The following is a 72,089-nucleotide window of genomic DNA, read 5'->3' as shown; positions in this document are numbered from 1 at the left end:
ATGTGAATGCAACAATTAAATGTCATAAATAAATAATGCTTAATAAATAAGAGAAATAAAATATTTATAAGAAAGTAAAATTCACATGCAGATAACATAGCAATCAGAAGAATAGAAATTAAGAGAATAAACACAAGTAATTGGGCTCAACCCTAAAGTCCTCGGTGGAGTCATTATTCTGTCACACCGTGATGTCAGCCAAAACTCCTTGAAATTAAGGGGGAAATCTATATCATGAAGAATTAGGAGTCACCACCTAGTAAATAAAGGAAAATAGGGATCCTAAAATATGCATTGGTTGAAGAGACTCAGATAAAGGGTTAATTATGTTTAAGAGAAGAGTGATGTCACCTTCACAACACCTTTTCTTATAAAATATTACTTTTACAATGTGTTTTCTCCTAAATCGATCCTAAGATTACTTAATCACCCCTAAGGATCTCCTAGTCTTTCTTAAGGTCTTCTAGCCCCTTCTCTAAGCTCTCAGACCCTAACCATTAAGTTTTTTTTGTTGGAATCTCTATTTGAAATAGCCTAGAATCCACTAGTTACTCAACTTAGATCTACCATATTGTTGCATATATGCGATGTCATGGCAATCATCCTTCCAAATCGAGATCCTCGAGTGTGGGTGAAAAGAAAAAAGAGTTCTTGCACTTTACCAGTTTAAAGTGTTTAGAGTTGTCACCTAGTATTTTGATCACTATGAACCCTAACTAATCTTCAGAGTTTGGATAAAGGAAATGATTGTATATAGGGAAGACAATATCATCCCTAGTACACGTCACCTAAGGTAAGGTGTTTATTTGTCTAATTACTAAGGCATTATTGTGTTTTTCTAACCATTAATCTATCAACTGGTTAAAAGTTGGTTCACCCTAATAGAGTGGACCATGACTTTATGGGTCAAGTCTAACTGTTCTAGAGTCTAAACATATTTTTGCATTTGTTTCTTTCAATACTAGGAATGTATCTTACATATAGGTTCATAATCCTTGATATTAAAATAAATAGATTGATTTTTTAGTGTTTTTGAAATATAGTCCAAGTTCTCATAAATTTAATAAGCATGTTGTTAAATCCAAAAATACATGCAAAGATATAAAAACAACTATTTTTCTTGAATTTTGGTATTTAAAAAAATATTAAAAATATGATTTTATTCTTTTTTAAAAGATGATTCTAAAGTGTGTGGGCCTGGCCTCTAAGCCCGTATATGATTTAATAAGCGTATAGGACTGGCCTCTAAGTCCGTATAAAAATGTGATTTTATCCTTTTAAAAAACATATGCATGAAAAAACCTTTAGAATTTGCCCACGTGTATGAAAACATAATATTTTTAGTGTTTAGAAATGAGGGAATTTTTTTGAATTTTTTTGAATTTTTTTGGATTTGTTTTGAAATTTTGAAGAAAAAAATCAAATATTTTAATACCAAGTCCATATCTTACAATGTAAGTCTATGGAGATATTAGGCAAAATTGCTGGAAAAATGTGCGACGAACACATAAATGATTTCAAAATGGTCCTGGAAATTTTTTAGAATTTTTTGGCTTTTTATTAGACTTGTTTGCTAAACATTAAAATAAAGACAAATTAAAAAACTAAGGAAAAGACATTAGGTTGTGCTAGGCAAACACACCCTTAGTTTAGGGAATGGGCTGGTTGGGCCCGAGGCCCAAGCCTAGTCCGGTTAGGTTGGGTCAATTAAAGGCCTAACAATTTCTTTTCTTTTTTTTAGGTGGACTGAAATGGGTTTAGCCCTCACATTACATGGTCGTTGGCCCAGTCCAGTGATCATGTTAATTATAATTCTGCTATAGAACGTGAATTCACATTCTACATACAGGTTCCAATGAAGGAAAAAATTTACAGGGAAGGAGGGAAAAAAGAAAAAGGTAACATGGCATGAAAGAGGTGCTTGGCTGCCGTTGCTGGGCAATCCAGTGTAAGGATGGCAAAGACATTGGTGAAAGAGCTGGTGGGTTGCGAGACTATTGGTGCTCTTGTTGATGGTCTAAAGAAGAAGCTTCTCTGCTGTTGTTGTTGTTCACATGTAGATTGAAGGAGAGGAGCTAGCTGTCTTGGGTGGTTGGATAGGCTGCCACGGTGGCGGCTCACGGTGGCATTGATGGAAAAGGTGCAGCAATAGAACACAAAAAAGAAATAGAAACCCTAAGAGGTAGTGGTGAAGATAGCAATAATTTATAGTTTTTTTTCAGGTTATTTCTTAGTCCAAAATCTTGATTCCCTTTGGTTTATGAGTTATGAGTGGTTGGTTGATAGCCAGGTAAGGTTTTGTTAGTGGGGTAGCTAAAACAAATGGTGTAAAGAATGATTTTTTGGCTCTTTTTTTGCACTGATTTCTCATCCTCTAATGCATGAAATTCACCCCTATTTATAGGGAATGAAAGAGGAACATCTTGTCTTTATTGAGAATAAATCATGGCTTTAATTCAAACAAGAAGGATCTCGATCGTTAGCTAAAAGTCATCATAAATTTTGTTGTAAAGGCTTATCAGGTCATCCTCTTTGGGGTGGCAGCGTCGCGACTACAAAGGTGGCCAACCTACAAGAATTCTGTTGAGGTGTAATATGATGTCGGGCCAACTTTGTGTCTTATTTGTTCTATTTGGTAGAAAGATGAGACATTAAATGCACTTGAAAACTAGCCACTCGAGCAACCTTTCAGGTGCAAAAGGTTGAAGATCATGAAAAGTGGTCAGACGACAAGTTATTTAACACCTTTTTTTTTTTGTATTTTTATTGGTCAAAACGATATCATTTTGGACTAAAACAAACCATTTTGGTCAAAACGCATTGTTTCACTTAAATGAAACGACGTCGTTTTGACACCCTTAGGGTTTTAATTAGGGATTTGACTAAAATCCAATTTAGTCTTCTATCTTTTGATTTCTTTTAATTGCATCTCTAATTGATTTCAAACTTTTAAATTTATGCATTTTTACCCTTACCAAAATCAAATATAAACCCTAAAGTTCAACGTTTTTTTATTTTGATCATTGATTGTGAATTTATGCAAATTGATCCTCAATTGATCATTTAGTTGTTAATTTGCTTCAATTTCACCCATGTTTTCAATCAAATAAAGTCATCGAAGTTTAACGCCTTCTTTAAAAAGGTCCTTGATCAAATTTCTTTAATTTGACCCTTAATTGACCCTAAACTTTGATTTTGTTGCAATGTTTTCCTTGATTTCAATCAATTAACTTTGTAAAATTAAGTTTCGTCCTTTAAAATTTTAATATTTTCAATTAAGCCCAAATTGAGTTTCCAAACTTATTTTTTCACTAATTAAGTCCCTATAAAAATTAATTTTACCCATTAAAAATATAATTAAGTCTTTACACCTAATTAAATCTTTTAATTTTACCCAAATTAATCCTTAAACATAATTAAACTTTTAATTTAACCTATGATTAAATCAAATTGGTCTATTAAAAATCCAATTATGTTCCTGGACTTAATTTTCATGTAAATCCGTCCAATAATCATTTAATTTGACTTTGAATATGCATTGTCTCTTCAGTTTTGGGTACAATAGGATACGATTGGGCTCTTAATTTTATCCAAAACTCCAGTTTGATTCTTCTATATATATGTGTGTGTGTGTGTGTGTGTGTGTGTGAAACCCTTCCCAACCTATTTTTATAAAGTTGTTATTTTTTATTATTGTTGTTATTGTTGTTTAAATTTTTTTTAAAAGGAAAAAGGTAAAAAAATATTTGAGGGAAAAAACAAAAAATAGATTATGACAACAATATGCCTATTTATTAAATTCACTTTCATTTCAGTTTTAACATGATTTTTAAATATAAATATAATTTTTATTTGAATTTAATAAGACATTTTCAACTATTATGTATTTAATATGAAAATAACAATAATAGTAATACATTGTTTCTAGAACATTTTATTCAATTTGTTTTATTCTTAAAATTCTATATAGATTTTGAACATTATTTTATCATATTTATGATTTTTTTAGCTTTTAATCAAACTTAAAATATAGACATACCATTTTGATATTTTTTTGTAAATTAGTTTTAACAATTATAAAATATTTTTTAAATAGAAAAAATTATCTTGAAGGAAAAGAAAATTCAAAATGATTGTATTTTCATGTTTAATAACAATGTCAAAGAATTTTCTAAAACCTGAATTTTTTTTTTGTTTAAAAAAATGTTGGTCCCATAATACTTAGTAGATGATTGTTTTTGTATTATAACTTATTTGTCAAAATGCTTTTCAATTTTTTTTTAGCTTGAAAAGACATTAAATTGATACTTTTAGACATTTTTGGATAATTTTGATGTATTGATACCAAAAACAAAAAAAATCTAAAAAATATTATTTAAATATATTTTTAATTAATTTTTTTTTTAAAAAAACATTTTAACTTCCATCACAATACCAATCACATTAGTTATTACTCATTGCAAGAAAATACCAACCACCAAAGAGAGTTTTTTGAAAAATAACATAATTTGATAAAAGTTTTGGGAAAATGATACAATTTATAAAAGTAATTAAAAAATAATACAGTTTGAATACAACCTCGATTATGAATACTAGTTTTGTAACAACCGCTATTGGAAATAGTGATTATTTACTATTCCCAACCACATTAGTTATTACTCATTGCAAGAAAATACCAACCACTAAAGGGATTTTTTTGAAAAATAACATAATTTAATAAAAATTTTGGAAAAATAACACAGATTACAAAAGTAATTAGAAAATAATACAATTTGAATACAACCACGATTATGAATACTGGTTTTGTAACAACCGCTATTGGGAATGGTGATTGTTTACTTAGAAATCAAATATACATGTCTTATGCAAATTAATTAATATGTACAGAAGTCAACATAAAAATTTATGAAGATCTAATGATCAAAATATGAGATTCAATATAAAATTTTCAAAAAATAAAATGAGAGACAAGTTGATGTGATATAAGAGTAAAATGAGAGAAGAGAAAGGAGAGAAAGAAAGAATGGGTCATCGAGGACATATTGAAGCTCTATTTCTTACACATCTAGTCTTGTTAAAAAAACTTTCAACAAGATGATTCTAACTATACTATGAAAGACCATAAAAATATGTTGTAATTGGTTACTGGTTTTGTTTGGAATTAGTTTGGGGTTAAAGTATTTTAGGGTTTAGTTAACCTCAAATACCTCATTTAATGGTTTTTCATGATATGATTAGAATAATCTCATTGATATTATTTTAATATTATTGGATGTGTGAAAAACGAAGTCGCAAAATAAAATTAAAAATAATAATATAATTTGTACAAAATTATAATTTTGAATATTAAATCTGTAACAACAGTTATTGGTAAATAATAATTGTTTACTCAAAAATCAAAAGTGAAATTAATTAAAATGTATAAAATCAATATAAAATTTTATAAAGATTTAATAGTTAAGATATGAGATTCAAGATTCAATAATTAAAAAATAAAATGAAAGATTAGTTGATGTAGCATGGAAGAGAAATGAGAGAAGAAAAAAAGAATTAGTTATAACTGTAATAAAATGTTATATATCCCACCAAAGCTTTTTATGCTTTTATGTAAGAACTCATGGAGTTTTACCTTGAAAAGAAACACCTTCCATTCTCCTATGTAACTCAATCCTTTCCTAAATATCACCTTCCATTTATCGTACAACTTCCAATAATATTGCATCTACGGTCGAAAATAAGACACGTCATTCCATATATTTCAATCGGAGCGGAGTTACATCGTATGCCTCCCACGTCAGGACACAAGATTAAATCCTGTGATTTTCTTAGGCCCACTCTGGTGTCTACCGCAGTCTTATCACAAGATTCCTCTTATAAGTAGAATCAATTATATCCTGGCCGTCAGATTGTTTAGGAACCACCCAAGTATAAAGATTCTAATCCATTTGAATTACCAATATACCCACATCTGATAATTTAAATCCATACCTCACCCACGACTCTATCACCAACCGATTAAAACCCCCCTCCTTTTTAACCGGAAAATCGACAATGATGGGACTCTCTACCGGCGCAATTTTTCTTCTTATTTCTTTCTGTGGTATCGCCGCCGCTGGCCGAGACACCGTTGGTGACGTTCTTCGGTTGCCATCGGAGGCTTCCAGGTTTTTCCATAACGATGATAATAGTGATGATGATTCAACTGGAACTAGATGGGCGATCCTGCTTGCCGGATCTAACGGTTACTGGAATTACAGGCATCAGGTCATAATTTACTCTAGCTACATATATTCTTATATTGTGCGTGATTATGATGGTAATTTCTTAGGATAATTAGGTGTGTTTTATTTTTGTTTTGTAATCTTGTTCAGGCAGATGTTTGTCATGCATATCAACTGCTGAGAAAAGGTGGATTAAAGGAAGAAAATATAATTGTTTTCATGTATGATGACATTGCTTATAACTCAGAGAATCCAAGGCCTGGAGTCATCATTAACAGTCCTCAAGGAGAAGATGTTTATAAAGGAGTTCCAAAGGTTTTATTTTTTAAAAAAAAGCTTAGGTTCTTATGTACATATGAATTTTGTGGAGTCAAGTCATTTGTTTGTTCTGTTTTGGCAGGATTATACCGGTGAAGATGTCACTGTTGGAAACTTTTTTGCTGCTATACTTGGAAACAAGACTGCTCTTACTGGGGGTAGTGGAAAAGTCGTTGATAGTGGCCCCAATGATCATATTTTCATTTACTATACTGATCATGGAGGTCCTGGGGTGCTAGGTTAGTTTCATATTTCTATATACACACTGATCATTGTCTATTTGTTGTTTCCTTGGATTTACTTAATTGGTTTCATATAATTATTACATCGAAACTTGAAATTCCAGTAAAATAAATGGATAACTTGTGACTGATGAATTAAAATTTTGAAAACTATTCCAAGAAATGCTATTGTCACTGTCTTTTATTGTTACTAGCTTGTTATTTATTAGAATTCTCGTAGGTTTTACATTTCTGATTGATCAAATAGGCTAATTAACTTTCATGTGTGGATTTTTGTTAGGTATGCCTACCAATCCTTACCTCTATGCTGATGATTTGATTGATGTCTTAAAAAAGAAGCATGCATCTGGGACCTATAAAAGCTTGGTAATTACAAGCTAGTCTGAGTTAGTCTAGTAGTCCACTTCCAATTTTTCTTGATGGGCTATATCTGTAAAACTGCAGGTGTTTTATCTTGAAGCCTGTGAATCCGGAAGCATCTTTGAGGGTCTTCTTCCTCAAGGTTTAAATATCTATGCAACCACAGCATCAAATGCGGAAGAGAGCAGTTGGGGAAACCTATTGTCCCGGAGAGAATCCTAGCCCTCCCCCAGAATATGAAACCTGTTTGGGTGACTTGTACAGTGTTGCTTGGATGGAGGATAGGTATGGTGTTAATTTTGAATTTTATTTTTGTTTAGATGCAAGGAAGTCAGTATTAAATTGTCACACACACCATTCAGTTGTTTTTGCCACTCATCTATCAGGCATGTAGGATTTACTTTTTGTCAAGGCTGATTAGTGGCCTAGGCTCTCAGATTGATTATCTTGACCCAGTAATCATTTTTCATATGTTCTGCTGGGCTGAAAAATGATTTCAATTTTTTTTCCATTCTCCCAAGACAGATATTTTTATATGCAATTTTTTTTTTTTAATAATTTGACCTTGTGAACAGCGACATACACAATTTACAGACAGAAACTTTGCACCAGCAATATGAACTGGTAACTGCTTGCAAGCTATTTATTTACACTAGACTATTTTGAATATAATCCAAGGAGGGCAACAAATTTGATATTTTTTACTTGCCTACAAATCATATGATTTCATTACGGTGCATTTGCAGGTAAAAAGGAGGACTTCCAATGATAATTCTCCCTATGGTTCCCATGTCATGCAATATGGTGATGTAGGACTTAGCAAGGACAACATCTTCCTGTATATGGGTACAAACCCTGCTAACGATAACTTCACTTTCATGGATGAGAACTTGTTGAGGCCTCGTTCTAAAGCTGTTAATCAGCATGATGCTGATCTTGTCCACTTCTGGGATAAGGTGTTTGTCTTACCTCCTTTGTTCCATTTTGAATTAAAATACTGCCTTTTGGGCACAAATTTTTAGCGCAAAGAGTTATTAATTTTTTTTTTCATGTGCTTGTAAGCCAATGCCCTCGTCAGTTGCTTGGTAAGAGCGAGGGTTCTTATAATTTTGTTAGAAGATTATGAGGGTTAGCCCAGCAAGTAAAGGACATTTTATGGTGGTATTAGAATCTTATCATGAGAGGTGCTCATTGGGGTTGCTGCTGATATAACTTGATTTAGAAAAACATCAAGGCTAAGTTGTTAGGTAGAAAGATAATTCAGTGGAATAATCTTCTTGTAGGATGCTGTGCATAACTACTACTTTTATATACAAGTTTTTTCACATGTTTTAACCATAGAAATTACCTTTCTGCTTTAGTTCCCTTACTCTGTATGTCCTCCATACTTTTCTGCTTTAGTTCCCTTACTCTGTATGTCCTCCATACTTTATGCAGTACCACAAGGCCCCTGAAGGCTCTTCTAGGAAGGTTGAAACTCAGAAGCAATTTGTTGAAGCAATGTCGCATAGAATGCATATAGACCACAGCATAAAACTTATTGGGAAGCTCCTTTTTGGAATTGGAAAGGCCTCAGAGGTGTTGAATGCCATCCGTCCTGCTGGGCAACCTCTTGTAGATGACTGGGACTGCCTTAAAACACTGGTAAAATTTTATGGTTCTCAGCCTCTGCTTTATCACCGTCTAACCTGTTTGTTCTCTTTGATTGCCAGCGCCGCTGGTGACACATTGTAAGATTCATTTCCTTTTTTGAGAAAAGGTCTTCTCTTCTATGCAGGTGAGGACTTTTGAAACACATTGTGGATCCGTATCCCAGTATGGGATGAAACACATGCGATCTCTTGCAAACCTTTGCAATGCTGGAATTGGAAAGGAACAGATGGCCGAGGCATCGGCACAAGCTTGTGTCAGCTTTCCTTCTGGTCCATGGAGCACTCTTCACAAAGGGTTCAGCGCATAACTGAAGCAGAATGTCCTATATAAAAGAAAAATGCTAGGGCTGTGTGCTGTTTTGCACATGTGATCCACCTGTATACAAGTTATTTCGGTGATGTATTCAAATGGTCACTCTCATGATTGCTTGTGTAAATATAAATTAGAAGCACTTCTCTACCGAGATGCGATTTGTAAGGAAAGCACATTTTCCTAAAGATTTCCAGTAAAATCAGCGTATTCATCTTCTTCCGGTGTTTATAACAAAATGCGTTGTAAAACTCGTATTCCAGCAGGTTAGAGGAGGCAGCAGGTTCTCCCGATTGGGTAATGCCATTCCATTCATACTAGTAACTATCATAAAGCCGCCACTAATTATCACTGTAAACTGTAAAATACTAAAAAAAACAAGTTCTCCGCCTAAATTTCTGAAGGTTCAAGACTATATAGGCTTGCCCTGGTTTCGCCGCTTTAACACTAACCAAGGATACTAACCTAGGATTGGGCTGAGATTTCAGTATCCTTAAAGTATTTAAGTGTTGAAGTGTGGTTGTTAATATTTTTTATTTGGAAAAGTATATTAATAATATTTTTTAATTTTTAAAAATTATTTTTAAGATTAACACATCAAAAATATTTGAAAACATTAAAAACATATTACTTCAAAGAAAAAAAAATTAAAATTTTTTTAGAAGCGTTTTTGAAAAGCACTTCCAAACACATTGCCACGAACTAATTTAATTTTATTTAATTTTTTTGTGGGAAAAAAAAAAGGATCCAGGTGATGATATATGATATTTAATAAACCATAAATAAAGAATTATATTTTTCAAAATACACACACACAGAATTAAGTCAAGAAGATAAGAGGAGCATGCATACGAGATACTTTTGTAACATGGAGAGCTTTTCAAAAATAATTTAATTATACAACAATAAAAATATTCTTTATTAACGAAACTGATAATATAAACTCAATTAAAAAAATATATATTTTTAAGGTATAATTTTTCCTTTATAATATATATATATATATATATATATATATATAGCATGATCACTGGTCACTGTAAGTGTCTAGAATGGGGGCTCTAACTCTTATGATCTAAAAAGAGTTAGATACAGTGTCTAGAATGGGGGGCTCTAACTCTTATGATCTAAAAAGAGTTAGAGATCTCAATAAATTATTCATAATCTCAAATCGGACTTTAAGCTTCCAAAAATAAAAAATACTTAATAAACTTTTTTCTATTAAGATGAAGGGCTATAAAAACACCATAATAAAACCTTTCCTATAAAAAAAATATTCACTGACACCAAAAACAACTTCTATTATTTCTAGATCGTGACTAGAAACATCAAGGAACAGGGAAAAAAATATAAAAACAAAGAACTTAGGGACTATAACAATTTAAAACGCGACTCGAGGAAAAAAAAAGTTGAATATTTATTTTAGCTCCAAGCTCTAATGCTTCGATTGTTTCAAATCAATAAAAGCAAACTCAATTCTACCAAATTGAGAAATGATCTAATGTTCAAACCTATGTTTTGAAATCACAAAAACCCTCCACATCAAGCCAACTGAAAAATTCATCAACCCAATCCAAGATGATCTCAATATGAAAGGATCAAAATGACAAAACAAACAAAAAGTCAAGTTACAAAAAACTTCAAAGGAATAAAGAAAAAGAAAAAGAAAATAATGTGGATAGCTATTGCAATCCATAATAGGTCGCGTCCCCCTCCTATGTCACATCTCCATTGTTTTTTTAATATTTATTCCATTGTGCATTGCCGCGTGTGTCCATGATTTTAAAAATCATTTCATGGTTCACCAAACATCAATTTTGCATCATCAAACCATGATTGCTAAAAAAAATAAAAACTAAATATGACATAAAAAAATTGATAAAACACCTTGGCATTTTGGAAGAGTCAACATAGAAAGGAAAGGAGAGGAAAAGAAAAAGGAATCGTCATAGTCACAAAGTGACTCTCTAGTTAACACGTGTTGCGTGCCAAGAATGAACTTGCCAAGATGCTTTCAACATATTACAATGTCGCGGTCGCACAAATTAATTACCTTAGCTTAAAACACACAAGATAGTATAGAGCAAGAAAGGGGTCGATCCCATGAGGAAGGTCTAGTTCAGATTTTTATGCTATACGTTATGTAATTAAGGGGGTTTGATTTGCAATGATCTAAATTATGGTAGAAATGAAACTAACAAACAAAATCAATTAAAATTGAAATTTATCAAGAAAACAAACCTTGGTCGCAAGCACACATTCACCTACAGAAATCAGAATCTATCCTTAAAATGAAACTCCAGTTTATATTCTGAATTTTTATCTTTTCTTAACGTTGGTTAATTAACGGATCGCCATATAACTAGCCCTAAGCAACAAAAAATCACAGTGACACTAATGATTTAATCTAATGGCAGCCTTAAGATCTAGATAAATTCATTAATCTTAACAACCAAGTTGTCTGCTTGTGTTGCTTTGATCGAATGTTTTCCTTAAGTTTAATAACGTAGTTCCACTACAATTATCAAGCTTGGTTGCTTCACAAGTTTATATACCACAACTCCGGTTTTGATATCAAACTTAGCAATAGATTGTTCATGATAATAACTTAGAGTCCGTACTAGCAATAAAGATAAACAATCATATGAAATATGCATAAGAAAACAAAAATACTTATTCATAATACAAACTGAAAATAAATGGAAGAATAAATCTCACAGTTCTTGAAATTTGAAGATTCTTGCATCCTTGCAACCAAGAAAACGAGCTTAGCCTTTCATATCTATTGAACAACTACTCCTAAAGATAGAAGAAAACATTATTTCTAGTTTGTAGAGGGGAGAGTTTGTGTTTCTTCTCTTATGACTGCCACCCTTCTTTCTTTGATTTTACTGCACTCTCTCGCCCTCTCTCTTGGCTCTCTTAATAGCATAAACTTAGCTGCCTATTTATACACAAATTGTAAGTAAGAAAAATCAAAGTTCAAGTGTGAACATCAATAGATGGTGGTAGTGTGAAGGCGACTGGCAGCTGGTTTGTGGCTGGTGGCTGCCTTCCTTGACCTTCTAGATTGATTTACTAGAGGAGTAAATTGCTGAAATAAAAATTTGGATGTCGGTTTGGATGATTTGGGATGTAATTTGGATTCGTTTCGTCACGAAACCTGTTTGCTGGCAGAATTCAATTGTCATATTTGAAAACTCATATCTCCCTTATATGACATTGTTTTTGGATGAATTTTTAAGCGTTTATAGTCCTTCGAGTTAGGAATCTAAAACAATTGAGTTTGCATCAATCGGACTTCTACAGCTCCAAATATTGAATTTTGAATGACCAAAGGTCAACACTAGCAGAATGCAAGATTTGACTTTGAAGGATGTGATTTCCATGCTCTTTGTCTTTTTATTTTTCTTGACTTAGATTTCCAGAAAGGTATGGATATTAAATTTCTAATGCCACTGGAATCACTTCGTTTCAACTTTTAGAGCTCACGCTCTGCACAAAACATCGACTGAGGGTCAAATCTGCCACTTACCTCCAATTTACTCCTTTTTGCATTTTTCATCCAAAAGTGCCTTCAAAACATAAAACAAAGAATATCAAGGCATTTTATACATAAAACATAGGAAAAATATTAGTTAGATATGGGTGAAACTATCAAATAATATGATTACATCACAACACCACTAAGGAACGCTAAATTTGGATCTTGGAGGTAGTCGTATAGGGCAATCAGATGACATCAGCTTACCTCACACATGTCAGCCTTTTTCTCTTTACCTGTGCACTTTGGTCCCTGGCCTGGAGAAAAAATGACTAAATATTTGTTTCAATTTCAAATTTAGTCTTCAAACCTTCAAAAATTTTAAATGAGTAAAGTTGAATTCTATTTTTCAAATCAAGCATTAATTGACCACTAGAAATTTTCATGACATCCCCATACTTAAGCAACCAAAATAAATCATCAAGTTCAATCCAAAATAAAGTCAATGTAAAAGGATGAAATTAAAGGAAGCAAATTGAATGATAAAAAATATCAAAGGACTTGAATATTTTCTCATTACCATTCAGCATTGCAGATTTGAAATCCGCGATCTCGAGTTTAAAGGTCTTATCCAAAAGTCTCGATCACCCTGGTTATGTGCGGCCTTTTATGTCAATAAAAATTCTAAGATCGAAAGGGGCACACCAAGACTGGTGATCAACTACAAAACTCTAAACTCTGCTTTTAAAATGGATCAGGTATCCAATCCCCAACAAAAAAGATTTATTACAAAAATTACACTCCGTATTCATATTTTCTAAGTTTGACATGAAATCTGGATTTTGGCAAATCCAGATTGATCCCAAAGATAGATACAAAACTGCTTTTACAGTTACTTTTGGCCAATACGAATGGAATGTAATGCTCTTTGGCTTAAAAAATGCACCCTCCGAATTTCAACGTATCATGAATGACATATTCAATGCACATTCAAAATTCTGCATTGTTTACATTGATGACGTGCTCATTTTTTCACATTTCATAGAACAACATTTCAAGCATCTACATACCTTCTTTCATACTGCCAAACAAAATTGTTTAGTTGTTTCTAAAATAAAATTTTCTCTTTTTCAAACCCGTGTCCGTTTCCTAGGTCATTATATCTGCTAAGATACCGTAACACCAATAGAGAGATCTTTAACCTTTACAAATAAGTTTCCTGACAAAATCACTGATAAAACCCAATTGCAAAGATTTTTAGGCAGTCTTAATTATGTTTTGGACTATTATCCCAATATTAGTCGTCTATCCAAACCCTTACATGACAGGTTAAAAACCAACCTCATTCCTTGGTCTAACCTCCATACCAACCTGGTCAAACAGATTAAGAAACAGGTCCAAACTATTCCTCTCCTCCATTTAGCTAACCCTTTAGCCCTTAAGATTGTAGAGACTGACGCCTCGGACCTAGACTATGGTGGAATTCTTAAACAGTTATAAGATAACAAAGAACAAATACTCCAGTACACATCTGCCCACTGGAATGACTGCCAGAAAAATTACTCTACTATAAAAAAGAAGATCCTTTCAATTGTTCTTTGTATTACAAAATTTCAAAGTGATTTACTAAATCAAAAATTTCTCTTACGTGTTGACTGCAAATCCGCAAAAGAAGTTCTCTAAAAAAATGTCCAAAATCTTGCTTCCAAACAAATCTTTGCCCGATGGCAAGCCATTTTAAGTATTTTTTATTTCGATATTGTTTACATTAAAGGAAAATCAAATTCTATCCTTGATTTCCTAACCCGAGAATTCCTTCAAAACATGTCCTGATGCCTCCTAAAGCAAAAGCCAAAGACAAGGGAAAAGCCCCTCAAACACAGCCTACAAAACCAGAGAGCCCCAAGCCTTCTACAAAACTCATGTCTTCAGCCATCCTAGCTGTCAAGCCTATCAAATCTTGGTATGAGGCAGTTATTGAAGACGAAGAAACTACAAAACCACCACAGGTACAAACAGATGCAGTACAACATTGGGTTGACACTATATCAAAATCACCAGAATTACTCCTGGCATTGCAAAAAGTGTCCCAACAAGCCTCCAGTGACTCCGTATCTCAAACAGGTAGTATTTCCAAATCACTTTCAAAACCCCAAGGAGGCATTTCATCTTCAAAACCCCTCCTTTCTTTACAACAAACCAGTTTTCCAAAAATCAAATCCAAAAATATTTTCAAAAATGCTTTCCAAAATATTTTAACTATGGAAGAAGGATTTTACCATGAAAACCCTTCCATTGCTGCTTCAAAAATATTCCCTCCAAAATGGCACTACAAACCTTGGAATCTAGCTCAACCACAATCCTATTATGCAACTATCCTTGAAATTACTGATTCTGTCAAATTCAAACACTTCAAACTATATTCTGATCACACTGAACCAGCATACTCTACATGCATTATTCACAAAGTCATCCACCCTAAAGATTGGGGGCAACCCCTGCATCAACCTCTCTCCTTCCCCATACAATACCGAACAAGCCCCCAAGACTTCAATACCACCTACACATATTGGGATTACCAACAGGCATGGTTTAATGCCTTCCTCATACAAAATCAAAATCATAGCCATTCTTGGCTTTTCTACTTCCACAGTACCATGAATACTGCAAATCTCCCCCTCTGGTTCCTTCAATGGTGAGACTTTTATGGTTGCCATGTTGACTACCTTAAAGAACATCCTTTAGTTGAAAATGGTTATCTACATTTCAAAAATAATTTCCAACCAGCTCCTTCTGAAAGAAAGTTTTCTTCCCTCATTATCTTCTGTACAAAAGTTTTTGTTTCGTGGGTATGTTCATGGTTCTATGATTATAATATACAAAACGGACATCCAGTACTGGTTCGCAAATTCAAAATCAAGTGGTGGGATTCCTTTGCAGCTGAGTCCAAGAGTTCAAAATCAGCTGTTACGGAATGATTACAAAAATATCAAACAGCCCCCATCATTGATCGTCATCCTCAATCAAAGTTTTTAGCCTAAAAAGCTCAAATGGCAGCTCTCCTTGCCTCTGCTAGAACTGAGGAAAAATACCTACAAATAGTACAAGGACTTATACAAAGCCAAGACCCAGAAACGGTCTTGTCCCAATCCAGCTCATCTGGCTCGACATCTCCTGCCATTTCCCTTGGCAATGATAATGAAGATAACTATTTTGGTATCCTGCCATCCATCACGCGAAGATAAAAAAAAAAAGTATTTCAGGCTTTTTTAGACTCATCTGTTTAGAGCCCACTTCTTTTAGACTCATATGTTTTGAGTCTTTTTGTCTTTCGGCCCATCTGTTTTAGGCTTTTTTCTACAAATGTTACCTGCTATTTCAAACCAACAAATCAACTGTCGGTGGTAAAACAACAACAAAGGAAGCTTCACCAAAAACGTGGACAATTTCTATTTTGTTACCATCCAATCAAGGCAGACAATACCACATGGGTTCATATGGGTGCTGAAGAGCTTTTTCAACAGGACAATTTGGCCCCTTCCATGCTAATTCGTCTATAAAAGATCACTTCAAAACTCTCAGGAGGCAGACTAATCTTTTTCCTAGAAAATTTTACTCTTCCCTAAAACTCAAATCTGTAACCCATCTCCATTCTCCTCTGTAACCAATATCTCTTGTCTTAATTTTGTTACAAATTTAAGTAAGATAATCTTATTTTTATCTACATTTTTGTTATATCTGTTCTTGCTCTTTTTATTCTTGTTACATTTAAGTATGCTCTGTGTTTGATCAAGGATCCTGACATTGTTGGTCTTGCCTTGTTCATTCGCATCAGAAATTTGTTTATATTGTTCTTTTCTTTGTTCATGTTCTACAAATCAGTATATAGGCTGGAAACCTGTGACCCGATCTTTTAAGATCATTCTCAGGTATAACAACGCAACGTACTGTTTACTATTTATCTGTTTACTATTTACCTGTTTACTATTTATCTCTGTTTTCTATTTATCTGGTGTGTGTGTGTGTGTGTGTGTATAAACCTAGATTAATATAAAAAATGTTCATGAATATTAATTGAAAATAAAATATCTATTTTGTTGCCTTTTATTGTAATTTTTTACATCATTTTTTCAGATTAGTTATTATCTTATTTTATTATTTTAACATGTTCAAATTATTAAGTCATTGTTTTGTTTTTGTTTTTTTATTGAATATTGTTTTCAAAACATGATAAATTTTCATTTAAAAAAAAACAATGATTCTTATAAAAACAATATTTTTTTAATCAAAATTATTGTACATAGAAATAAAAGTTCTTTTGTAGCCCTGAAGACGCTGTTATAAGAAGCCAAAACCTATGCCCCAACTAGCCATGCTTGTCAGCGTACCCTCTTTTGTCATCTTTGAAAAACTGCAAAGACTGACCACCAGCCTCCATGAATGACTGGGATTGATTCTTTTACATCAAGGAGAGAGAATGGTTTAGCTATAGCCCTTGAAAGGGTCTGGCCCTTTAGAAACTCATACAAAAGGCTATGAGGGGGGGGGAGAAACAAAAGGTAAAAATAAAATTACCCTTTAAACCATTCAACCTCACTGTTGTTACCAAGCTTTCTACTCACTCTCAGACAGGCAATTACACTGCAACACACACCATCACAACTCCAAGGAAAGATACCAATGAGATAACATCTTTAGATAAGGTAAGCTTTGAAGAGGGGGGGGAGAGAAACAAAAGGTAAAAATAAATATTACCCTTTAAACCATTCAACCTCACCATTGTTACCAAGCTTTCTACTCACTCTCAGACAAGCAATTACACTACAACACACACCATCACAACTCAAGGAAAGATACCAATGAGATAACATCTTTAGATAAGGTAAGCTTTGAACGTTGATGAAAGGGTGTAATTTAATAAGCACACCCCTTCCCTATTCATTTTATTTTCATTGTTATCTTCTACATTGAGTGTTCATTATGCATTCTTTTAAAGTTTTTTGTTAGTTTAAATGCAATAGATGTTTGTTTTTTATGTTTAACCGTGCCATGTTTTAATATGCATATATATATATATATGTAGTAGGTATTGTTCAAGGTTTAGTTTGGATGTTTAGTTTGTTTCTGAGTTAAGAAATGCTAGTTTGAGATATTTGTTAAAATGTTTTGATGTTCAAGATAGTAATTGGAGTCCTTATAGTAGTATATTTTAAAGCTTGGTTATTGTTTTATTTTTGTTATTCTTAGACTATTGTTAGTGTTTTGTTGGGCTTGCTTAGACTATGAGGGGAGGGGGTGGGGAGAGAAACAAAAGGTAAAAATAAATATTACCCTTTAAACCATTCAACCTCACCATTGTTACCAAGCTTTCTACTCACTCTCAGATAGGCAATTACAATGCCACATACACCATCACAACTCAAGGAAAGATACCAATGAGATAACATCTTTAGATAAGGTAAGCTTTGAACTTTGATGAAAAGGTGTAATTTAATATGAACACCTCTTCCCTTTCCATTCTATTTTCATTGTTATCTTCTACATTGAGTGTTCATTATGCATTCTTTTAAAGTTTTTTGTTAGTTTAAATGCAATAGATGTTTGTTTTTTTATGTTTAACCGTGCCATGTTTTAATATGCATATATGTGTTGTAGGTATTGTTCAAGGTTTAGTTTGGATGTTTAGTTTGTTTCTGAGTTAAGAAATGCTAGTTTGAGATATTTGTTAAAATGTTTTGATGTTCAAGATAGTAATTGGAGTCCTTATGGTAGTATATTTTAAAGCTTGGTTATTGTTTTAGTTTTGTTATTCTTAGATTATTGTTAGTGTTTTGTTGGGCTTGCTTAGACTAAATGCATGTTATTTATGGTTAAGAATGTGAAAAATAATCAATGTAACAATACTTATGCATAGAAATAGGCATTTTAGTAGTTTTAGGCAGTATAGAATGTGTTTTATGTTTTCCTTTTAATTTATTTTTTTGGTTTTGTTGTATGATATAAGACAATTGTGGGAACATGTTTAAGCCTTGGTTGCAAATTTAGATAGTTTTTATGAGTTTAGTGTTGTTTCTAGGTTTATGTTATTTTTGAGTTTTTCTAGGTTTCTTCCTTTTTTTTTTCTAGCAATGTTCTTAGAAAGAATATTACCTTGACTACATGATTTGGATCAATTATGGTCCATTTCTTGGAACTAGTCACTTCACAGAACCCCTTTAGCTAGTAATCTAAATTTTGTTTGCCTCGTTAACTTGTTATTCATGGTTTTAATCATAGATCAGGTTTTCCTTCAATTAAATGATGAGGTTATTTGATAATCCAGACAGACTCAAATGTGATTTTTTTATTTTATTTTTATTATTTTTTATCATTTTAATTTTTTATTATTTTTTCATATTATTTAAATTATCACTTGAACTAATAACTCAAAAATTGATTTTTTTTAGCCTAATACTTTATTTATATTAAAAAAATTAACTCAGCCTATAGTAAAACATGAATAACATATCTAATTAATAAACTATAACGAAAAAATAACACCATTCAAAGTCACCTCGTAGCATCTCACTATATATTTATCCTGGTATAACCCGAAGTAGAAAGAAAATCTTGTACGTTACCGAACAGGAATTAAATATCATAGGTTGTTTCGAATTAACCATGATTGGCTGACGACAGCTAAATAAAATAACAAAACAATTAAATTATTAGTTATGATTTAACAAAAGAGAAAAAACAACACCACGTCTCTCACGATTCCGTTAGGCTAGAAAGCACCGTGAGCCCAATTTATTCATTGTTGGATCTAACCAGGGGGGTGTATAGAACTCTGGGTTTGAAAGGGGAAGAGAAAGAGAGCATTTGTTTCGTTTTACTAAAGAAGAAGAAGAAGAAGAGAAGCAGCTCTCTGTAGTATTGGGTGGCTCTTCTTCACAGTTTTCAGAGCCAAGTCTCTTGCAATTCTCCTCTCTTTCTCGCTAACCAAACATGGGATTTTGAATGAGATTGGAGAGAGCTGGATAAATGTTGAGGATCTGTAACTTTTAAGAAGACAGATTTATAGGTGTGATTAAGAAAACGTAATCTGATTTTGTATTAGCGTTGCATGATAGAGTCTAGAAACGTGGTTGATAATTTGTTGGATTCTTTGTTTTACAGGCACATTTGTAGTGATTTGAAAGTGTTTTTTTCACAAGGAAGGAGTTCCACGCCGGATTCTGATTTTGAAGATTGGCTTCGGTTGATTGAGTTTTATAGAGAGAAGGTTTCGGAGCTTGTTTTATTACTTACAGGTTCAGGTTCAGAATTTGAGACACAATTCGATTTCTGTGGATGTTTTTTCTGGCTAATTTTCTCAAATAATCGTGAGTTTGTTTTTCTTCTTTGTTTTGCAGACACATTGGGAAAGATATAACAAGTTTCAGAGGGGATTTGGAGGATTTCTTGACAGAGTGTACTGTTAGAGGATACAATTTAAATCAGATTTCTTGATATACAGAGATTGGAATCTGACATGAAAAGTCCTTTGAAATGTCATAAGAGTCGTTTCGTCAAAATCTGAATGATATCTGTATGAGAATCCGGGTTTTGATTTTGCAGTTTAACTCTCAAGATTGACAGTTTCCTAAATTGCAATTTACTTGGCGACTCTCTCTCTCCCCTGTTATAAAATAAAGCAGCAACTGATTTCTCTGCTTTTGCTCTCCCGCAGTCTACAGTGTTCCAAGAACGATCATTTTCTGTGGTATTCAACTCGATTGAGAATCAATTCAACAGATTAGAAGTTACCGGGTAAAACATCGATTTTGTCCTCAATTGCTCTCTCATATGGATTCTGCTTGAGATTTTCCCTCTCTTCAGGCCAAAATCTTTCTCTGTGAAAAATCCTTGCTTGAGTCACTTTCTGATTAACATTGTAGTTATCAATTGTTCTTGACGCGTTCTTCCTTTCTCTCTGATTTTGGGCAATGAACATTCTGCAATCAAGAGAAGCAGCTCCCCCCTGCAATTCTCGTTCTCGTTATCATTTTCTCAGTCAATGATCTCTGTTAATGGTACATGGAAACCTACGGGCCGATACAAACTACCCAAAAAACGCGTTCGATTTTGTACTTTGAGGAGTTTCGACACTCTTAACAGAATTTTCTTCTTCTGATTTTTCTCTGCAAATAAAAGCACCATGCCCCTTCTGAGGAATTTCTTGTGTTCTCTATTTCTCCACGCGGATAAATTTTTTAAAATTTCATAGATCCATTTCTAGATTGAATCCATCTCTTACATTTCTACTGATAAAAGATGCCAATCTCACGGCCACAGCTCATTTATGTTTTTCTTGAATAATCCTTGCCGTCAGATTCACATCTACACCGGGTTTTTTTTTCTCTTTTTTTTTTCCCTTGTTGTGTGTTTTTTTTTTTGGAAGCCAGGCCCAGCTTCTTTTTATTTGAATTTTGTGAAAGTTGCAAAGTTAGCTTTATCTTTTTTGTTTTTATTATTGGTGGGATGGGACAGGTGTAGAAGAGTAAATGGAAAAGGACTCGTTGAGGAGCACCAATAATGGTAGCACGAGCACCACCACCACCACCACCACCAGTGCCCAGAGAACCAGCTTAGATCCCATTAGGCAAACGACGTCGTCTGATCTTGTCTTGCAGTGGGGGAACCGGAAGCGGCTCAGGTGCATGAAAGTCCAAGTCAAGGACGTTTCGACCACCCCGGTTCATAAGACAACAGTTCGTGTGGACCGTCGGGTTGTTAGAGCTGATAATAAAGATAAAGACAGTACTTGGTATCACCCGAGCAGCACAAATAATAATAATAGCAATCACAGCAACGGATATTCTAATCTCCGTCAACGTCTGTCTCCGCCTCCTCCGCCTTCTCCGCCGCCCCCTCAGCGGATTTTAAGGTACATATATATCCCTTTTACCATGCAGCTCGTGAATATAACATGAACTTCTTACTTTTACTTGATGTGATGGAGGAAATTTTGAGCTTATGTGGTGGGGGTGTTGCCGTGTTGATTATTTGAGGTTGTGGGAAGTGGTGGAGGAATACGGATCGGTTTGTGGGCTGGGCCCGCGATGCTTTTTGGGTCGTTTTAGTCACTTATTTTATTTAGGGACGTGGTTCATGAGTTGTCTTGGTCCATGAGAAAAAAATTGAAAAACCAAGAAAATAAAAAAAATAAAAAAAAATAATTAAAAAAATCAAATCGTAAAATAAACCAATTAAACTAATTAAAATTTTAAAAAATCGAACTGAATCGAACCAAAACCGGAAAAACAACTGAACCAAACCAAAAAACCCGAGCCAAAACTAAAAAACCAAGTTAAACCGGAAAAAACCGAGCCAAATCGGTTTGAATTGGTTTTTGTTCTAAAAATCCTATTCGAACCGAAATCGGTCGGTTTGAACCGGTTTCAATTTTTTTTTTAATTAGTTTAATTATTTTTTTTAATAAAAACTGAACCGAATAAAAAATGATAATCTTCGTATTTTTCACCTTCCCTTCAAAGGTTACATGAGATTTTTTTTAGTTAATACTAGTTGTTTATTCGGCAAGTTTTTAATTTTTTAAAAAATTTTGTAATTAAAATATATCTCTGTATAAAAGCTACTATTTAAACTCTAAAGATTTTTTTATTATTTCTCATACACGCATTGTTTTTTACCAAAATATGTATGTACTAGTAGCATATTTTTTGAATTAAAACTCACGGCAACTAAAATGAGTTTTTAATAAAAATTTCAATAATTTAAAATAATTAGAAAAAATGTATCTACTTCATCAAAACTAATTTTTTTAAATTATTTTAATAAAAACATGTTTTTTTCTTAATTAGAAGTATAGTTTTTTAAATAAAAATATTATCATGATATGAAAAGTAGATTTTGATAAAAAGAAAAAACATTGAAAATCATGTCTTTGTACGCAATTGAAGAAGAAAAAAAGAATAATTAATTTGAGAAAACAGTGTAAAATATGTTTTATTAAAAATATAAAAAAAATATAATTTTTATTTTAATGTTATTCATGACTATAAAGTTTTAAAAAATTGCATTTTAGGTTCATAAATAATAATAAATAAAATAATCATTAATATTACCAAAAAATACAGTAATTTTATTTGAAAATATAGATAAAATTAAAGGATATTTAATGAACTAATATTTCAAGTATAATATAATATATTTTATTTTATTTTTAATAATTTTTAATTAAAATTAAAAAAATGAAATCAAAGGATACCTAGGCGTGAGTGAGCTGCACTCTAGGCTCAATGCAAAGAAGCCTATGCGTGAGCTGGCCTACTACAAGGCCACAAGCCTTCTTTCCCCAATTTTTTTCTTTAATAAAGCAGAAAATGTGTTGTTTGTCTTCTTTTTTTTTTTTCCAAATAAAATTGCTTAGTTTATAGGTGAAGATTCCAGCGATCAAATTGGGCGGAAAGTTAGGCTCCAAGTTTTAAATTCTAAAAACTTATTTTTAATTATTTTTTACGCACACACTTTAAACACCTCAGTAACCCCAACACTTAAAAATATAATTTTGAAATCCAGTCTGACCTGACAAATCGATCTAGAACTCGGGACTCAGCCAATCTGGAGCCAGGTCAAAAAAAATAAAAGAAAAACAATTCAATATGATCTGGCTGATCCGACGGATTGATCCGACGGATTGATCCGATTGTAACCCGTTGAATTTTTATTTTTTTTACTAAAACTCATTTTGATTTTAAAAAATAATTGACTCGGTGATTCGGTCAAAACTCGAAACTTGAAATTCAGGTCTTGGACAGGGCTAGGTCATAAAACTATGCTTAAAAGAACTCTTTACCCACCTTAATAAACTTATTTTCACCTCAAATATTGTTAGGGAAATTCGGGACTTTAATGAAGTTTTTTGGAGTATGTTTTTAAAGTGCTGTGTTCTTTTAGGATTTTAACAGTGCAGTGTAGCAATTATTCATCAAAATAATTAAATTATAATAAAAAAATATATATTAAAAATCAATTCTAGATAGGCCTGTGACTCAAGCAGCGGCATTTTCTTAAATGCACCAACAAATTTGCTGTCACCTCTCTATGGTTGGGCGGGCCTTAATTGGACTCGACACCTTACCTTATCTCTACCTTGCTCTGATGATCAGTACAATAGGAAGTTCTGTGACTTGCGAGCGCAAATACTCAAGTATATTTACTGTAGGGATAAGGGTACGAGTCTGGCATGTTTTTTTTTTATCCCATAATTAACTTGAATGTCAGATAATTTACACGGCTCTTGAAAAATTAATAATTATATAAATTTTTAATAATTTTGATCGAATTAAAACTCATAATTATATTTTTTATTAGTTTAATATGGATATTTAGGTTAGTTTGTGTGTGTCTCGACTAATCTCATGGGTCCTGAAGTTAATGATCATGTAAGTCTCCGGTGGCCATCATATAAGCAACTACAAGATTCGAACTTGAAACTACAAAAAAAACAAATCTTTTAATTTCAAGTTTTTATCACTTGATCATAGATAATTCATAATTATATCTTTAGGTAGACTGGAGATGGCTGTTATAGAAATGAACAAGGCCACGCACACATAGTTGGTGCCATTTACACCTGGCCTGACTGGTCTGGTGATGGCAAATATATGGGCAGTATTTCAGTCTTGATAAGCGACTTGGTATTTTAGGATGTTTTTGAGTGAATATTTGTGACGATAGTTTAAAGTGTTTTTTTTATTTAGAAATATATTAAAATAAAATTTTTTATTTTTAAAAAATTATTTTTGATATTACATATTCAAACGATCCGAAAATATAAAAAATTTATTTTAAATAAAAAATTAAATTTAAAAAAAACATGGTTGGCACTAAGTTTCTCAATACAACATTAATGTAACAGGTGGTTTAGAGGTTTGATGAAAATCTTTAAAAGATATTATATGAGGCTTATATTTGTCCACTACCGGAATGGTCAGGTGGCGCATGTGAATGGCTCAGAAGTGCATGAAAGCGCCTTCTTTGTAGCCGTTCGCTCATGGTAAGTGCATGAAAGCGGCTTCCTAGTCCTAGTCAAGATTGAGGTCTAGGTAAAATAGGCTGCTCTTTGCTAATTTTAATGATTTGGTTCGGAGTTCTTAAAGGGGGGAGTTGACTTGACTAGTGAGTAGTGACTTGTTAAAAACATTTGATTTTAAACAGACAGGCAAGGATTTATGATTTGAAGAATTACTTGCTTGGAAACTTCAGAAATATGACACGAATTGTATGCTTCCTTCCATAAGGAATTATTTTTTGGTCCAAGAGCATATTTTATTTAAATTTATTTTTAATATGAACATATTAAAATAATATTAAAAAATTAATTTTAAATAAAAAATTAAATTTTAACCCGTACCTGTTTTGACCGCAATTCAAAACGGGATATGAAAAGGATAGCTCTTTTTTGTTTTTTTTTAAAACCACTAGTCACCGTCCGATTTCACATAAAAAGATCAGGAATCTGGTCCACTTTATCCCACATACATTCCAACTAGTCTCCATAGAAAGAGCAAAAACAAGATCCAACGGCCACAAAACCAGCTAAAAAAACCAGCTGTTCACGTTGGATTAGAACACGAATAGGAATAGAATCTCCACCGCTCTCCCCCTCAAATATCTAGAAAGGGCAAAAATAGGAGAAAACACCTCCTGCTAGAATAACCCCTCCTTTCAAATCCTTTATAGCCCACAAAAGAAGTCAAATCTCACTCCCAAACCCCATTTTCTACGCAAAACCGGTCGAGATTCTAGCCAGTCCCTGCCCACCGATCTTTGATCAATCAAAATTCCCCAAAGGTTATTCTCGTAATTTCATAATTGCCCACTTCAAATCTCTCCACTTTTTTTTTTTTTTTTTTTGTTTTTTAAAAAATTATTTTTTCACTACTTTACATTAAAAAACACACTTCAGATGGGGGGTGTCGCTTTTATCATATTTCCGAGTCATGTCACATGATCTAATTTTGTTAGTTTGATGCTGTTTGTTCTGTATTTGTGCTGCTAATTCAATAGGAACTCGGAGAATTCAAGTGCCATGAGAGGAGGCCAGAGTAACGGTGGTGGTCTGCGTAGGATTGCTTCACCAGACAAGGGTGCGCACGATAAGAGAAGTAACAACCATACCAACCACCACCACCACAATAGCAGCAAAGACCATGAGAGTCATAACAATAACAAATCAGCGGCATCTTCGGATACCAAGAAAGGAGGAGGGTCATCTTCTGGGGGAAGTGGAGAAGCACCACCACCACCACCACCACCAGTTTGGCCACCAAAGTTTGTTATTGCTTTAACTAATAAAGAGAAAGAAGAAGATTTCTTTGTCTTTAAAGGATCCAAGTTGCCTCAAAGACCCAAAAAGAGAGCCAAATTCATTCAGCGCACCCTCAATGTAAGACCCTTCTCCTTCCTTTCCTTTTTATTTGAATTTTTCCTCTATCTTTGATTAGATTCTAAATTATTTGAAGGTTAGGAAAGTAAAACATCCCCATAACTATTTTAGATGATCAAGAATAATGTACTGTCTCATTCACTGATTTGTATGCTAATTTATTTTTATGGGATTGAAATAGACACATCCTGGATAACTTTGCCAACGATAGAATTGGAGAAAAGTGATTGAATTTAGAGTGAGGTACGAACATTTATAAGGAAAAAGGATTTTTTAAGAAGGATCCCGTCGATTGAAAGATTAGGGTTTGAGCGGGGAGGAGTGTGGGTTTACGTGATTTTGGTGGCCTTGTTTTTTCTTTGGCTGAAAAAGCTAGGAAAGCGTGTAATGTGGTGACCAAGTGAGAGCAGCGCTTGTTGTACGTGTCAGTCAAGCCGTGGATGTTTGCCTACCTACTGATAATGACCGAAGTTTGTTGGCTAGCATCTCTCTAGTTTGAGAAATCTTATTTTCATAAACAAATAGATTACTTGCTGGACTCTCATGGTGTCCAGGTGTAGGCTGAGGATTTAATGGACACGGCCATGCTTGTCATCAGATGTGTAATACAAAAGTAGCATGAACCAACGGTTCCTTGCCAATTACCCCCTCTTGTAGGGGCCCGTCTTTTAATTTAATTCCGTGGTTTATTATTATGGTGGTTACTTGATTCTTCTCTCACCTTGGACCGCAAAATGCCTGTGATATTATTGTTTTGTGTGATATTCCGGGAATAATGTTTACTCTGGGGGCAAATGGTCATTCCATGATCCGATTTTTTATTTATTTTTTTAACTATTGATTATTAAAAGGGGAAGGGGGGAATGGTAGAATCACGTTAGAAATGGTGCTTTTTTTTTTTTTTTTTGGAGAGGTGTATTGGGTTGTCAAGTTTCTAGAGGGAACTTAATCTGAGTCTGGTTTTGGTTATTGGAAATTGTTGCATAGCTTGTGAGCCCCGGAGCATGGCTATGTGATTTGACACTAGAACGTTATGAAGTCAGAGAGAAGAAGATCACCAAGAAGGTACCTCTAAAGTCTCTCATGCATGAACAATATTTTATTTTCATGCCCGCATGAATGTTGCTCTATTATTATTATTATTTTGTCCATTAAACCGCATCTCATTCGTTTCCATGCAGAGACCAAGAGGGTTGAAGGCCATGGGAAATAGAGACTCTGACTCTGAGTAGAAGAAAGAAAACTCTGGACGAATCACAAATGTACCTTCTTAGCCTTCTCTAGGAAGAAGATAGACAACAAATCATCGTTGGAAATTGTTTTTTTTTTTTTAGGATGTAAGAAAGATGTCTGTAGTGCCCTGCCGTGTAAATCGCCACCTTTCACCTCCTGCAAGAATGAAAAGTAGAAAATTTCAGTCATATTTGCCCCTTCTATTTCCCTTCATTCTTTAGGTAAATTTCCTTTCAAGTCCCTAAACCACTGACCTCCCATTTCTTTCAATTATAACCCTAATATCATAAGTTCCAAACAATTCATCTACTGATTTGATACCTCAGAAGAAATATTACAAGATACTGAATTTTATTTCAATGAAAATTGTTGCGTCAATAATTTCTAATTGAACTAGGGATGGGAGGTCTGTTAAAAATTAAGGTATTTATTTCCCTGTGAAATCAACGATGGAACAGGGGCATTTGGAGAAACATAAAAAAAATCAACCAATCAAAATTTTGCACGTTTCATTTTTATTTTATTTTTATATAAATAAATAAATTAAAATTGAAATAAATTATACACAAAATAAATAGGTTTTTTATATATTTTTTTACCAATGAAAGATTGACAGATGAGATAAGATATTTAAGAAATTTTATCATAAATACAAGATTTCATAAATAAAAATATATCAATAAAATAATGTCATGTGATATTCACTATCAAAAATTCGCTTAATACCTACAGAATTACCGACAGACTACTTCTGTTGGTAAATTGAGGTCACAATTACTGATGAAATTTTTTCCGTCCGTCATTCCGTCGGTATATATCGACGGACATATTCGATCAGTATTTACCAATGGAATGACGGATGGAATATTTAGAATTAAAAAAAAAAAACGGTTCGCTGACGTGAAGGTTTTTATGGGTGAGCTCCCCAACGAAATCACTGAGGGATTCAAAACGGCAACTCCGTACGGTGACGTGACCAATTCACCGTTTGAAATGTCGATCGATAGAATCACCGAGGGATTCAAACCGAAATCTCCGTATGGTGACATGCCTTGTTTACCATCAGAATAGCCGACAGACTCACAGACAGAATAATGTCGTCAGTGAATCCGTCGACAAAAGTTAATATATGCCCACTCTGCTGACCCTCTCCTCTCTTATTTCTCCTTCTTCTTCCCCATCCCAACTCCCTTCCTACTGCAAACAACCAGCCCCACCAAAAAAAAATCTCCCTCTTCTCAGCACAACAAGTCATATTTCTTGAAGTTTTGTGATCAGAGCATCCGTGTTTTGATTTACCGATGGATTTTATCAGTTTTTGTAAGTAATTCTATCTTTTTAAATTTTAACATTTAAATGTCAATTTTATTATTTTTTTAGTATATTTATTTTGTTATTATATGTACATGTTTTATTGTTATTTCTCAAACAAACTTGTAATATATGACTGTATAATTTGATACTTATTATGATTTGTTTTAGATTTTGTAAAATTGTATTTGTTTGTAAATTGTTAAAAATTTATTGAATTACCAAATTACATGTGTTGTTTTGAAATAATTAATAACTTGTTTAACGGGTCCGTTTTAATTTTTTATCAATAGTATTGCGGAGTTGTAATTTCTGTAAATTTATATGTATTAATTTGCATGGACGGTGATAATTGATAATGAATATTTAATATTTATGAGAAATTGTAATTGGTTTGTTGGATAATCTCGATGTAAACCAATATTTTTACAAATTTATTTACCTAACATAGTTAATTAATACATTTTATCATCATAATTTTATAAAGGTTCGATAGAAGTCATGGATGATCGTCATGGATGTATCGAGATTCATCCCAAGGATTACGGAGGAAGGATTATTATAATGGGGTTTAGAGTTTTATTAATTTCGCAACATCTATTCCTAGAAATTTTACTAGAAGTGATATTAGGTGTCCATGCAGGAAGTGTCAAAATAAAAAGTATCTGCATTCAGATGTTGTAATGATGCATCTTCTACACAAATGGTTTATGAAGAATTACCGGTGTTGGTATGCACACGGAGAAGTATTTATTAGTAAGAAGAGAATGGGAGAAAGGGTGGTTGGGTCAACTTTTAGTGCTAGCAACGTGCATGAAACGACAAATGACAACACTAATTCTTACAGGAATATGGTTATGGATACAATGAGAATGAATCATGGTAATGTCAATCAATGTCCAATCATACAAGAAGAATCTAATCAGATGCAGCTAGGTTTTTTGATTTGTTGAAAGATTCTGACAAACCATCATGGGATAGCTGTATGAACCACAGTAAATTATCGGCCGTAGCACAAGTGTTCACCATAAAGTCAGGTCACGGGTTGAGTGAGGCCATGTATGATAAAATTATTGAATGGGTGAGAAGCATTTTACTTGAAGGGAACAGGCTGAAAGAGAACTTCTATGTTACGAAGTCCATGATGAAACCCCTCGGTTTAGGATACCAGAAAATTGACATGTGCCCTAACTCCTGCATGTTATACTATCTTGAAAATGCTGAGCTGACCGAGTGCATGACATGTGGGTATTCCCTTTACAAACCCAGAACTGGCAGGGGAAAGACTCTAGTGGCATATTAAAAAGTTAGATACTTCCTAATCACACCTAGACTGCAGAGGTTATTCATATCACCAAGGACTACTGAACACATGACATGGCACCAATCACATGATGCAGTTGATGGAGTGATGGTGCATCCTTCTGACGGCGAAGCGTAGAAACACTTTAACAATGTGCATCCTCACTTTTCAATTGAATCAAGGAACGTGCGTCTTGGGTTATGTACAGATGGATTCAACCCATTCGGGTCATTTTCTGCCTCTTATTCTTGTTGGTCGGTCATACTCATAGTTTATAACTTGCCACTGAGAATGTGTATAAGGCTGGAGTTCATGTTTTTATCTACTGTCATACCCGGTCTAAGCAGCCCAGGCAGGAAGATAGATGTTTGTCTTCGACCGTTGATTGATGAGTTAGCGCAGTTGTGGTCCTCCGGAGCTTTGACTTATGATATATCAAGGAAACAAAATTTCCTTATGAGAGTCGCTTTGATGTGGATTATCAATGATTTTCCAGCTTATGGAATGCTTTCTGGTTGGAGCACGCGTGGGAAACTAGCATGTCCATGCTGCATGGAAAACAACAAGGCATCCACGCTAACAAACGGAGGTAAAGCTTCTTTTTTTTACTGTCACTGTCGTTTCTTGCTATATAATCACATGTATAGAAAGAACAAAAAAGATTTCTTTATTGACAAAGTTGAAAAGGATGTTGCATCCCCGCTCTTTCTGGTGAAGAATTGCATGATGTTGTATCAGAGTACGGTGACATTGTGTTTAGTCTTCAATCAGGTAAGCAAAAGTTCCCTGGTTTTGGTTTAACCCATAATTGGGTAAAGCGAAGTATCTTTTGGGAGCTTCCTTATTGGAAGACCAATCTGCTCCGCCATAACCTTGATGTCATGCACATTAAAAAGAACATGTTTGAGAACATTTTCAACACCGTCATGGATGTGAAGGGGAAGACAAAGGACAACATCAAGGCTAGTTAATATGAAGGAATGCAGATTGTATGTAATGAAGAGTCATGACTGCCACGTGTTTATGCAAACATTAATCCCATTAGCCTTTTATGATTTGTTACCAAATGGGATATGAGATGCACTCACGGAGATCAGTCATTTCTTTAGAGATATATGTTCCAGCATGTTGAATGTTAATCACATTGAGAGGCTTGAAACGAATATCGTTGAGACACTATGCAAACTTCAGATGATATTCCCTCCATCATTTTTTGACTCAATGGAGCATCTCCTCATACATCTACTGTTCGAGGTAAAAGTTGAAGGACCGGTCAAGTATAGATGGATGTACCCATTCGAACGGTTAGATATTACAGTTGCAATGTACTTCATATATAAAAGTATTTTCTTTGTTTTTCTTAATTGAAAATATTTGATTAATTCAATGCAGGTACTTGTTCAATCTCAAGAAAAAGGTTAAGAACAAGGTGCATGTTGAGGCTTCGATATGTGAGACCTATATTGTTGAGGAGATCTCAACATTTATTTCGTACTATTTTGAACCTCATCTGAGATCGAGAATCAATCGCATTTCACAGCATGATGATGGCGATGAAGTGTCTTTCAGTGGGAACTTGTCAATATTCTCCAATCCTGGATGACCCACACCTAAAAATGTCGTAAGAGAAAGATATTTGTCGAAAATAGAGTTCAAACAAGCACACAATTATGTTCTATTTAATTGTGATGAGCTAAGACCTTTTATTCAGTAAGTATATATGTGTGTGTGTGTGTGTGTGTGTGTAATACTAATTAAACTTTGTCAATAATATACTGTTAATTATATATTGTAATATTATACACTCATTATCACTTGGAGGCAACATCGACAATATTTATTGTCCAATAAATCACAGCTGATCGAATCCCAGATCTTTCAATTACAAGATGAACAATTTGCCACGTGGTTCAGAACACATGTAAGTACTATCACAAACTCATTCTCACTTGCAAAATTACTGTATGCAAGTCATTACGAGATTCTCGTTTATTATTCATTGATATACATTACATACAAGGTTTATCAAATGGAAGGAGTGCTGCTAAGTCATTGTCTTCACTAAGCCTGGGCACTGAAAGAAAAGTTAAGTGCTACAACGGGTATTTTGTCAATGGATATGTGTTCCATGCTAAAGAATACGGGCATGGAAGAAAGACATACAATAACAGTGTTTGTGTTAAGGGATCGACTAGTAGTGAGTTAAAAGTTGACTACTATGGTAGATTAGAAGAGGTCGTCGAACTGCAATATCATAGCGAGCAGAATAGAGTGTTTTTATTCAAATGCTATTGGTATGACACGATTGACAGAGGAATCAGAGTTGATCCGCACTATGGTCTGGTCGAAATCAACTCAAAAGCTAGACTCCGCGACGTAAATAATGTCTTTGTTTTCGCAAAGCAATGTCAACAAGTTTAATACATATACACCCCTTCCTTTAGAAAGGATCGATCAAGAGTGGATTGGTTGTTCGTTTTAAAAACAAAACCCAGGGGTCATGTCGAGTTTGTTTATGATGAAAACGAAGACACAAGTGTGCGAGATGAAGTCTTTCAAGTTAGTAAGTTGGTTGAACCATATCGAGTTGCTCCTTCAATCGACCTAAAAAAAATTCAAATTTTCATGTTTTCGATGATAGTCTTGTTGATGTTGACAAAGAGGAGTTGAATGTTGTTTTGAGCTCTAGCGGATAAGTAAATGTCGATGAAGATGATGATATCTATATTGAAGATTGCGATGAAGGTGATGACTATTCAATTAACGACGAAGAAGAAGAAAATTTTGACTAACTATTAGCCTTATGTAAAATATTGTTTTCATGAAAAATAATTACTGGAAATGCCACAATCACCAATGAATGTTCAGATGGATTTCAGTCCTTCGGTATTTTGTCAGCGGGTTAATATTACTGACCAAATCATTGACAGACTATGCGAATTCCAAAGGGCGGTGCATTAAATGCATCTATGACCGCGTGAGGTTGCCGATGGAATTATCGACGGACCACAAAAAATATGAAGGGTAATTAAAACTGATGGTGCAAAATTCAAAAATTACCAATGGATTTTCGAAGCGTCACCGACGAAATAATTTAAAATAATATTAATTTTTATTTCTGTCGGTAAAGCCATCGGTAAAACGGCGCTATAAATCCCAACGACTGCCCTTTCAATTCATTTTTTCATCTTCTTCATTTCATAGTTTTGTTTTTTCCTTTCATTTCCTTCAAGATTTTTGTGTTTTTAGCTTGTAATCTTTGGTTCAATCTTCAGCAAATTAAAAGGTATGTACTTCATCTTCTTCATTTCTTTAATATTTTATTTTTTTATTTGTTTTTTGTTTTAGCTATAGTTATTTTTGTTATGTTTTTTTTTGTTTTGGTTTATTTTTATAATGTAGATAAATTCTTGAAGTAAACACATTATTAAGATAAGCATATTTCATTCCTAAAGTCTATATATTTTTTTTAATTTGTAGAATATATTTTATTGTTGTATTGCCATAATAATTGAATAATTTGTTGAATTGTAATTGTTAATTTTGAATTTACCTTAGGATTAGTAATTTTACTCTATTATTGCACGATTTGTGTTTAATTATTTCCATTAATTTTAATTGTTAGTCTAAATTTTTTTTTGAATTTATTGAATATATTTTGTTGTTGTATTGCCATAATAATTGAATAATTTGTTGAATTGTAATTGTTAATGTTGATTTTACCTTAAAATTAGTAATTGAATATGTTGGAATAATTAGTAATTTTAGTCTTTTATTGCATGATTTGTGTTTAATTACTTCCATTAATTTTAATTGTTAGTCTGGAGTTTTTTTTTAATTTATTGAATATATTTTATTGTTTGTATTTCCATAATAATTGAATAATTTGTTGAATTGTAATTGTTAATGTTGAATTTACCTTGTAATTAGTGTGGATGTTATTTGTATAGATGTTATGTTATATACAATATTAGTATAGATGGGGTCAATTGGTTGTGGCTATTGTCAATATTTGTAGGTTTGTGGATTTTGGTAGTTTCCAGTATAGGAGAGGTGCTGTTGAATTTTTTTTTAACATTTAAATTTAATTATATAATTATTCGTATAAAATTGTGTAGATGCGTAGAACAAAATCCATAGCTCGTCGCTCACGTATGGTCGCAGCTAGTTCTTCTAGTAGTGATGATGACATATCCTTAAGTGCCTCTCAAGAAGAGGCATCTGCGCCGTCAATCGATGCTGGCATCCAGAATCGATCAATTCATGGCTCAATTACAACGCGCACTAGCGGCTTTGTTTCGTTTGTTGTACATGCGAAACAGATGGTAAGATTAATTTAAATGAAATATATCATTAAATTAATTTGCTGTTAATTAATTGTTTTCATTATTGGCGACGTCTCTTGGACGTGAGTCTAGCCCAATGAAGCTGCTTGTTGAGATGCACATGCAGAGTCAAGACAACCAAAAAGAGGCGCAATAGTTTGTTAACAACTGTGCTCAACACTTTGTAGTATGTTTGTTCAATCATTTTATTTCGTAAGTTTTTATTTTTATTGAATTGAATATGATGATTACTTTTTTATTTTCTAGAGACCTATAATAGCCGGTTCAGGGAGAGATATGGAGACGATCATTCGACCTATTCGGATTTATGGATGGAGGTTGGATCGTCTGGTGAACCCGATAAAAATCAGGTGTATGGGCTCTCCAACACTACAGCCAAGAACTTGCGGGCGGCCCGAAGTGTCTTAACCGTTGGGAGCTCTCAATCAGTATCGGGCACCCAATCTACGGAGTTCGTAGCCTTGCAGCAGCAACACACAGCTCAACTCACCAAAAAATATGACTACCTATCGGCAAAGTATACACAACTCAAAGCGAATCATGAACAACTTTGCCAAATGGTCATGAACATGACATCACAGAGTGGTAATACATGTGCGCCTCTTTCTTTTAGGCCGTATAACAACCAACCTCCTCCTCCTCCTCCAGCTCCACCATTATGTTAATTTGTAATGAATATTATTTAACTTTAATAGTTAATTTAATATTTGTTTTGAAACACATTCAATTTGTAATGAATATTATTTAATTTTATTTTTTTGTTTTTGATGTTTAATAAAAAATTTATTTGCATAATTAGTTTTTTTACTATTAATTTATATAATTTTAATGTATTCTAAATAATTTTTTAAAAACATATTTAAAAATAATCACAGAGGGTTTTACCGACAGACTGTATCTGTCGGCATTTGACATCTTAGCGATGAATTTACAAACAGAATTAATCTGTCAGCATTTCATAGTAGCTGCCACAATCACCGACGAATATACAGACGGATATCTTCAATCGGTATTTCACACACTAATTGACAAAGTTACCAACAGCTTATTCCGTTGGTTTTTCACACAATCACCAACGGAATGAATCCGTCGGTATATTTCAAGCGGGAAACTTTTTTTTGCGCACAATTTCCGTCTGTAAAACCATCAGCAAATGTTTTTTCACCGACTGAGTTAGCAACGGAATTAGGTAGTACCAACGAAAGAAAAGCCGATGGATGTTTTCCGTCGGGGAGGCCGTCGGGAAAAATATACCAACAAACTCTGAATCACAAACCGATAGAATATTTTCGTTGGTAAAACTGTGAAATCTTGTAGTGATTGGCAAAAGACCTGAGTGCCCCCACAAATCTCTATAAATAAAGGGCCTCACCATATACATAAGGAACAATTATTCTTGGAGATACAATATTTTCTTTAAGACAAGCTCTTGAAGTAAGAAAACTCTTTAAAAAGCTCTCAAGCCTCTTTTATCTACACTTGAAATATACAAAAAATAAAACTTTATTGGATCAAGCATAAACGCTCCATAAAAAATTTTCAACAACACTTTAAAGATAAATAAATGTATTTTTCAAAACATCAAATCACAAAATCTTACTCTGCAATGCACGATTAAATTTGATTTCTAGCAAAGCATAAATCATTATTTGATTTCACAGATAAATCAAATTTAAAAAAATAAAAGGATTGTTTTATTTATTTGTATGAATATTTTAAATAGAGATTGTATCCAATCAAATATTTTAATAAAATTCAATATTTATATACATGTGCTTGGTTAATTTTCAGATACTCAAATAAATTTACATATACAATAACATACCCTCTAAAATTCTAATGAGATCAATATTTCTCTCGCGCAACTGAAATTCCATGGATTTAACTAAAAAAATAAATTAATCAATTAAAATCTTATAAAAATTGAACTCGAAAAAAAAATTTGAGGAACAAGAGTAGAAGTTGAGGACGAGGGGAAACTAATGGACTTGCTATTTAAGATAATTGTCTCTCTCTCTCTCTCTCTCTTTAAAAAAAGAAAGAAAAAAAGGAAAGTGCACTTATGCCTTGTTTGTTTCTAGGAATTTATTTTCCTGGAAACCATTTTCCCCACTTTTTCATGTTTTGTAAACATAAGGAAAGTTGGTCAAGGAAACTGAATTCCGGTCAAAGGAAAAAAATACGCTTTATGTGCCAGGAAAGTGTTTTCCTTTCCTTATTCTAAGGAAAACACTTTCCTTTCCTTTGTTGACAAAATGTGTACTGTCCAAAATTAAATCCCTAACTCTCTTTCTCTCTCAAATCTCTTACAGAACACAATTGAAGCATCTCTCAGCTCTTCTTCCAGGTAATTTTTTTTCCTCAAATATCTTTATTTATCTTATGTTTTCATCCTTTTTTATTTTTAAGCTGTAGTTATAATAATGACATAAATCTTGTGATATATTTGCTGCCTTTTTTTCATGGTTTATCTTGTTAATTTACTACAACCATGCTTTGTATATTTCTAGAAACCAAACAAAACAACGCAACCCATTCAACAACAACAAACCCAAACCCCTGGGAAAAATCAACCATAGCAAACCCAAAATTTTCCCCAGAAACCAAACACAGCAAACCCATACACAAACATAACAAACTCAGAAAATCACCATTCCTTTGTTTCGCCACTTAAAGAATCACAGTAAACTTAAAGAATCACCATTCCTTCGTTAAGTTGAAGGCGCCCTTCGTTTCGCCATTCCTTCCCTGTCGAGCCACCTCTCTTTGCCAGGCAACCCATACATAGCAAACCCAAACCCATTTTTCCCATGCTGTGCTTTTTTCACAGAAACCGGGTTTCCTGTGTTTTTTTCACAGAAACCAAACAACATGTAACATAGCAAACCCATGCTCTGTTTCTCCTTTTGTTTAATCGGAAAGATATGGTATCAATTCCCCTCCATCTCTTCATCTTCCTCTTCTTTTCTTTAATTGCTTTTCTTCAAGTAGAACCCGACCCACCCGATGTCCCCTTCCCAAATCCACTACCTTTGGCTCTCCTTCTTCTTTTCTTATGCTTTCCTTTAAATGCTTTCCTTCTCTGTTGATGAGTTGACGATATGCGTTTCCTGTGCTTTCTGGGCGTGATGTGCGTATGTTGATGATGATGCATAGTGATGTTGTATGCGTTGATAATGATGATGATGCACAGTAATGAAAGGGGAATTGGTTTGGGTAGAAATCTTAAACCGTGAAATGCAATTTGTGCGTTGTTGATGATGATGATGCACAGTGATGAAAGGGGAATTAGTTAGGGTAGAAATCTTAGATGGTGAAATGCAATTTTTGCGTTGATGATGATGCACAGTAATGAAAGGGGAATTGGTTTGGGTAGAAATCTTAGACAGTGAAATATTATATACGTTGATGATAATGATTATACACAGTAATGAAAAACTAAAATGGTTTGGGTAGAAAACTTGAGACCGTTAAATATTTATATACCGAATTCATTAATAAATTATTGTATTGTTTGTTTTGGGATACAAAATTCATTATATAATTATTTCCTTTAAGGCATTATTTTTTTTTGGGAATCAGCTTCTTTGAGCATAATTTATTATATTGATTATGTAAGTATTTTATATGCCTTTTTAATGTTTATTTCCCTAAATTTTTAGGTTTTGTTAGTAGAAAACTTCACTTTTTTGTTATGGATAGTAAGATTATTCATGCAGCATGTATGAGAGCAGCTGTAACTATGATAGCTACAAAGGTAGCTATTATTGAACAAGAAAGAAATAAAAATTATATACCAAGAGAACCATGTATAAATGCAATTGCTCAACGAGAATTCTATATGGATAGCATTTTGAATCGAGGTGATAGACATTGCGTTGAACAAATTCGTATGAAAACCAGTTGTCTTATATAATTTGTGTGATGTTCTCACAAGTCATGTCCTATTACGATCAACTCAAAATGTGTCTATTAGGAAGCAAGTAATTGTGTTTTTACAAATTATAGGCCAAAACCAAAGATTTCGTTTTATTAGTGGTATATACTATAGGTCTGTTGAAACTATCCATCGTTACTTTAGAATTGTTTTAAAAGCAGTTCTTAAGTTATACAAACACCTAATTGAAGACCCAAGGGATACAGTTCCTGTAGAGATAATGAATAATAAAAAATTCTATCCTTATTTTAAGGTATGAGAACAATACTAACATTTTTATACATTAATTAATTACATCTAGAAGAAAAGGTTATAAATTATTTTTTCATGTTTATATAGGATTGTGTGAGAGCAATTGATGGTACCCATGTTCCTGTAAATGTTCCTGTTGAGATTCAAGGAAAGTTTCGAGGTCGAAAAGAAGGAACAACACAAAATATTTTAACAGCTATAACTTTTGATTTGAAATTTATATATGTTTTAGCTGGTTGGGAAGGAAGTGCACATGATTCATAGGTTTTAGGTGATGCATTATCAAGACCTAGTGGTCTAAAAGTTCCATAAGGTATATAATAAAGTATTTATTATTGCAATAAACATATAAAATGTTTAATTAGCTAAAGATAGTAATAGGTTTTTTTTTCTTCTAATTTGTAGGGAAATATTATCTTGGTGATGCTGGTTACGGTATTCGAAAAGGAATCATTTCTCCTTTTCGTGGAGTTCGATATCACTTGAACAAATTTAAAGAACATTCACCAGAAAATGAAAAGGAGCTATTTAATCTTTGACACTCTTCGTTGAGAACTGCTATTGAGCGAGGGTTTGGTATTTTGAAGAGTCATTTTAGATCAATTGATGGAAAATCTTTTTGGTCTTATGAAACACAAGTAGATGTTATGCTTGCATGTTGTATTATTCATAATCACATTATGGGAGTTGATCCTTATAACTTTCTTATGGAAGAAATATGTTCGGAAAGTGAACCAATTAGACGAATAATCAACTTAAGTCAACGGGAGGAGAGGGAAGAGAATAGGGAGTGTATAACAAAAAGAGAAATGATTGCATCAACCATGTGGAATGATTATAACACTCCAATAAACTAGTAATTGAGTGTTAATTATATGTGTTTGTTTTTATTATGTCTTACTTGAGTTTGTATTATCTTTGTTATGTATTTGGATTGTTTATTGACTTTATTATAATTTTATATGTATTTTATGTATTCTCTTTTAAATATTAATTGTAGTTTTTATATTTAATTTATTAAATCTAAATATTGTATGATTATATTTTGTATAAATTTGTAATTTTTTTTTTGTAGAAATGAGTACCACACAAAATGAAAAATGCAAGGGCAAACACTTTACATGGTCTAAGCCTATGTCTCACATGCTACTTGAGATATTAGTTGAGAAGGCACTTAAAGGAAACAAACCTTCTTCCACCTTTAGAGTAGAATCTTTTGTTAAGGTGGCTATAGAAATTAGTCAAAAGTTCAACATGCAATACGATTCTAAGCATGTTGACAATCATATCAAAACCGTGAAAAAAGAATGGGGAATAATAACCAAACTTAAAAATAAAAGTGACTTTAGTTGGGATGATTGTTTGAAGATGATTAAGTTTCGAAAGATGTATATAATGAAGAAGTGAAGGTATGATAAATATTATACTCTTTGTAATTTTTATATTTACTTTTGTTTCCAAAATGTTATACAAGGAACTAAAAAATTGCATATTCTAAACTTTATAAATAGGCACATCCCAATCATGACAAATATCTCAACAAAAAACTTGATATGTACGAGGCAATGACAATTATTGTTGGAAAAGATATGGCAACCGAAAATTATACCAAATCATATACTGATGTCAACTTGGAAGAGAACACTGAAGAGCAATCAATTTCAATTGAAAATGAAAGGAAATATGAAGAAACTTCAAAAGGAAAAGAGACATCTTCCTCTAGTGCACAAAAGAGGCAACATAGGAAGAGAAATCACATGTATAAAGATGATAGTGTTGAAAAGTTGTCTAAAAAGATTGGAGATGTAGCATTTGCAATCAAAAGCCTCAGCAAAAATCAACTTGATGTTAATGAGCTATATACAAAAGTGATGAAAATTGAAGGCTTTGATGAGATCACTCTTAGGGATGCATTTGATCACTTGGTCCAACATGAAATATTGGCGAAAATATTTATGGCAAAAAATGCTAATTTGAGAAAAATTTGGGTTCAGAATTATGTGAACAAACACTGCTACAGGCCTAATTGCTAAGATGATTTCACTATGATAAGAAAGTTTATGTTTGTTATTTGACAAGTATGTTTACTTGTTTAATTCGGTCTAGTATGTTTATGTTTGTTAATTTGAACTAATATGTATGAGTATTACATCAAAACTTAATATTTATGCATGACTATGTTTGATGTAATATATTTATATTTATTTCTTAATGCTTATTTGATATATATTAAAGGGATAATATAGGGATAATTGCCTATACCTGTAAAAAAAAAAACAATCTTTATCCAAAAAACCCATCAAAATATTTTTGTATTTATTTATCTTTTAAAAAAATCTTCATACCAAAAAACCCAAATATCTAACTCTTACTTAATACCATAAACTAATTTGGCTTTCTTCATATGAAAACAAACATATTTTAAGCTTTTAAAATTGAAAAAAAATTATTAATAGGTTTTATTTATGAAACATTTCATAAGGTTATATCTTTATAATATTATATGACATATAAAGTTATATTTTATAAAATAAGTTATATATGAATATAAGATATAATAAAAAAAATTCATCATTACACTTTTTAGATTTTATTATTTTATTGTAAGTGATTAAATATTTATATTAAATATTTTTCATATATTAGATAAATTTGAAAAAAAAATTAATTCATTAATAAATTATTTTAAATTTCATTTTCCATAACATAACTAAACACTGAAAAATATTTTCCAGTTTATTTTCCATAACACTACCAAACATCGAAAAGTAATTTATTTTACAGGAATTCATTTTCTAGAAAACTACTTTTTAAAAAAAAACTATTTTCCTGCAACCAAATAATACCTTAATTTAATGCGTGGAGATTATGGCAATTTCCATTTGACAAAAAAAAAAAGACACTTCCTATGCCTTAAATCTTAACAGAAATGGGAAGGGTAAGCGTTGAACAAATGAAGTTGTTTGTGAGTTGAAATTACTAAATTAACCCTAAAAACAAATGAAGGGTAAGCTTCCACATGTCATGTTATATTAAACATTTATAGAGCTCTCCTATTTATATTCTCGGAGAGATGAGAATATAAGAAGGATATCCTAGATAAAGGGTTTGTTTGACAGTGTGGTTGCAGTTACTTTTCAAATAGCTTTTCATGCCAAAATACATGTTAATGATGTTTTTTTATTTTTTAAAAATCATTTTTGACATCAGCATATCAAAATGATTTGAAAACACTAAAAACATATTAATTTGAAGTTAATAAAAAAATAAAAAATTTTCAAATTTTGTCAAAAGCACTTTTGAAACGCAGAAACAAACAGGCCAAAAGATTCATACAGGCACTTTACAAAATATATATATAAAAAAACAACTGAAATATTTATTTATTAGAATAATTCATCACGTCATTTATAAGTTCCACTCATTCAATAATATATAAATATTTTTTTCCTTCATATTTATTTTTTTATCGTTTGGCATGCTTTTAAATCCACATCCATTATATATTATATATAAAGTTAAAAGAGCTAAATATTTCATTATATATTTTGCATAATAAAATTACTATTTTACTTTCAAACAACATAGCTTCTAGGAGGGTAGTTCAGTAAATTCATAAGAGTTCAAATGTCATTATTAAATCCATAAGTCATTCTAGTAATCTCATATTTTAATGTTACATTTAAATTATTTAATTGTCGTTGAAAGTTATTTTCATTTAATTATTTAAGGGGTATTCTTGGTTTTTTATATTTTTTTAAATATTGAAATTACTAAATTAATCCTAAAATCAATTTTTCTAAGTTTTGCATTAAGATGTGTTTTCATCATTTCATATAGATTTTTTTTGTTATTATTAAGTTGGGTTATGGGTGATTTGATCTTTTTCCATTTCTTAAAATTATTAAAAAAAAGCTACCAGCGTGTGCAATGGCTTCGCGTTTTTTAGCGATGTGAGCTTATATCTTGTGGAAGAACACTAGCTTTTTCCATGACTTTTGAAGCTACATGATGCCCTCTTCCATGTGAAGCAGCACATGTAGTGTTTTGAAGAGCGGCTTAGCTCCTACCTTATTTCTTTTTCTTTTCCTCTTCTCTCTACAATGCACATTGAATTCCGTGTTAGCCATTAAAAAAAATTTCATTTTATTTTATGACATTTCATATTTGACCCTCAATTATTTTATTTTTAAGTTTGGTTTTTAGCTATTTTATCAAATCTTAATTTGTTTTCAATTTCATTATTGAATCCATAATCCTGATTTTTAATTTCTTTAAGTTTGGTCCTCTTTCTCTTGATTTCTATTTTTAATTTGGATTCTTTTGTTAATTTAATTTTTCTTTTTAATTTTACCCTTCAATTTAAATTTTGAAGAAATTTAAAGTTTGGCTCTCAATGTTTTATTTTAAATTTTAATTCTTAACCCTTTTATCAAAAGTTAAATTTTTTTACGATTTTATCCTTAAATCCATAATCTTGGTTTTTTTTTGTATTTTTTCAAACTTAATCCTCATTCTCTTGATTTTTATTTTTTTATTTTAGATTCTTTTGTTAATTTTATTTTTTCTTTATAACTTTACCCTTCAATTTAAATTTTTATGATATTTAAGGTTAAACCCTTAATATTTTGATTTTAAATTTTGACTCTGAACCCTTTTATCAAAATTAAATTTGTTTTCAATTTCATCATTAGATCCATAATCTTGATTTTTTAATTTTTCAAGTTTGGTCCTTATTCTCTTAATTTTTATTTTTAATTTGGATTCTTATGTTAATTTAAATTTTCTTTTCAATTTATTTTACTCAAAATTTGAGGTTGTCCTCTCATTTTTTGAGAGTCGATCCAGGGCAAGTATCGGTCACGTTTTAAGTGAGTTGATCCAAGTCAAATGAATTTTTTTATTTTATAAAAAAATTTAAAGATGACATTATTTTGAACAAAAATAAAGGAAAATAGTTAATGATTTTTTACCCGATCTTTACAAGGTTTGTCACTGGTTGACATTAACCCGTGTTTTTTTATCATTTCACAACAGATTAGTTCTCCTTAAATTTCTTTTGGAACCTGACCCACCCTAAGCCCTAGGTTGCAGGTTATCCCACCATAGAATAGATTAGTTTTTCCTAAATTTCTTTTGAAACCTGACCCACCCTAAGCCCGAGGTTGCAAGTTATCCCACCATTTTACTTCTTGTAGGTTATTTTGTTCACATGATTCCTTTCATGAATTTTGTTAACCTCACTTGAATTTGCTAGTGCTTTTGTTTTTGTAGATTTCTTTTTTATTAACTGATTTTTTTTTCAATTTTATCCTTATATGTTTGGATTCTTTGTGATTGACAATTGTAATTTTTTTTCAATTTTCTTTTTATAATGTCATGCCATGGATTTTTTTTTTCTTTTCTTCAAAATACATTAATAGAAAATATTAAATTAATTTATCAATGACTACCCATACTTTTAGAGAGATAGATACAAATAAAAAATACAAACAAAAGAAAAAAAAAATCTTATTCCAAAATGTAAATATTCCAATCCCTTGTCACTTTTGATAGGTTTCAATTTTGATTTTATCTTCCATCATATATATATATCTCTTCAAGTTTTAAACACATCAAGTAAATACTTATCTTAAATTTTTTTAATAAAATAACAATTGTTTTTTAAATATTTTTAACTTAAAAATATATTAAAATAATTTTTTATTTTTTAAAATTAATTTTTAACATCATAATATGAAAATACAAAAAAAAAAAAAAACAAAGAAAAAAATTATTTTTAAAACACAAAAATAAACAAGTAATTATTCTCAACACATAGAGACGGTTAAAATCATGCTTGTGGCATTAGCTATACCTCCTCTGTACATATAATTAGGCTTTTGGACATGGATTCCCCCAGCGAACAAGCATGAAAGCACACCACATCGACCAGGATGGTGACTGAAAAAGACCTATCATCTAAAATGCAAAGAATGAATGTAGCATAGCATATTTCTCCAGACCATTCTCAACTGCTAATAGTTGTCAGGTTGAGTTCACTTATCAAAATCCCAAAACGCTTCGTGATATGTGTAACAGAGGTTCCAAAGCACTCGGTGCAAATTTCCTCGCAAAAAGAAAACAGATTGAAGTGGATTGATTATTGTAAATGCAATGCTTATCTTCATGAACCTTTTTGAAGAACTCCTCTTTTATGTCCGCTCTTCCGAAGGTAGCTGGGTGAGCTCCACCCCTTGACCAGTCCACCCAGGTAAGGGTTCTGTTCGCTAAGAGTGGTGCTGCTCGAACGGTCAACATGGTGGGGAAATAATGTTCATCAACATAACAATGCGGTTTACAGAATTCCTCAAATTTTGGGTAAAATGTAGTATCTTCCACTATGTTGACTGCAAGCTTTCGGTTAATCTCAAACCATTGAGATCCTTTACGCCAGTTGGTAATATTCACCTCAGGTGCCATATTCTCATTATACCGTCCTCTCCCATATGGCCCATGGTCGTCAAATGCACCAATGAAGCTATGCTTGGATCTCATTATGTATCCATACACGAAAGTAAAATTAAAGAGAGGAATGCAAGATTCGGACACCAGAACGAACCGCTCATTCAAGATATCGAGCAAGGCATTGGCAAGGAGTCTCCGTTCAGCATCACACATACTCATCTTACCCCATTCAGAAATCTGTGTTGGGAAAGCACAAGATAAAATGTAAGTTCCTTATATTATAAGGTCAAAAGTCAAATGGTTGGTAAAACTTCATGTAATAGAAACAAAAGACGTTACCTGAAAACCAAAGCTTTGTGCAAAATGTTAATAAGGTAAGAAATTATCTTGCTTGTGTAAAAATTTAATTTCATGGACATTTTGACATCACAATTTCAAAGAATTTTTTTTCTTTTTTGACAGTATAGGATAAGAAATTATTAAAAAGACAAAACAACTGCGAAGATATGAAGTGACTACCTTCAGCAAGCAAGGAACCAGAGGTAATAGACAATTTGAAATACACTCGAAGTGATTTCATGTATCGACACAATAAGTAATGGATGAACGTGGCTCCATCTTTTTTTCATTGCTGCATGTGCAGTCTTCGATTCCTAACTGTACCATCACAAACTCCACACTTAGCTCAGAAATTCAACCTTAACATATTTAAAATTCTTTTCCAACCAGCTCCGGGGACTCTAACTTGGTTCATTCAATAAAAGATAACTTTTGACTTGTGTACAAGAGAAAAAAGAGTATGTAGGAACCCATCAAATGGAGTAAAATTAATTGATGGGCTTAGCCAGCTCCATTCCATCACCAGCTATTGCTCTTTTCATCTGTTTTCATTGTTAGATGTAGACAAGGTATGGCTTTGAAGCTTAGATATGGGCATCAAGGAAGGAATAGGTATGGAGGAGAAAAGAACGAACTTGAAGCATTAAGGTGCAAGATAGGAGTGCAACACATGGACTCGAAGCAAAAGATAGCAAGTTATCATGAGTCGACTTGCTAAAAATACTATTGCATGTATAATATAACCTAAAGAAGATCAACAATCATTAGTCAACAACCTAAAATGTTACAACCTTCTATCTTACTACAATATTCCAGAATATATCTCCTTGTACTGGCTTTTTCTCAATTAAGATTAACTCTCCTTCAATCCAACTTCAAACAATGAAAAGCCACCAAAATACTTCCACAAAGATTCCAAGCAATGATGGCTCTGTTGTTAAAAAGTTGTACGCAAATTCTAAACCTTAGCATTTTCAAGGTAATTTTTAACCCAAGCATTGGCATGTTATGGTAGCCCATCAAACTTTCATAGACTTATCACTAAAGGTATTCTATACATTTCAGCATCATCAGAACCCCTTTTCTTTGCTATATATAATGCTTTAGTCCATGTCAAACACTCTCAACTCCCTTATTTACAAGTCAATCTCACCTGCCACTGCCATTACACAAGTAATTTCTAACAGTCTTGTTCCAGAGTCTTATATCTTGTCTTGCTGGATATAAATTGTGTTTAAGAAGTGCTTTGAGCAGTGGAAACTTTTCTATTCAAAGATCCATGTTTAAGAAGTATGCAGAACCAAATAGACATCACAATTTTGAAACCACACTACATAAACGTTAGCAAACTAAAGTAGCTATTTACAGACAACTAGAACCCAGAAAAAAAAACCAAATATAGAACACTGGAGCAATAGCATTTATAAACAGCTCAATCATCAAACAAATATCAACATGAAATTCTTAAATTACAGTGAACACTGAATGAAATAAAATAAGGATGTTTAACACGGGCATTCACACACCTGACTTGGGATTTGTCTCCGATGGAAAACTGAAGAAGGTGGAAATTTGGCTTCAAATGTTGGCAACGAATGAATATAGACCGAATAGAGCCCTTCATGCCCCTTCAAAAACTTTTCCCAAAGAGGCGCCAGAGGCAATGGCCCCTTTGTCAGAAACATAAACGCAATCTTAGGAACTCTCTTGAAGGGATACTTCTTTATCCGAGGAACAAAAGAAGCCCTCCAAAAGAGCTCCTCATCACTCATTTTATGGAGCAGGTTCGATGGACGCCTAATCCAACGATCCAAAGTATTCGGTTCATCAAAGCAATGCTTAAAAGCAGGCTTAACAGTTGTCCCTGCAGTCTGAACTCCAGAACGCTTGATTGTATACATACTGATGATTGAAAAGGAGATGCATACAGCTAAAAACAGCAAAAATAACTGGAGTAACCTTATTGGAGAGGGCTTGGATTGGCTTGCTTTGATCGAAACTGCAGGGTCCTTCCCTTCCTCTAATGGAACAACTCTTGATTGCATCTTTATAACAGCACTATAATCAGAATTCACCACCTTCTGGGTCTGATCTAGCTACACCCTTTATGCATTAAAATTGCTTAAAACCTCAAAAAGCTATAAAAGAAATCAACTTTTCTCTCCAAAGAAAGAGCCCCAAAACTCCAAGATTGCATCTTTCAAGAGAAACAGTGAGCTCAAGTTTAAGATACCATGGTCTTAACAAGCAATAACCGATACAGATCTAAAATCCAATCCTAAAATACCTTAAAAGATTGCTATGTTGAAATCCCAGTTTGCAGCAAATGGGGTTTTAGACAAATCAAAGGTTCTGAATCAAGATCACAAAGAGGAAAAAAAAAAGTACCAAAATTTGAACATACCATGTTAGTATTCAGTGGTGCAAAATGAACAAAGTCGAAAGGAAACTTCAATTACGGCAAGATTGAATTTTGAGAGAGAATGGCTGAGAAAGGTAGGCAAAAGAGAACAAAAGGTCTGGTGGAAGAGAGAGGAAGGTGGGAGTCTCTAACTCCAAGAGAGCGGGGGATAGTGGAAGTTATGTATACATGGGATGGAGTGAAGTTGAGGGAAGGGGTGGGGGATTGATGATCTGTGAAACGTGGAGTTTTTGGTAAGAATGTTTTGTCACACGATGGAAGTGCGAGGGGATGGCAGGCCTTGGCCTTGGCCTTGGCTTTGGCTTTGTCGGGGATCTTTCCTTTGTAGTTGAAAACAAGAATTTTCAATAATTTACATCGATGTGATAGGTCTTGGGACGAGTTCTAACTTCTAAATGAAAGAATTTTCCATTGTCAGACCCGATCCGGGATTGTATCTGAATAAGAAATTGAGTTATGGGTTAAAAAATAAAATATATTTTTTAGTATTTATAAACTTAAAAAAAATTAACAACCAACTTAAAAATATAAAATAAAAAAGAGTTTTTACTTGGAAGAAAAAATATATTTGAAACAAAAAGATCTTAATCAAATTTTATTGAGTCGCTCGGATTACAAGTCAATCCAATACGTGTTTTACCAGGTTTTATTTATCATGATCTTTTATTTTATTCCAACCACTTCAGCCATTAAATAAACCTGAATTGACCCGTTGAGCTGCTGCAATTTAATAACTACGAATGAAAGTCTGATGCCGGTCATGCACTATGAACGGCTGAAATACCCTTATAAATGAAAAGGCATAATATAGCGACGGTGAAATTTAACATTTATGGGTTATTCAATGAGTCATCAAACGGAATCTCTCCCCCGAGACACCACACCCACACATGTCATCAGTAAGCGTCCCCGGATGCGCAACTCGTCAACTCATTTCACGTAGGAAAATTATTTTTCTATTTAGCTAAGGATATTATAAAATATACTTAATAATTTTATTTTTCCTGATTTATTTAAAATTCTTATTTTCTTTTTCTACGATGAGATACATGAATTGAAATGCTCCACCAATTAATAATATTTCTTTTGACGATGATATCATATAAATGACAACAAAATCATTGTTGATAAATTGAAAGTTGACATGAAAAGTGTTTAGCAAAAGGTCAAAGCAAGAGTGACTTAGACTCGAGGGAAAGGTTTTTTCAACCAAGGAGATTGATGTAGGAGGTTGTAAAGAAAGCTTAATTATTCTTATTTTTTCTTATTTAGTTTAGAAAATTAATAAAAAAACATTTGTTTAATAATTTTATTTTTTCTTGTTTGTTAGGACTTTCATTGTTTCTCCTTTATTTTTAAGTTTATTTAGATTGTTTTTTGTATTTATTTAATGAGTTATAAATCTTTTAGAAAATGTTGAGTAATAAAATTATAAATTAAAATTTCCAATTTTATCTTTCTAATTTGCTACTATATATCTTGTTTGTGTTTCTTTTTGCGTCTTTTTAACCTCACATATATGATCTTAACATCTTAGGCAGGAAAGGTGAGCAATTGGGCGGAGCAATTGAGTTGCAGAGTGAGATGCCTAAACAATTTTGGAGTTAATAATTATTAATAACATTATGGTTGTGACCTTAATCCTGAAGACAAGACTCTAATATATATTTAATAATACTGTTAAACATGTTTTTCATCTAAAAAAAATATTACACTAATATTTTTTAAAGCTTTGTTAATAATTTTAATTTTGAAAAACACTCAAAAAAAAATCAAATGCCAAAGTTAAACAATATTGTGTTTGGTACTGTGGTGGTTTTTGTAGTTGTGGTTTGAAAAAAGTTATTTTTATAAAAAACACTTTTAGGTGGGTTGGTTTGGTAAAATATATGTTTGGTTAAATCTGTGGTTGAAATTGAGGTTGAACAAAAAATAATTTTATATGTTTGGTCAAAAATGCTTTTTAAATTGAGGTTATAAATTAACTGAAAAAGACATATATTAATATTGATGGTTTTTAATTAAAATATTGTAAATTTAACTACTGCTATTACATCATGAAATAAACAATTCTTTTTATAAATTATTTTTTATTATTCCATTAAACTATTTGCAATTCCATCACGTACGAAATCCATTCGACAAGGACTATAATTTTCATAACTTTCTGAGCACAACATCAGGAATAAAATTGGGATTGCGATCAAATTCTACAAATACTACATCATCATGAGATCTCCTTCTAATGTAATTATGTGGTGTCATTGAATAATATTAAATACTAGTTTTTTTTAATAAAACACAATATCTGAGAAATTTTGTTGGATTTTTTTATTTTATTAGATCGGACCCGGTCCAATGCATTTAGGTTTGGGCCAGACTGAGTCCGGTCCATGAATAGTAAAAAATGAATTAATTATGTAAAGTGAACAGTAGAGAGTAAATTAAGTTACTCTCCACTGTTCACTTTGCTGAACAGTCGAGAGTGTCTTCATGAAGTAGCAGTAGAAGAAGAAGAAGAAGGGGAAGGGGAAGGGGAAGGGGAAGAGCAAGCTACCCTGCGCGGCAATTCTGGGAAGTTTACTGAAGCAAAATGATGATGACCAGACACTATCGATGAAGGAGAGAGGAGAACACGTCCTGAAAAGCAAATTCAAATTGCTTTTCAAGAAACTGAGTTCCATCCTCAGTTTTGGGTGGGACCCGCAACAATAAAAGTGTGGTTAATATTTAACCAAACACTTATAAATGATGTTTTATTATAAACGCAGCCGTAGCTACAGCGCCAAACACGCACTAAGAGGCTGTTTGGTAATGCAGCTGCATATGAGGTTGAGATTGAGCCATAAAAATATATGTTTGGTTAAGGTAAAACGTGGTTTTGTTTTGGCGGGACCCACCATAAATTGAGGCTGCATTTGAGGTTTAACCAAAGCAAAAAAATTGAGCTTTGCAATAGTAGCGCACCTCTGTTTGTTCACAATAGAAAGTAGCGTGGGGAGAAAAAGAAACGAAAAAAAAATTGTTTAACAAGGGCCAGCGCAGGAAGAAAAAGGGGCACCACCACCTACTTCTTGTTGTCACCACAAGAACTGCCTTGAGTCACTGTCGACAACAGCAGCACCACCATCAGAGGGGAGAAAACCGTGCAGGGTAGCCTACTCTTCTCCTTCTTCTTCTTCAGCTGCATTTCCCTGTTTCCACTATTCTACACAGTGAACAGTGGAGAGTGAATTAATTCACTCTAGCGTCTTCATTGTTCATGGTCGGACCGGGTCCGACCCAAACCTAAATGCATTGGAACGAGTCCGGCCTAGTAAAATAAAAAAATCTAACAAAATTTCTCAGATATTATGTTTTATTCAAAAGACTAGGGTTTAATATTATTCAATGGCACTACATAATTACATTAGAAGATGATCGCATGATGATATAATGTTTACAGAATTTGATCGCAATCCCAATTTTATTCCTGATGATATTTTACCTGATATTGCACACTCAATAAGCCATGAAAATTGTAGTTCTTATCGCATGGATTTCATACGTAATGGAATTGCAGATGGTTTAATGGAACAATAAAAAATACTTTATATAAAATATTGTTTATTTCATGATTTAATAGCAGTAATTAAATCTACAATATTTCAATTAAAAACTATAAATATTAATATATGTTTTTTTCAGTTATTTTATAACTTTAATTCGAAAAACATTCTTAACCAACCACATTAAACTATTTTTTGTTCAACCTTAATTTCAATCATAATTTTAACAGAATATATATTTTACTAAACTAACTTCAACTAAAAATATTTTTTATAAAATAATATTTTTCAAATTACAACTACAAAACCTATCACAATTTCAAACACCCCTAAATCTATTGCAGGAGCTTAGGAAGTACAGAAATAGTAATCGTTCCTCAGAAGCCAAGCCACAAAATTGCACATGCCTTTCCGCGATCACCAAAATATGGTGATGTAAAAGTTCGTCGCTCGAGAATTCAACGGAATCTCCATGCAGACTGAAGAACCAAATAATCGTGATGGGGGGTCACATGACAAGATCAACTGGCGTCAAATGATAGTGCTGCCAAAAGCAAATTATAAAATGTACTTGAAAACATTACAAAATAAACTAATTTGCTCAGGTGTTTCAATATAGTTTTCGGTACTGTGGTGTCTCTAGTAGTTCACCGTGGATTTCAACGGTGAATTTTTTTTAGTCATCATTTTTTTTTTAATTGCATCTTTGATTTTGGCTTGATGGTCTCTTTCCCTTAAAATGGGTGTCATCTGTTCAGCTCTTATGCTAGGAGTTAGGAATGAATTCTTATTTGGTCAGTTTAGCTTCACTAAGGTAGTTAGTAAACTTTGAGCATCTCTCTGCTAGAGTTTCTTGAATAATGCATGTGCTTCACAGCTTTATTATTGAAAAGCTGGAGAATGTTTTTGTCAGTTGCAATTGCTGGGGGTGCATTATCTTTGCTCAGAATTCAATGCTTTCTTGATGGGATGTTCCCATGTTCTGCAGTATTAAATCTTGTTTGTGACCGCTTTTGCAGACTGAGGTTGATCTGTTCGCTTCCCAACCTGCTAACCCTTCTGCAGTTCCTTCTACGTTTGACTTTTTTTCCGGTGATGAACCAGTTGTGCAACCCGAGATCAAGACTCCAAAATCTGATCCACCAAACACTAATGTCGGCGACCCGTTTGCTGCAGTTCCGATGAACAATTTTGATGGTTCTGATCTTTTTGGTGCATTCACTTGTAGCTCCAATCCAGCTTCTACAGAATCAACAGAGAGTCCTGGCCGTCTTAACAATGTGGATGGGGGGAGTCTTTGGCAAGCTCCAATCCTCGACAAAAGGAGGGTTTCAGGTGAAATCTGGAATGTGGGCAGATTCACTAAGCTGTGGGCTGATTGATCTTAATATATCTGCTCGCAAGCGTATCTTTCCCTCTTGCTATTGTTACCTTTCAGAAACTTTCTCCACTTGCTATTATAACTATATAATAATAAATTCATCTCATTAAGATCACCACCCTACATGTAGCTTCTTCGCTTATACAAAAGAAATAGTAGAATTTAATTATCCATGAAAGCGGATCAAGAGATTGGATTAAAATTTGTCACTCTACCATCCCCCCAAGGAAACTGTTTCCATAAAGAACTAGGGCATGAAAAAGGTTAGCTGCTGCTCTGACTGGTTAAGGCCTTTTTGACCATGTACCCACACATGGTTAACATCCTGCACTAGATTTAAAGCAGAGAATTTAACATCCTATGGCTAACCTTTGGGATTTACAATCAATCCCAACATCACGGTTTGAACTTTGAAAAAAGACAACCCAGTTGCAGGTGCGCAAATGGGTGAGACAGTGGCTGATAATTGCCATCCTTGAATTGGCAGCCAAAATTCCTAATTTTTGGAATTATTCGCCTTTGAGCTTGCCTCTAAATGCAATATAGACACTGATAATTGTATCAAACCACATGAAACCCGCAAATCACCGAACAAATTAGCATTATCGTGATCAGATTGGGAGGCAAGTCATCGGAAGTCTAAGAAGGCAAATTTTGTCTCAAACTTGCCATTTTTACACTGAAGATTAAGTTGAACAAGCATGACAAATCCAGCTCCCTAAAATATATCCAGCATTTTCCCCCTCAACATGGCTTCAGCTTTCCTCACTTGTTTCACCGGTCCTACTATGAATACCTGCATGAAAATAATCAACATTTACCCACGAGGATAACAATGAATGAAATATAAGTAAATCTTGAACACAGACCGCATGGATTATATTTTATGGCTTTGTTTTGTAAGTCTCTCTCTACTAAGGTTACTTTTCTTTACATAAAAAAAAAAACACATTATTTGACAAATAGAGTCGAACACTTCCTATTGTGGTTAGATACAAAAATCTCAAAGCAGGTCTCATTTTGCATTGACTTAAATCCCAAGTTAGCTGGATTTTGTCCAACGCTAAGTTGATCACCAGGCAGGTAGTTACCAACATTAGTATGATAGACTTACCTTGTCAGTTGGACCCTTTGCACCTCCAATGAAAATCTCCGCCCTGCAAAAAAAATTGCACATGCAGGAAATTAAAGAACAGGAGAACAAATTGAATATAAAGAACGCAAAGGTTATAATAATGGGAGGGAGAAGAGAGACATACTTGCAAGATTCCTTTACTGACAAAATGGATGCTCCTCGTCTTCCAATAACACGTCCCATCTTTCCTGGGGGAACATCAAGTACAGAAAGGATTTCTTCTTCAGGAGCATTATCCTCGATGATGAGGTTATCTATGAGGAGAAGGCACAGCTAGATCAGTATTCAATTACAAAGTAAAGCATCTGTATACTTTCCTAAACAAAGTCCATCCAGAATAGGTCACTGTTTATTTATTCACCCTTAGTTTAGGGTGCACACTGTTGGAGTACTGGTAGCTTGCTCATACATAATCCATTCTTTTCCAAAATTTAGACTCCCATTCATGCATTGTACTTGAACTTTAAATCTCCTTTCAAATCTATACATGGTTAGTTACATTTTCTAGTGGAAAATAACAAACTTACTCAATTGGAAATCCTTCCCCATTGTTTCCAACAATGGAAACCCATTGTTATATCAGATACAGTGTAGTGCCAAACTCTCCTATTTAAAGAGTTTCAATCCGCTTCTATCTTCTTTAATTAAAATTTTTCAATACAGCAATAAAAAACAAGGCAGATGAACGAATTTCAAAGAGATGGGTAATACAATTCCTCAAAGATAGGGAAACAAGAGTAATGTACACTAATAGGTTGGTAAAACATAAAACCTGGAATAGGAGGGATATGGGGCCAATCAGCATAATCATTCTCATTGATGCAGAAACATCGACAATACAACACCCCTCGAACTGCAAGATACCATAAAGATCTCTGGTTGAGCTTTTCCATCATCTTATAATAGATACGGAGAAGAAAGCGAACATCATCTGCAGCTGCATGGATCATCATTTCAGATAATGGCCTGTATGTCCAGAACATAGGATCCTGAAAACAATGGAAAGATAAAAAAATGTAAGGAAACACTAGCTGTAAGACATCGCGCAGTAGTGTTGCAGCCGAGTGGGTGTGCAGTAGCTGGACAAATTTCTCTTACACTTAGAAAAGATGCAAGTACAAATAAACACAAAAAAGAAAAGAAAAAAGCATAGTCAAAATCATAAAAAGAGAAAACCACAACTTGGTTATTGTGGTTTATCCAAATTATGAATTGATTTCCTCTATTCTGTTTGAATATTTTCAAATCTTAAAAAATGGTCAATCAAGTGATTTTTCTGAAAATACCATTCTGAAGAGTATTGCATATCAGTGATCATAAGGGTCTTTTCAGAACAAATGCACTTGATTGATCATTATTTAAATGTACAAATATCTTGTGTGGAAAATATTAGAGTACAAGAACACATTAAGTTTTTGATTAAGTAAAAATACTGGTGGTTATCTCTTAACAAAATGTTGAGATGGATTTCTTTTTTAATTTTCATGGGATGAGAATAAGTATGGAGACTCTAAATATGTCTCATTAAGGTCACTGGTATGATCTAATAGCTTGTGAAGGCTTCTACTGTACCTTCAACTAACCATTAGAAAAGAAACACCTTCACTTGCCAGTAAAATTTAACAAGACAAGGGACTAACTCTCTGGTGAGGTTCAGATGGTAAAGAAGTCACTTGTCTAAATGCCAAATGCCAGCACATCACAAAACTCTAAATTGTAAAACAGAAGCATTCTTCACCAATCTAGCAACAGAAAGATAGCATCTTAGGGGTGCAAACTTGAGAGGCAAATGTGTTCAAAGACAAAGAAACAGTAGAACCAACCTAGCAACAGAGAGATAGCTTATTACGGGTGCAAACTTGAGAGGCAAACGTGTTCAAAGACAAAGAAAGAGTGGAAGAAAATGTTCCTGGCTATGGCCACTTATTAGTTTATCTTCCCAAGACACCAAAATGTTTTATAGAAACAAAACAAGGCGGCAGAGAATAACTTTTCCAATATAGTTCTCTCCACTTTACTGGAGATAGGGATAGTGAGCATGTCAGATGTTTAAACTAACCTGTCGGAGGAGAACACGAACCTCTTCCTTCTCCAGATAAGATATGCCTGGCATTCAAATTCTCAAGATAAAAGTCTCAGAAATACAATGGATAATACAGGAATTCAATTTTCTTGCCAACTAGATACCACAAAGTATGTGCAGTTAAAAGGAAAAGCAAGCTGATGTAAACTTTAGTAGTTGAAGGTTTATGATATAAACAACATGAAGAAGCTTCTGAATACCTTAATTCTCAATCAATATACTCTAGTTTTCTGTAAACCTAGTCTAATGAGGAATTCATTATTTACAAATTATGTTTTATTTAGGAACTAGAATATCATTAGGAGTTTTATTTTACTTATGGTTTTCATTTTCTTATTCAAATTTCTATCTCCATTCAGTTTAGTACTTTTAGGGGCTTTGGTGCCTATAAGAAGAGCACATGTTCTATGTCATGGAAAGGACTTGAATGATGTAATTATGAGTATTTTGCTTAAGTTTGAAGCCTGTGGCTTAGGGTGTTTCTTTTCTTCTTTCCTCTCCATAAATGCTATTTTCTTCTTCTTCTTCCTTTTCTTCTACTTCTTTCTTGCTAAAGTAATCTCAGTTACTATTGACAGCTATGGTGAAAACCTTTTTTTTTTTTTTTCCTAAATTCCTTCTCCAAATCTAGCTCATCATGAATCCTTTTTAGGACACAAATTCAAAGTTTTCCTGCATCAATTTAACTTAACAAGTCAAGTAAGAACACTCAAATATTACTCTGATATGGAATCCACTTTCAATTACAGAACAGAAACAAGTGGTGAAAACTGTTAGGAAATGCTAGGGGAGTGAAAATAAGGTTGCAGTATTTAACTATTTATCAACTTTCTTATTAAGTGTAATGAAAAGTAATCATAAGGTCTATCATACAACAGCATTCCCACTGAACAAGCAAACATAGTACATAGATAATGAAGCTAAATGCTCCTATGATGCAGATGTTAACAAAAATTGCCCCTACAGAAGTCAGAGGCCTCTTCATAGTAAGAATTGTGTCTAGGAGCTGCTTCTCAATCCCAAACAGCTTTAACCCCATCAGCCCGTTGCAATATGATTCCAATTGAATGCTGAAAATTTCAAAAGACCTTTTCCCCAATCTCTTTCTTTCATTTTTCATTTTTCTTTTTCCTTTTTGACAGAGCGGTTAACATTTCAAGACACCCACATGCATAGTTAAACTATAGGCATTAATGCAACACTAGTCCTTTAGCATGAGAGAAGGCAGGAAATGGTGTCAAGATTAGGGAGTTACCATCCAAATGTTTTATCAAGAACTTTTAGCAAGTATGGAATATATTCACACAAATATCAAGTTATATGACCTGAAATGGACAATACAAATGAATACCACGACATATAAAATACCACAATAGCGTGGATCTGCAAGGAGGCCAACAAATGATATATAGTCATCAGGCAATCTAGTCCGTCCTTCTTGCTCCTCTATCTGAGAATAAGCAATCTACATGCAAAATGACAAATACATATGCACATTAAAATGACAGCTCCGGATTGATAATTCTTAATGCCAGTACATGCAATTTGCATCAAATGATAGTGAACGCTCAAATGCTGACTCAGAAAACAAAAGAGAGGCGCATAGCTGCATCAATAATGATCAATCTTTGCTAAAAGCAATTAGTAGAGACAGCAATGCAAACCTAAAGCGAAACTGAAAGAAACCCGAGACTAGAACATCAGTTCCAACTATCAGTTACTCACCTGGGTATCAACAACATTGTGCAACTTGATGCCAAACTGAAAATATAATGCCTACAAAATAACAATTGATATTTAACTACGTAAACGAAATGTTGGTAATTGTGCATATCATAAAAGCTAGTACGGTATAGAATAGAATGGAACATGCTCAATTAGAAACCTCGCTATCCCGTTTGCAGTCATGGATAACTTTTGTGATGTGACTAGACTCGAGCGCAGGCTTACATGCTCTGATGAGAGACTCTCCACCCTTAATGGCATCGACCAAATATATAGCATCCGGAAATGCAAGCTGCCAAAATTATGAACTTGTGGATATCTCAATTATTATGGGTGCAGAATAATGAGTAAATCATTAGTTTACCTGCATAATACAGAGAGTTCCATGGCGACAAAGATCAACACCCTCGCAGTCAAACCCAATGATCAATTGCTTCGCGGCTGAAGGGTTAAGGAACTCGGCCGGAAGTTGAGAAGGCTCGGTCACAACATGTATCGGAACCTCATGATCTAGTGGTTTACCACCGCCTGCTTTGCTTGCATTAATTTTTATCATAAAGATTGCAAAACGAAGCTAAATTATATATAAAAATTATGTCCATTAAGCCTGTAATTAATCGGTGATTTATCTGCTAAAATCAAATAATCATAAATTCATTTTGATCACGTACAACTTATAAAATAACAACAACAACAACAACAACGTAGAATCGCAAGCACAAAGATTAAATTAGTGGATTAAAAAAAAGGTAAAAGAGGAGGAGGAATTACCGGGGTCGGAAGGGAGAGGAGTGTGAGTCTGGTGAGAAGAGGAGGAGGAAGCCATGCGATTGAACCATCAAGTTCTATGATTACTATTATTATTATTTTAATACTTTTGATTTTTGTTTTTTATAATTTAGGTAGGGTATACGGGTCAGTTTGCGCACACCACGATTATTCTTTATAGTCCACTGGACATCCTGCAAGTCCAGAAATAAGTTAGGCATCACAGATATGACAAGTATGTATATAAAGGATCGAACCCAAAACAAAAACAAAACAAGTCACATAATTAACCATAATAACTAGCCCTCAACTTTTGATTTTTAAATGCACCTGTACCCGTCTTTTCGAAATGGAAAAGGAGTGTGAGAGAGAGCTACTGTAGTTATTGTGGTGTGAAGGATAAAGGAAAAGCCCAGGCGAGAAATCAGTACGTATTGGGCTTGAGCAGAGAGCTCATTTGGGCCCATAAAGGTCACACCAAACAAGGGCCTTCTATGCCTTTCTTTCTTGGGTCTATTAAGGGCCCCTTATAATATGCCCGCCTTAAGGTGGAAATTATTAGTCAGTTTTTTTTTTCATCACTAGTTTCTTTTTTCCAAGATATCACGAGTAGTTTTTAAAATAATTTATTATTTAACTATATTATAATGAAAACATACATTTCTATTTAGATTGAAAAAAAAAATCTCATTTGATGAATTTTCAATTTTTTTATTAATGCATTTTTTTTGTTTTTATAGAAATGTATCTTTTTTTTATTAATATCATGTTTTTTGAATTAAAAAAATAAAGGTTACTAAAATAAATATACATAAAAATCTATATCATTTGAATTTGAATCAAGGAGAAAAAAGTATATCTCTCTTACCTTGTTAATTTATTTATTTTTTGTTTTGGCGAAAATATTTTTTGTTATTAAAAACTAGTTTTTTTAAACAAAACGTTATCATGATATAAAAAATGTGATTCAATAAAAAAAAAAAACAAATCATGACCCGATAATTTGAGTGTGATAAAAATATATAAAAAAATAATTAATTTTAAAAAATATGTAAAGAAATTGTAATAAAATATAAATTTCACTTTTAATTAATACTCATGAGCATATTTTTATAAAATGTTTATATTATATTTGTATATAATAATTAACAATGTAATTACTAATTACATTATAAAATATAATCATTTTTGAAAACTATGACAAAATTAGATAAGAATTTAAATATTATTTTAATTCTTTTATTTATAATGAGTTTTATTTAAAAAAAATAAAGGGTTATATTAAAATAAGATAGGAGTTATGTCCATGATGAATGGGTCATGTGCCTGCCCAAAATAGGAATCTACGCACGCTTGACCCAACAATGTGTAATCTACTTGATTCAATTTCTAGCCATTGAGAAATTATGTTATTAATGTTTTTGATTACTCTCCGTCAAAAACCTAATAAATCCAAATTCAATTGTAGCTTTATACAATAATTAAGTTTTGAGGGTGCCTTTTGCAAAAGATTATCTATTCATCGACTTGAACTAGATTTATTATGGAAATTGAATAATTAAATATTTATTTTAAAATTAAATAAATTTGATGTTGAGTAATTGAATATTTATTTGAAACTAAGTTGTTCAATTCCAATATAATGCAAGGGGTGTTATCGATTTTGATCACATTCCCATGATGACAAGTACTTGTTCGCTTAAATTGCTAATTCATCACTTTGTTATATTCATTGTAATTTATCATATTTTAATTAAATAATCATAACAATCTTTTTCTCAATAATATTTAAAATTGACATGAAAATCATCCATATAAAATTAGAGCAATCTCATAATCCTAGCTAGGTTGATGAGTTTTTTTTCTTTCTATGCAGTTATACATGTATAATATTATTTGGAATTGAAAGTCACCTAAACTCTGAAAGGAAGTAGTCAGATATTTATGATTTGTATCACTTCAAAACGATAAAAAAATATAAAAAAAATTTTAAACAAAAAAAAAATTAAAATTTAGTGAAACACAATTCCAAACAACCTCTTTAACTTTTTTTATATATATAATAACTTTGATATTAAACTTGATTTTATTGTTAAAGTTTTCCAAAATAATTTTTATGAATTGTACTCCATTACATTATTATTAAAATTGAGAAAAATATAGTCATTAGGACTCAAACTTTATTAAATAAAACTATTAAATTAAGCATCCTCATGCGATGACTTGTTTTTTCAAATATATGTAGTCATTTTCTAAAACCAATGTGTGTGTGTAATGCATTGTGAAACTGTAGATTCTAATAGTGTTTTTTTTTTTTTAATTCTCTTTTTTCACTATTTTTTTAACATTAGATTAATTTAGAATTGAGATTTGCTATGTGTTTTGTTTGACTTGGTATTGGTTACTTGTGGCGTTGAAAAAAAACTACTCTCAATTGATGCTCGATTTGAAAAAATTATATAAAGTCAAATTGAATTAAAACAATTAAAGCTATAAGGACATAATTTGAACACTAGAAAAGTATTAAGTCCTTTTTCCTTGCAAACATCAAAAGCTTAATTGCATGGGCAAGGGAGAGATTCAACCCCTTTTTTTTCCCCCTTGTTTCTTACAATTTGATCATTTTACATTGATTTTTTTAATTGTACTTGACATTTGTTTTTGGTTATCTAGATATGGGGATTACGCGATGTTGAGAAAAAAATCTAGACACGCAATTAATGCTTAATTTTGCAAAATAAATTTATTTTTATTGATATAAAATAATTAAGGCTTGAGGGATCAAATTGAAAACTAAAAAAGCTTCTAGGAACTAAAAAGGATTGGCAAATATGTGCGGTGTGAAGTTATGCTCTAGCAGCACATACAACTTTCTCATGTGGTGGTGTACATCCATCTGTGGTTGTGTTGGAAGCGACACGATGAGTTATTATTAATGGTGTTGCATGTGTCAATGGAGCAATAATTGTGAGGCTCTAGTAGCCTTTTCCTTCTTCTCTTATCTATTTTCTCCTCTCTTTAGGATTTGCATTGGTATACCAAAAATGAAAGGTGTTCTATTATTTTGTTTTTATATCAAATTTAGTTTTTATTTCTTTGATTTTAATTTTTGGTTTTGGGTCCTTCTTAAAATTGATTTAGTTTTTCAATTTTATTCTTCAATATTTGATTGATTAAGAATTGAGTTTCATTATTTTTTTATGGGGTGATCATATTCTCATGACCTTGGTCACATGGTTTGAATGGTTAACTTGGATTGACATTAATCTTTTTTCAAGTTGTTTTTGATTTAATGCTTCAATAATAGATTTGTTGGAAGTTGGGCGTCGTGGTTATTTTTGACAGGGTGATCCCATTTTGATGATCTAAGTTAAGGGTTTGAAATGCTAACTCGAGTTGATTTTTGTCTTTATTTTAGGTTCGTTTTTACATTATTATTTTTTTCATTTTCATCCTTCAATGGTGGATTTGTTGGACATTACACTTCGTGGTTTTCTTTGTTTTTCTTTATATGGTTTTATCCAAGTCTCATGACCTAGATTGTTGGTTTGACGAGTTAAACCTGATTGACTTAGGTTATTATTTTAAAAAAATGTATATATTTTTTTTCAATTTGACTCAACTTCGTAATTTTTTCCCTTTTGGCAAGAGTATTTTTTTAAGTGATTATGATCATGATTTTTTTATTCAGTCCATTTACTATTACTGTCTTTCTCATCATAAAATTAAATAAAACCATCTTATTGAATTAGTTGGGTCTATGATCCAATTCACAGGTTTATCTTACTTCTTTAAAACACGCTACCGATATGTGAACATTCTTTTTTTTACGTTAGAATTTTTTTTGGTTTAGCTCGCGGTGTAGCGCGATTCACTAATATCTAGTTAGGACTCCAACTTTATCATATTAGAGAAATTATTGAATATACAACTATTAAATTGAGCATACTCAGTGTAATGACTTTTTATTTTTTCAAATATATGTCGTCATTTTCAAACACACACACACACACATACATGCATTTTTTTTTGAAAGGTTTAATTGTATTGAAGAAGACATACACACACACTACTGAATTTAGTTATTTCAAAGACTGATGGATGAACAGGAAGACAGAGACTGACAGACTTGGACTTCACAAGCACCTATAAAACATGTTATTTATTAGATTTAGAGGACTTCCGATATTTAAGTTAGTATTAATATAGAAGTGAAGTTTTAGATATTGTGTTCTGTATGTTCGCGGAGAAGATGTAATTAAAAAACAGAAATTATCACAATTTTGAAAAGAAATGTTTGCTTAGAGATTGAAATTCTATACCTAATAATTAATTAATGGATATTTATATATCCACAAGCCACACCAACTGCAATGGAGATAAGATTAATAGTTGGCACTTGAGGGCCTAGCTGCTGTGGTCAACCGTGTGACTTGTTCCGCCCCCGTCCCGGGTTCGATCCTCTATGTGCACGCCCGTCACCCCCGCGGTGCCTAACCTGCCCCTGGGCTTGCAGAATGTCCAGTGGGCCGTGGGGAATAGTCGTGGTGCGCGCAAGCTGGCCCGAACACCCCACGTAAATCAAAAATAAAAAAAAAAAAAGATTAATAGTTGACTGTCGAGTGGAAAAAGATACATATTAACTTCAAATCAATGCTACCGGCAGCCTCAACTCTAGGGCAATCATCCTTCTTAACTTTCAAGGGCTGCAACAAAAACTATATGCTCATCAGTATTGCACAACACAAGTTAATTAAATTCATTATGAAAAGTTTCTGGCACCTTCATGAAACCGGAGGCGCCTATTTACTAGACAATGTTGATCTACAGGGTTATATGTCAAGCACGAGAAAGAATACTCGGCTACACATAAAAGCCACCGAGAGAATTGATGAAGGAAATAATGATCTTTAATTAATGCCTTACAAACATTAGTCAAGAGAGCTATCAAAGCCTATACGTTGAATTCTGCTAGGGAGCTATCAAATTAAATGCGTTTAACCTTCGCAGTGAAGAAAGTTCTGGGTAGAGGGTAATTAATTATCGGTTTCGTGTTTAGATGTTAAAACGTGTTCTTGACTTGAAGAAGAAAATTAAGTTCGCATTTAATTTGGCAAGGAAAAAAAAATCTTCGTTTGCTTGAAAACTTGCTAGTCAATTTCTTTATGAGAAAATTCATATTAGGAAAAGGCTAAATTATCCATTATTTTAACATTAGAAACACTAAATTTGTCTTGCAACAATTGAACCGGACAAAAAACAAAAACAAAAACAAAAATGAATTAAAAAGAATAATCTAGGGATAAAAATGTCTCCCTCGAGTAAATATAAAATATAAAATTAATGAATCTAATGTTTAATTAATGAGTCTAGTATGACAAAAATATTTTACAATTAAAATTATAAAGTTGTTATAATTATAAGATTCATATTGCATCTAAACATTATTTCTAAATATTTTCTGTCAATGTTCTATTAAGACTGAATATTAATTAAATCTATTGAGACAACTACATATTATATTTCTTCCTTTATAAAAGAAAGCAGTTGTTCTCATAAACTGAGATATAAGAGATAACTAGAACTAATATATTGGTGCTTGTCAAATGATATATGCACTGAACTGACTCGCAAGAGAATTCTATATGGAGAGATCACATGTGTCTATGGAAATACTCTTATAATAGTTGTGTAAGTGATCCTTAGACTTAATTAGATCATTAAATTATCTTATATAGGAAGTGTTATGCTTTGATCATAACCATATAAATATAAGCTACCTCAAATATATAAATAAATTATTAAATTGATAATAAATTAAATTGTTTAATTTATTTAATCTTATTTTATTTAGGATTATTATTTATATTTGAGCCAACTTATTATGGAACCTAATGGGTCACACACACAAGAACTATTGGTCAAAAATTAAAATGAGATGATTAATCAAGTGTGGCTTGATTGTAAATAAATTTTAGAAATTAAAGATTAGAATGTAATTAATATAGGGGATTACAATTCTAGATCTACAAAAATTAAGTAAGGACTTGATTGAATAAATTTATAAAATTATCATAAAATAATATATATGATATATATGATATTATATAAGGGGAAAATTGATATTTTGCTATTTATAGGGTTTTTTAGGTCTCCCCATAAATAAAATATTATGCCTCTTATTTCCTATAAATAAGAGAAGTGTGAGAAAAATACAGTACATAAACACCTAAAACACAAAAGAAAAGAGTTAGCACTCTAGGTATACGAATCCTTCTCTCCTAAATTAAAGGTTTCAAGAGATTTCTCACGGTGATTCTTGTGGATTACCATTAGAGGCTGGACACTTAGACAGCTTAAGGTTTGTGACAACCTAGTTTTAAAACAAATATTCAAAGCAAAAAAGAACATGTAATCTTTGCATAAACCCTAAACAACTCTTGATCTATCTAACGAGATCTTTGGGACTCCTGAAAAATTTTAAATTTAGCTTTTCCATCATGTATATGTCTTTCAAAAAATTCAATAGTGGTATCAAAGCCTTCGTTAGAGATTTCAAGAGAATCCTTCTCTCCTAAATTAAAGGTTTCAAGAGATTTCTCACGGGTGATTCTTGTAGATTACCGTTAGCAGGGGCGGAAGCAAGGGGGGGCAAGAAGGGGCCCGGGCCCCCCTGCAATACATGCAATACTTTTTTTTTGTATTAAGTAATTAGATAATTAAATATGAGGAAGTGTTATATTTTTTTTTTAGAGAGGTGGGCCTCCTAAATTAAGCGTGATTTTATTTTTAATTTTCTTTTAATTTACTCTTGACCTACATGAAAAAGAAAAAAACTAGAAAGGCATTACTTTGTGAAATAAATAACAATGTCACCAATTTACCCTAATATAAATCCTGTAACCGATCAAAAACATAAATTGCAAGCAAAATTTTTCTACAAAAAAATTGAAGGAGAGCTACTAATTAATTTATCTTTCATCAAACAAAACAAGGTAACTTAAATTTAAAATATACTTTTGTTTTGTTTTGAGATGCTTGTTAATAATTTGATGAGGTTTTTTTAATAATTCTATAATTTTTGCTTCTTTTTTTTTTTTCAGATATGCTAGTTCTACCAATTGTTTTTTGAATTCTTGTTATAGTGATTTTTTTTCTAATTAATTAGATATATTTTATTGGTTTGTTTTGATTATGCTTGGATTTTTTTTTATGTTTTGTTTGAGCAGAACCGCCAAAATTATTAATTTTTTCTTACGATATATGTTTTAATTTTAGGTTGAACCATGAATAAAATAAAAAGAATTGATTCTTTTTTCAAAAAAGAACAAGAAAAAATATTGATAACTCACAACCCACTGAACGAGCTTTTTCAGCGATAAATATTGTTAAAACAAGACTTCGCAATCAGATGGAAGATGATTTTCTTGTAAATTATTTGATTGTCTATATAGAAAAAGAAATTGCTGAAAGATTCACAATTGATATGATAATAGATGATTTCTATTATATGAAAGAACGACGAGCACAATTAAAATAAATATGTAAGAATCATTCTTTATTATTTTTTGCTTTATTTCAAAGTTTATCAAACATAAATAATGTTTTGTTTTAACTAATGTTTCTTATATACTTTGTATGTTTATATTTGATAGGTATAAAGACCAACAACATTAAAGTGATGGAGATATTATGAAGATGAAATTAACTTCATTACTTTGACTCAATTTGGTTTTGCTCCAAACCTTTTACCTTATACAAATGTCATTATATATTTGTAGTAAATTATTTGAATAAAACTAAATTATATAGGTTTTGTTTTACAAATCATGTATAATAAATTAAAATAAATATTATATCTTATTATATTAATTTTGGCCCCCCCTAACAAATAATTCTAGCTCCGCCCCTGACCGTTAGAGGCTGGACACTTAGACAACCTAGTCTTAAAACAAATATTCAAACCAAAAAAGAACATATAATTTTCAGGTAATTTTTGCATAAACCGTAAAAAACTCTTGATTTGTCTAACGAGATATTTGGAACTCCTGAAAAATTTTAAATTTAACGTTCCCATTATGTATGTCTTTCAAGAAATTCAATAGTGATATCAAAGCTTTTGTTAGACAATTAGGTTTGTTGATTGTTGTTTTAGTTGTTATTGGTGTTAATTGCAAATTAATTTTGTGTGTCGATTTATTTTTCCCAAAAATATTTTTTCTCTCATGTTTTTTTTTTAAATGATGATGTTCCGGTTAGATCTGGATGGATTTTCCAGATCTGGTTGAAATCTTATACAAAAAGGGGTTTTTGGTGGCTGTGCACTATCAACAAAAATGCCAACACTGCTGACGTGCTTGGCCGGTGCCTAATGCACCAAGCCAGATCTCGACTGGCGAAAGAGCAGCATGCATGACTACTTCCCCTGCCACAACAACGCTAGCGTGTCTAAGCTGCCTCGCGCTCGCGCTGAAGGAGTCGAGCCATCCATATAGCGCGAGGGCAGCCCTTCACGTTATGCCAAACCCAGCGACAACCTTTACTACCACTATTAAGGTGGCCACTAGTGAGAGGGAAGTCCCTCACACTAAAGGTGGCGCAGCGTGGGGGTAGTCCCTCCCGCTATAGCAAACCTAACAGTGATGTTTAGGTGGTTGCCAACAACAATAAAGCTGGTGTAGCAAAAAGAAGATAGGGATAGAATTATGATTTTACCCCTGAGCTTTGTTTAAGGTTTTTGATGGGTAGAATTATGAATCTACCCACGCATCTTATATCTAATTGCTTTTATGTATATTTAGGGTCGAGATTATAATTTTAGCCTTACATATATAAAATAATGATTCATATTAAAATCAAAATCCTAAATTAAATTAATTATAGAATTTTTTTTTCTAATTGGATTAGGATTTAATTAAAATGTTTAATTGAAAAGAAAATAGTTTAAGGGTCCATTTATTTTGTGGAATAAAGTTTCCAATAAAATATTTTACATGTAAAGTATTTTTTAATGTTTGACTTGAAAAATATTTTCCCACGAAATAATATACATGTAAAATATTTTTCAATTATGGTGGTGGTAAGATGGTAGTGATGGAGGAAGTGATGGTGAGATGGTAGTAGTAGTGGTAATGGTAGTGGTGATGAAGATTCATGGCAATGGTGCAAGAGAATGTGGTGATTGAAATGGTTGAATGATATTGTAAGTGGATTACTATTTTTAAACTATTTTATGAAACTTTATGAGTAGAAATTTTTTTTTAGCAAATGAATTAAGTTTGAAGGTTGATTGTAAAATATCTTTCATCGATAAGTTTTTTCTGTAAAATATTTTACGGTAAACAAACACATGAAAAAAATTTCAAGAACATATTTTTTACAAACAAACATAGGAAAATATGAAAAATATTGTCATGTAAAATATTTTACACAAAAACAAACATACCCTAAGTTCAATTTGATTGAAAGTTTAGCATAATATAGACCTGAGTATATGTTTAGTTCCCAAATAGTTTCCTAGCCCTCACTACGTTGCAAATTGGATTAAAATTTTGTTGAACCTAAAAAAAAGCCTAGGTTGTGGAGATTTTTTTGGAATTGTTATTAAACCCAACACAACGGGTCAAATTTAAAAACTCTCGACTTTACTTACCTAGTATGGATTTCAAATTAAATTATATGAGAGTTACCTCTACGTGACTTAGTCAATTTGATGAGTTTAAAGATAACTTGGACGATTGGTAAAAAACATAGTTTGACTTTTTAAAAAAATCAAGATGACATCTTCTTTTTAATATTAAAATGATGACATAGATGATTGGTAAAAAGTATGGTTTGACTTTTTTAAAAAATCAAGATTACATCTTTTTTTAATATTGAAATGATGACTTATTAGATTGATTGAGGCTTTGTGGTTAAAACCACTAAACTGTGACCCAAATTATAAACTTTACTGAGTTTAACAACTTTTTAAAATTATTTTTTACTTAATAATATAATAATAAAAACAAATACTCGCAAAACTAGGTACACTACCAGAAATTCGCTAAATAGCAACGGATTTACCAACGGAATATGTCTGTCGGTAATTTGAAGTCGAAATTACCGACGGACATTTTTCCATCCGTACTTCAGTCACTAACTACCGACAAAAACATTTTCGTTCGTACTTCAGTCGGTAACTACCGACGGAAAATTTTCATTGGTAGTTACCGACTGAATTACGGACGGAAAAGTTTCTGAATTAAAAAAAAAGACGGTTTCGCTGACATGGAGGTTTTGGCGAGTCATTTTTTTTGATGGAATCATCGATGGATTCAAAACAACAGCCCGTACAGTGACGTGACCGGTTCGCCGTTTAAATTGCTGACGGACTCACCAAGGGATTTGAAATGGCAGATCCGTACAGTGACGTGTTGATGTTTTCGTCAGAATCACCGACGTAATCACCAACGAAGTTTTTGTCGGTGAAACCGTAAGAAAAAGTTAATATATGTCAGCTCTGCCGACCCTCTCCTCCCCTATTTCTTCTTCTTCTTCCTAATCACAACTCTCCCCATCTGCAAACAACTAGCCCCCCCTCCCCCTCCCCCTCAAACAAAAATCTCCCTCATATCAGCACAACAAGTTATATTTGTTGAAGTTTTGTGGTCACAACATCCGTATTCTTATTTACCGACGGATTTTATCAATTTTTATAAGTAATTCTATCTTTTTAAATTTTAACATTTAATTAAATGTCAATTTTATTGTGTTTTTAGTATATGTATTTTGTTAGTAGATGTACATGTTTTATTGTTATTTCTCAAATAAACTTGTAGTATATGAATGTATAATTCTATACCTGTTATGGTTTGTTTTAGATTTTGTAAGATTGTATTTGTTTGTAAATTGTTAAAACTTTATGGAACTACCGAAGTTCATGTGCTGTTTTGAAATAATTAATAGCTTGCTTAATGAGTCCGTCTAAAGTTTTATCAATGGTATTGCAGAGTGGTAGTTTCTGTAAATTTATATATTTTAATTTGTATGGACGTTGATAAATGATAATGAATATTTAATATTTATGAGAAGTTGTGATTGGTTTGTTGGATAATCTTGAGGTAAAGAAATATTTTTGCAAGTTTATTTACCTAACTTAGTTAATTAATACATGATGTCATCATAATTTTATAAAGGTTCAATATAAGTCATGGATGATCGTTTATGGATGTATCGAAATTCACCCCAAGGATTGCGGAGGATGGATTATTGTAATAGGGTTCAGGGTTTTATTAATTTCACAAAATCTATTTCCAGAAATTTTACTGGAGGCGGTATTAGGTGTCTATGCAGGAAGTGTCAAAATAAAAAGTATCTGCATCCAGATGTTGTAATGATGCATCTTCTACACAAAAGGTTTATGGAGAATTACCAGTGTTGGTATACACATGGAGAAGTATTTGGCAGTAAGAGGAGAATGGAATAAATGGTGGTTGGGTCTACTTCTAATGCTAGCAACGTGCATGAAGCGGCAAATGACAACAATAATCCTTATAGAAATATGGTTATGGATGCAATGAGAATGAATCAAGGTAATGTCAGTCAATGTCCAAACGTAGAAGAAGAACTTAATGCAGATGCAGCTAGGTTTTTTGATTTGTTGAAAGATTCTAACAAACCATTATGGGATGACTGCACGAACCATAATAAATTATCGACTGTAGCACAGGTGTTCACCATCAAGTCAGATCACGGGTTGAGTGAGGCCGGGTATGACAAGATTATTGAATGGGTAAGAAGCATTTTACCTGAAGGGAACAGGCTGAAAGAGAACTTCTATGCAGCGAAGTCCATGATGAAACCCCTCAGTTTAGAATACCAGAAAATTGACATGTGCCCTAACTTCTGCATGTTATACTACCTTGAAAATGCTGAGATGACCGAGTGCATGACATGCGGGCATTCCCGTTACAAACCTAGAACTGACAGGGAAAAGACTCTAGTGGAATATAAAAAACTTAGATACTTCCCGATCACACCTAGATTGCACAAGTTATTCATGTCACCAAGGACTGCTGAGCACATGACATGACACCAAGCACATGATGCGGTTGATGGAGTGATGGTGCATCCTTCTGAGGGCGAAGCGTGGAAACTCTTTAATAGTGTGCATCCTCAATTTTCAGCTGAATCAAGGAATATGCATCTTGGGTTGTGTACAGACAGATTCAACCTATTTGGGTCATTTGCTGCTCCTTATTCTTGTTGGCCAGTCATACTCATAATTTATAACTTGCTACCAGGAATGTGTATGAGGCCGGAGTTCATGTTTTTATCTACTATCATACCCGGTCCAAGCAGCCCGGGGCGAAATATAGATGCTTGTCTTCGACCGTTGATTGATGAGTTGGCGCAGTTGTGGTCCTCCGGAGCTCTGACTTATGATATATCGAGGAAACAAAATTTCCTTATAAGGGCGGCTTTGATGTGGACTATCAATGATTTTCTAGCTTATGGAGTGCTTTCTGGTTGGAGCACGCATGGGAAACTCGCATATCCATACTGCATGGAAAACAACAAGGCATTCATGCTAGCAAACGGAGGTAAAGCTTTTTTTTTTACTGTCACCGTCACTTCTTGCCACTTAATCACAGGTACAGAAAGAACAGAAAAGATTTCTTTGTTGGCAGAGTTGAAAAAGATGTTGCATACCCGCATCTTTCTAGTGAAGAATTGCATGATGTTGTCTCAAAGTACGATGACATTGTATTTGGCCTTCAATCAGGTAAGCAAAAGTTTCCTGGTTTTGGTTTGACCCATAATTGGGTAAAGCGAAGTATCTTTTGGGAGCTTCCTTATTGAAAGACCAATATGCTCCGCCATAACCTTGACGTCATGCACATTGAAAAGAACATGTTTGAGAATATTTTCAACACCATCATGGATATGAAGGGGAAGACAAAGGACAACATCAAGGCTAGATTGGATATAGCTTTATACTGTAACCGTAAAAATATGGAGTTGGTTTATGATGAATCACGGGTCGCAAAACCAAAAGCAAGCTTTGTGTTAGAGAAAAATGCACAACTGCTAGTCTACAAATGGCTTAAGAGTCTACGTTTTCTGGATGGACATGCATCGAACATATCAAGGCTAGTTAATATAGAGGACTGCAGATTGTATGGAATGAAGAGTCATAACTGCCACGTGTTTATGCAAACACTCATTCCATTAGCTTTTCGTGATTTGTTGCCAAAGGGAATATGGGATGCACTCATGGAGATCAGTCATTTCTTCAGAGATATATGCTCCAGCAAGTTGAATGTTGATCACATTGAGAGGCTTCAAACGAATATCGTCGAGACACTATGCAAACTTGAGATGATATTCCCTCCATCATTTTTTGACTCAATGGAGCATCTCCCTATACATCTACCGTTCGAGGCAAAAGCTAGAGGACCGGTCCAATATAGATGGATGTACCCATTCGAACGGTTAGATATTATAGTTGCAATGTAATTCATATATAAAAGTATTTTATATGTTTTTCTTAATTGAAAATACTTGATTAATATTTCAAAGCAAGTACTTATTTAATCTCAAGAAAAAGGTTAAGAACAAGGCGCATGTTGAGGCTTCGATATGTGAGGCCTATATTGTTAAGGAGATCTCAACATTTATCTCGTACTATTTCGAACCTCATCTGAGAACGAGAATCAATCGCGTTCCACAGCATGATGATGGCGGTGAAGTGCCTTTCAGTGGGAACTTGTCAATATTCTCCAATACTGGACGACCCACACCTAAAAATGCCGTAAGAGGAAGATATTTGTCGGAAATAGAGTTCAAACAAGCA

General features: G+C 32.8%; 4 protein-coding genes across 7 annotated transcripts; 2 read left to right on the top strand and 2 right to left on the bottom strand.

Annotated features, from left to right (window-relative positions):
• The first annotated feature begins 5,978 nt into the window (after positions 1-5,978).
• LOC133673992 (vacuolar-processing enzyme) lies at positions 5,979-9,322 on the top strand. The gene is given in 10 exon segments (XM_062094950.1): positions 5,979-6,264; positions 6,372-6,536; positions 6,622-6,778; positions 7,062-7,147; positions 7,226-7,336; positions 7,338-7,426; positions 7,717-7,765; positions 7,888-8,097; positions 8,579-8,785; positions 8,919-9,322. Coding segments are annotated over 10 exon segments (1,470 nt in total). The 5' UTR covers positions 5,979-6,051; the 3' UTR covers positions 9,102-9,322.
• Positions 9,323-19,306: 9,984 nt separating this feature from the next.
• On the top strand, positions 19,307-27,443 carry LOC133674948 (uncharacterized). Of its 2 annotated transcripts, none has more exons than XM_062096253.1 (7): positions 19,307-19,650; positions 19,746-19,879; positions 19,982-20,378; positions 21,099-21,495; positions 25,644-26,022; positions 27,010-27,087; positions 27,204-27,443. In XM_062096253.1, the coding sequence occupies exons 4-7, from the start codon at positions 21,113-21,115 to the stop codon at positions 27,252-27,254; spliced, it is 891 nt and encodes a 296-aa protein (XP_061952237.1). In that variant the 5' UTR covers positions 19,307-19,650; positions 19,746-19,879; positions 19,982-20,378; positions 21,099-21,112; the 3' UTR covers positions 27,255-27,443. The 2 variants fall into 2 exon arrangements, with proteins under 2 accessions (XP_061952237.1, XP_061952239.1); XM_062096255.1 differs by having other exon boundaries at positions 19,746-19,885.
• Positions 27,444-44,226: 16,783 nt separating this feature from the next.
• Positions 44,227-47,950, bottom strand: LOC133674637 (glycosyltransferase BC10-like). Its single transcript, XM_062095853.1, has 2 exons — positions 46,717-47,950; positions 44,227-45,088 (listed from the first exon to the last, which is right to left on the bottom strand). The coding sequence occupies exons 1-2, from the start codon at positions 47,233-47,235 to the stop codon at positions 44,450-44,452; spliced, it is 1,158 nt and encodes a 385-aa protein (XP_061951837.1). The 5' UTR covers positions 47,236-47,950; the 3' UTR covers positions 44,227-44,449.
• A 5,147-nt stretch (positions 47,951-53,097) lies between these two features.
• LOC133674604 (uncharacterized) lies at positions 53,098-58,401 on the bottom strand. 3 transcript variants are annotated; one of them, XM_062095812.1, is made up of 10 exons: positions 58,256-58,401; positions 57,849-58,012; positions 57,645-57,776; positions 57,485-57,535; positions 57,128-57,224; positions 55,736-55,782; positions 54,449-54,665; positions 53,801-53,930; positions 53,656-53,698; positions 53,098-53,337 (listed from the first exon to the last, which is right to left on the bottom strand). In XM_062095812.1, exons 1-10 carry the CDS (start codon positions 58,308-58,310, stop codon positions 53,260-53,262), a joined length of 1,014 nt encoding a protein of 337 aa, XP_061951796.1. In that variant the 5' UTR covers positions 58,311-58,401; the 3' UTR covers positions 53,098-53,259. The 3 variants fall into 3 exon arrangements, with proteins under 3 accessions (XP_061951796.1, XP_061951797.1, XP_061951795.1); XM_062095813.1 differs by having other exon boundaries at positions 57,645-57,734; positions 57,849-58,015; positions 58,256-58,387; XM_062095811.1 differs by having other exon boundaries at positions 57,849-58,015; positions 58,256-58,386.
• Between the last annotated feature and the right edge of the window lie 13,688 nt (positions 58,402-72,089).

The sequence above is a fragment of the Populus nigra genome, chromosome 15, assembly GCF_951802175.1.
Source record: "Populus nigra chromosome 15, ddPopNigr1.1, whole genome shotgun sequence".
Taxonomy (NCBI): Eukaryota; Viridiplantae; Streptophyta; class Magnoliopsida; order Malpighiales; family Salicaceae; genus Populus; species Populus nigra.
The sequence above is the reverse complement of the archived record's forward strand: the minus strand, read 5'-3'. Positions and strand labels throughout refer to the sequence as shown.

Coding starts and splice junctions, on each gene's coding strand:
- LOC133674948 (XM_062096253.1), top strand. CDS start 21,113: ATGGAAAAGGACTCGTTGAGGAGCACCAATAATGGTAGCACGAGCACC. Junction 26,023..27,009: donor TCATTCAGCGCACCCTCAAT/GTAAGACCCTTC, acceptor ATTGTTGCATAG/CTTGTGAGCCCCGGAGCATG. Junction 27,088..27,203: donor AGAAGAAGATCACCAAGAAG/GTACCTCTAAAG, acceptor GTTTCCATGCAG/AGACCAAGAGGGTTGAAGGC.
- LOC133674637 (XM_062095853.1), bottom strand. CDS start 47,235: ATGCAATCAAGAGTTGTTCCATTAGAGGAAGGGAAGGACCCTGCAGTT. Junction 45,089..46,716: donor GGAGACAAATCCCAAGTCAG/GTGTGTGAATGC, acceptor TTCCCAACACAG/ATTTCTGAATGGGGTAAGAT.
- LOC133674604 (XM_062095811.1), bottom strand. CDS start 58,310: ATGGCTTCCTCCTCCTCTTCTCACCAGACTCACACTCCTCTCCCTTCC. Junction 54,666..55,735: donor TTCGTGTTCTCCTCCGACAG/GTTAGTTTAAAC, acceptor CATTGTTTTCAG/GATCCTATGTTCTGGACATA. Junction 53,699..53,800: donor TCAGTAAAGGAATCTTGCAA/GTATGTCTCTCT, acceptor TTTTTTTTGCAG/GGCGGAGATTTTCATTGGAG.